We start from the raw sequence: 71678 nt of genomic DNA, 5'->3' as shown, positions 1-71678 counted from the left end.
CCGGAACGCCTGATACCTGAAATTCCCCTCTAATGTATAACCCTCCCTTTTAATTTTTAATTCTTATAGAATTCATAGTTTTCCCCCCGTTGCTTCTTTCATCTTTCGATATCCAATTTCATTTATCAGCAGCCCTACAGTTTGTTTGTAAAGGCAAATATCTCTTTCCATTCATCAGTCAGTGGAATCCATTCCATTGTTTCTTTTATCTCTCAGTGCTAGCCTTATCTACAGGCTGATCCACAGCTCATTTGTAAAGACAAATTCAACATTCCTCTCAATCAAAATCCAATTTTTACTGAGCACTACATGTGCCTATATACCAATTACAGGAAGGCTGTAATATTTTACTGCAATCACATAGACAAACCTTACATAGACAAAATCTCACACAGACAAACTTTACATTTGGACTTAGTAAAATCTTATTTCCCATAACCCAGACTTGATCCAGTCCTCTTGCAGTCAGATCTCTGTTTGCTCTTGCCAGGCATCCTCGTTGTCAGGCTGCATTTGCTGATTAAATCTGCAGTACTATCAGTCTCATTTGCATTACCCATATCCACATCTCCCCCGTTTCTTTTAACTAAAAATACACTCTTAAGCGATTTGTCGATTAAATTCTTAACACACTGTGAAATACAAGGAATAACTACTACAATGCATAATATGATGCCTAATACATACAAACCTATTTTAACTAAATTCCGAACCCAGCCAGTGAGTCCCCAGTGCCCTAAGAGCCAGTTCAGCCAGTCGTACCCATTATCTACCCGAAGTTTATTCACACCTTCTTTCAGGGCTTGAATGCTGGCATAGATGGGCTGGGAGTGGTCAGAAAGGTTAAGGCAACACATCCCATCGAATTCCTCACCCACGGGTCCCTGTGCTAAAAGCAAAAAGTCTATTGCTGCTCTATTTTGCAGAGTAGCATGTCTAACACAGTCAGCCTCAGTTAAAAGTCCTGTTCCTGGGTGTCCTCCTTCCATGGTGGTATTACAGGTGGGTCTTCAGGTGCTGCAGTTAAAGGCAAATCCTCCAGTGCTGCATTCAGGGGTTCTCGAAATGGCTTCACATTATTTGCAGGGATCCACTTGGAACCATTCTCTGTAAGGACACATGAAAAACCTCGACCCCAGGTGATCAAAGGATAAGGCCCCAATATTTTACAGGATTCTGGATCTTTTATTAAAACAGGGGGCCTTTCCTTATATTGCAATTGTGAATTACAATTAAAATGTGAACAGTTGGTGGATTGGGGTACATAAAAGAACAATTCGAAAACTTAAAAACATAAAGAGCTTTCTGCAGTCTCTCGGCAGGGGTGCCATCTCCAGCTCCCACTTTTTGTAGTATAAGAGAGAGCCATGAGCTGATTCAATGCTAGATTGGCCTGTTGGGGAATGAGGGATACCTGTTTTGTGACTAATTCCCCATAGAGCAAAAAAGGCAGCAGCTCGATGGGAAGTATAAGCTGGGCCGTTGTCGGTCTTCACCTCAGAAGGTGCACCAAGAGTTGCAAAAGCAGCAGTAAAGTGTCTGCAGACATCTTTAGCTGTTTCCCCTGAATGGACTGATGCAAAAAGAGCGCCAGAAAAGGCGTCAATAGAGGAATGAATGTATTTTAAACGGCCAAACTCAGCAAAATGGGTAACATCTCTTTGCCAGATTTGAAGGCTTTGAAGCCCTGGGGATTAACACCTCCTGCAATGGAAGGAAAATAACACCTTTGACAGTCAGGACAAACAGTGATAATTACTGAAGCTTGGGCTTTAGTAATGCCAAAGTTCTGAATCAAAGCAGCAGCCTTCTGGAGAAAAAAAGAATGACTCAATTTAGCTTGGTCCATCTTCTGTACAGAATTTAGTACATGCACTGCTAAAAGATCAGCCTGCGTGTTCCATTCAGCCAAAAATCCAGGAAGGTCTGTGTGTGATCAAATATGCATAACAAAATAAGGAGATGTCCTATTTTCTAAGGAAAAACAAGAAGCTGTAACCAATAAAAGAGTTCTGAATATTCAACCTCTTTCAAAACTGATGCTTCAGCTGTCATCACAATTCCTGCAACATGAGCTGAATCTGCTACCAAATTAAAGGGATCAGAAAATTTTTTTAAAACTCTGACAACAGCAGCTAGTTCAACAATTTGGGGAGACCCCTCAACTGTGGACACATCTGATTTCCGAGCACCAGGTGAGGGATCTCTTCCATACCATCACCGATTTATGAGAGCGACCAGAACCATCTGTAAGTACTGTTAAAGCTTTAAGTGGGACTTCACTTCTGTTTGGTTTTTCTATCAATTGGAATAAAGGGGTTAAAAGCTTATATTTTGGTGGGTGTATTGAAATTTGCCCTCTGAATTCAGCAAAGGCCATCTGAATAGCCACAGATTCCTGAAATATCCAATCCAAATAAAAGGTAGTAATAGTCATGTAAATAGTGGAAAAATCCACTCCTGCCAGGGAAGTTAGTCTCTGTCAGGCTTTAACAATCAGCTGTGCCATCATTCCATGCTGGGTACTGATGGCTTTGGTTGCTTGCTGTGGCAAAAAAAAAATCCATTCCATGATAAACAAAGGGTCTGGTTCATCAGAGTCCCATTGAAGTATCAAAGCATGAAGCTGTTTAGCTGTGCCAAAATTATGAAAAGAAGTGCACAGAGTGCACCTTGCCGTTTTGCTAAGCTCTGCCCTGCAGGGCTTGATGAGTTTGTGAATTGAGTCTTCTAGGTGAGAAAAGGTCTGAGTCTCCTTTTAGCAGTTCAAACAAAGGACTCAGCTCTGCATTTGTGTAAGAGCCAGAAATGAGGGATGTGGGGCTCCAGGTGGCTCTTTCAAATGCTGTTTATTGTATCCAGATGAGACAGCAATTGACGGGTCATGGAGCCTTTCCAGGCACAGCTGTAGGTTCGTCTGAAGCATCTCTAGTTCTGGTTACAGTGCATTCTATACGTCTCATTACAGAGCATCTCAATACATGACACCCAATCGATACCTTTACTGTTACCTATAGCCTGTCCTTACTACTAACATAAACATATTCATGTTACTATTGTCCAATCACAAAAGATTACTATGTTACAGTTTAAGCTAGAAGTTCTTTTTCAGTTTTCTTGCAGTGGAAAATTCTGAGATCTTTTCTCTACTTGCAACACTGGCTTTCTTGTTTGTCTGTGAAAATCTTTTTGCTTGGTAAAAACTTTTTTCCAAAATCTTTTGTTTGAGGTGGCTTATCCTTTGCTCTGAATCATAAAAGCCCCTTCCAACTCACTTGCTCTTTGCCTTCTAGTCACCCAGTCAGACTGGCTCAGCAATTCTTCTACATCAAAATTTGCTATGATTTGTATTCCTACTTCAGATTCTACATTCAAAGACCTTTCTGTTACACATACATATCTGTGAGACCTTTGTCAGGAAAATTAATCCACAAACACCAGAGGTTTATGTCCAAACAGGAGACAGAGGAGTCCTTTTTGCTTTATTCGAATAAAGGAAGAGGCCATGGGTCATTCCCCTGGGATCTCTCCAATTTTTGGAGGGCACAGCCTCCTTTTTATCCTATTTTCCCGGCCGCATTTCCATCTCTCTGTCCCCATTGGCTGAGGTACTTGAGAGGCACAGACTTCCCGGAACGCCTGATACCTGAAATTCGCCTCTAATGTATAACCCTCCCTTTTAATTTTTAATTCTTATAGAATTCATAGTTTTTCCCTCGTTCCTTCTTTCATCTTTCGATATCCAATTTCATTTATCAGCAGCCCTGCAGTTTGTTTGTAAAGGCAAATATCTCTTTCCATTAATCAATCAGTGGAATCCATCCCATTGTTTCTTTTATCTCTCAGTGCTAGCCTTATCTACAAGCAGATCCACAGCTCATTTGTAAAGACAAATTCAACATTCCTCTCACTCTAATACGAATTAGTTTCGTTTTTTATTTCTTTGTTTGTTTCTTTCGTTCCGCGGGGCGCGCGGCCGCTCCTCCGTTGGGCTCGCGGAGGAAGAACGGCCGCGCGCTCCGGCGGCTCCGCAGCAGCGGCAGCAGCAGCAGCAGCAGCGCTTCTCTCGATCGGTTTTCCGCTCGAATTCCGACTCGCTCTCCGTCCCCTTCTCCCTTTCACACTCCCTCTACTCCCGTTCCGTTCCGTCCGTGTTCCGCCTCTCCCAGCCCGGCTCATGCCGCGCTGCGCAAGGCGCCCGAGGGCGAGCCGGGCCCCTGCCCGCCTCTGTCCGCACTGGCTGCGGCGCCTTTTGAAGAGCCTCAGCGGGAGCTCCTCACTCTGCTGGTGGTGGTGCTGGAGCATCATCGCCTTTTGGCTCCGCCTGCCGCGGGCCCTGGCCCGGCCCCGGCCCCGAACGAGGCCCCTCCCGCGGTTCCGCCCGGAGCCGCCCCGCAGCCGCCCGGCTCCCGCCCCGTCGCCGGCAGCTTCCCCGGTGCGAGCCCCGCCGCCCGTCAGCTCGGCCGCCGGCCCCGAGCCGCCGGAGCCCGGGTCGGCTCGGCAAGCAGCAGCGCCTGGGGCGAGTGGGTGCCCCGGGCAGAATGCCGAGAGCGCGGTGCCGTCCGCACGGGCGGAGAAGCCTCCCCTGGAGCAGCTCTACCGGGAGGGCCCGCTGCTGGGGAGGGGCGGCTGTGGCAGCGTTTACGCCGGGACCCGGCTCGCCGACGGCGCTCCGGTAAGAGACGGGGCCGGCTCGGAGCGGGGACGGGGGGGATCGGCGGGCGGCGAGCTCAGCCCGCCGCTTGTCTTGGCTTGCAGGTGGCCATCAAGCGAGTGGGCCGGGATCGCATCTGGGAGTGGGCGCGGCTGGTGAGTGAGCGGGGCCAGCGGGAGCAGCCGGCGGGGCGTGCCGGGCGGGGCTGAGGCCAGGCCCGGCAGGGTGGGAGCCGGGACGCTGCGAGGGGAGCGAGCGTGGAGTGAGCGGGGGCCGCGCAGCGTCCCGGGCCGGGCAATGTGAGCTGCGGTGGCGCCGGGCAGGGGGTGCCGAAGGCGCGGCGCAGCATCGGCCCCGCTGATGGCATCGCGGTCCCCCCGCAGCACAAGGGCGCCCTGGTGCCACTGGAGCTGGTGCTGCTGTGGATGGTGTCGTGCCCTGGCTTCCGCGGCGTCGTGCGGCTCCTGGACTGGTTTGAGCTGCCCGACGGCTTCGCGCTGGTCATGGAGCGTCCGGAGCGCTGTCGGGACCTGTGGCACTTGCTGGACGCGGGGGGGTTCCTGCCAGAGCCCGTGGCGCGGGGGCTGTTCCGCCAGGTGCTGCAGGCCGTGCGGCACTGCACCAGCCGCGGCGTCCTGCACCGCGACATCAAGGCCGAGAACATCCTCGTTGACCTGGCCACGGGCGAGGCGAAGCTCATTGACTTTGGCTGCGGAACCTTCCTCCAGGACACGTTCTACACCCACATGGCAGGTGAGCCCAAAGCCAGGGCCCAGGTGTTCAGCGGAGGTTCTCCCCTTTGCTGGCATAGGGGAAGACGGAGGGAGGGAGGGGGAATCCTTCTTCAGCCGGCTGCAGCCAAGTTGTTTTTTAGCAGGGGCAGGGTCTGGCTGTGTTTGAGCTGGCTGGGAGGGAGGGAGCAGCATTGGCCTGATGAGCTGTGCCCGTGTCCCATAGGAACGCCGCAGTACAACCCGCCAGAGTGGATCCTCTTCGGCTGCTACCATGGCCAGCCAGCCACCATCTGGTCCCTGGGCATCCTGCTCTATGACCTGGTCTGCGCGCACCTTCCTTTCAAAACCCCTGAGGACATCATCCGGGGCCAGTTCTTCTTGCCATCCCGGGTGTCTCAAGGTGGGGATATGTTTTCAAGGCAAGGGAGCAAGAATGGGCTTGAGAGATGGCAGCTGGCACATAAGCATCCTGCTCTTGCAGCTAGGGAGGAGGTTGATCTCCTGAGCTTAGCTGGAGGAGGTGGCATGTGTGCTGCTCTGCTCCAAAAGGGAGGATGGATGGGAAGCTTTGGGTGCAGCCCCCAGCACTCCTAGTGTGGGGTGGGCATTGTGGAATCTGGGAGAGCATGGACAGGAGCTGACCAGTGGTTTTTGGTTTCTCTCTGCAGAGTGCCAGCACCTGATCAGGTGGTGTTTATCCATGGACCCTGCAGACAGGCCATGCCTAGAAGAGCTTTTTGAGCATTCCTGGCTGCAGAACCCCCAGGTGGCCCAGGAGACAGCAGAGATCCATCCCTCTGCACAGTAGGATCCAGGAGCCCAGCAAGTTCCAGCTGCTCGTGTCTCATGGCGCTCAAAGCAAACCCCAGAGCGTTTCCCTGTGGCCGTGGCACGGAGCAGAGAGCACGGCCGAGGAGACGCTTCCGTGGGTCCCCGGCGAGTTGTGGAGGGAGCGGCTCAGGGCTCCTCGTCCTATTGGAGAAGTGGTGGCACAGTGCAGTGAAGTTGCCACAGACTGGACAAGGGGAAACATCCCCCTGCAGCTCAATGGCATCGTGATGTCCCCGCAAGTCGAGGCACAGCTGGCGTGTTCTTCTGTAGCACGACGCTGAGCCGGAGAACACCATCCTCGAGCTGGCCGCTGGCGGGGCAAAGCCCACGGGCTTTGGTTGTGGCCCCTTCCTGGAGGACAGGACAGGCTCTGTGCCCCGACGAAATCAAGATGAGTCCCCAGCCGGTGCAGGGGCGGGGGGATGCTCGTGCTCCCAGGCATGCCAGGGCTCGGCCTGGCCACGCGCCGGAGGTTCCCCGCTCGGCGGCAATGGGGAATATTCATCTTTGCGCCGCCCGCCCAGCTACTTTTTGGCGGGACAGGGGACGGATGTTGTGGAAGGGGAGCCGGCTCCTGGCCTCGCCGACAGCTCTGCCAGCCAGCCTGGTGCGGGCTGGGGTGGGGGCAGGCTGCCTGACAAAAGCATCCATCCATGAGGATGGGGGACAGCAGAGGGGAGTGAGTTCCAAAGCCATGGCCCAGCTGGTCTGCTTTTCAGGCCCTTGAGGAAGGAGTGAGCTTACAGGCAGGAAAGGTGGGGTTTTTCCCCACCTGGGGAGAGGTTTAATTCTTGCATGGCGTGGTCAGACCCTCCCCAGTCCCATGAAACATTGATAACCTTTGGTGGTTTTTCTTCTTTCTAGGTCTCATTTTGAATTGACTTTCATGCCATTGCTCTTTGTTTTTTCCAGGAAGATTGCACCTTGTGCCCAGACCGGGTGGGGAAGCGCCGGCACTGGACGCACTCCACGGAGGTGCCGGCGCTACCCGGGGCAGCCACGGTGTGCAGGGACATCCCCTTCAAGAAGGACGAGGACCTTGTGTGGGATCAGCTCCTCTCCTGGCAGCAGCTCTGCAGAGGTGGGTACCCAGCTCCACAGCACAGGTGGCACAGGGGCAGATGGGAGTGGGCACACGAGAATCTCGCTCTTGCAGCTGCTGAGGAGGTTGCTGTGCCGTGCTTCAGCAGAAGAGGTGGAGCGTGGCCTGCCCTGCTGCTCTCCTCTAAAAATGGGAGAATGGGTTGGGAGGTTTGGGCTCTGGGCACAGCCAGCAGCCTGGCCCACACACAGGCCCTGGTGGGACAGGGGGGACAGGAGCCTTCTGTGACTGACCGTGGCTTTCTGGCTTCTCTCCCCAGGCTCCCAGCACCTCATGCCATGGAAACGGCACCGCTGGGCCTGCCCATCTGGGAGGGCTGGAGGGCAGCAGGTGTTCATTTGCTGCCAAAAATAAATCTTTGTCTTGTTATCAGCATCAGAGCATTTCTTTTATCCTTTTCCAAGCTTTTGGCCTCCCTTCTTCCATGGAAATCTTTTTCAGTCCTTCCTCTTTGTGGGGGTTAAGCAACGTGAAAAATTCAACAGCAGCTCCTGTTGCCAACTGCAGCAGCCCCTTCAAGAACCCTGAGCTTCCAGCAAGGTCTGAGTGTGCCTTGCAAAAGGGAGTGGTTTGCAGGGCTGGAGCTGTCACCCCTCAGCAAAAGCTGGGAGGAAATCACAAGTGGCAAAATGCCATTTTGGCTCCAACACTGCCCAAATTCTTCATCCTTCCCCCTTCCATGCAATTGATCAAACTACCCAGGGAAAACAGCTCAATGTCCTCCAAGAGCCCATTTTGACATGGAAGTTGACAAGTTCAATGTTGGTCATATGCCTTTTTCTGGGCACCAGATGTTACCCCTCCATCACCATGCAGGCATCCTGCCTTGCTCCTGCTCCCAGAAACAGCAGCCCCACCCCTCCCTATGGCCTGGTGCCCTGCCCTCTTTGCCAGCCCTCCCCACACCCTCTCACTGTTCCCTGAACTGCCCAGGAAGGAAAAGCCACTTGGCATGGCAGACTGTGTGGCCTGCCTGAGGATCCCAAAGCCACACGAATTTCACAAATAACTCCTGGGATTAGCACATCCAGTTCACATCCTCACTTGAGGATATCCTGCTCTCCCTTCACTCCCCTGTTCCCCACAGACAAGAAGAAGGCTTGTGCTGGAAGAAAACTGTTTATTTTTTTAAATAGAACTTGTTTTTCAAACCCCTGGGTTTTCATTCTTTTTTGGCAAAGATACAGTATTATCTGAACAATCTCTGCATATATATAAAATATATGTGTGTGCATATATTTATAAACTTGAACAATTCTGCAACCTTGTGTCATTCACAGCAGCCCTTCCTGCTTCCTAACAGAGAAGAAAACTCCAACAAAGGGTAAAAATCCTCTCAACCAGAGGAACTGAACCACATCCATCTGTGGCTGCAGAGCATCCCACCAGCTCCACCTGGGAGGCTTGAACTTGAGTGTAAATGCATCTTCTTACAGCATTTCTAGACACTGGCCATTGCTAGACAGGGCTGTGCTGGGACACATGCCACCCTCCCCTGTGCCCATCCCTTGGGGAAGGCACACCAAGCACAAGGAGCAGCCCTTGAACAGGTGGCAAGTGGTCCTCACTGTGCAGGTGGGCTGTGACTTTCTAACTCAAATACCTACGGGCAGAACTGGAGAACAAGGGAAAAAGGCAAGGAGATGCCTTTCTGAGAGAGGTGGCCACAGTAACACAGACCAGCTGCCCAGAGCATGTTCCTGCATATTCAAGAGTCACTGAGCAAGAAACCTCTCAGAGGAAATGTTTTGTTCCATCTGAGAGCTCCTCCCTGCCTTCGAGGAAAAACATGAACACAAACTGGTTGAGACCAAGTAGAGGCAGAGGTCCAAGGTGGCAGGCTGGGTGACAGAACACAGCTATTGTAGCTACCACTGGACATAATTATCATTAAAGTAAGAATCACAATCTGAATCATTATCAATCATAAAATTGTCTTCATCAAGGTCATCATCATAGTCTTCCTGCCACTGTGGATCACACTCCTCATCTTCAGCCTCCTTGCCACCTTCATCTGTGTTGGGGCAGTCACACAGGATGTTAAGGTTTTGCCTGTTGAGAAGGAGAGCACAAGAGCAGAGCCTCTGCTGTGAGCACCAGCCACCACCCAGCCCCACAACACCCCACTGTCATGGTCTCAGCATCTGCATCCAAAGAAACTCAAGAGAGTCCAGGGAGAGCAACTTCCATAACTGAGTCTGCCAGTGTTGGAGCTTTCTGGATCAGAGCTGCATACAAGCAGAGGTTTTGCTGCTTTCCCTACACCACTATGTCACTTCAATTGCTACCTCAAGCCACAAAACAGGATGCAAATAATCCGTGTCTGTCATTCACTCTTTTGTATGTCAGTGAGCACAGGAGAAAACTCTGCTCACCTGCTTTTTGTCTGCACTCACTCACCTTGCCCTGTTACCCCACTAAGAAAACTCACCCTGTACATGCAAGGGCTGAAGCAGGCACATTTGGGAGTTTCAGCTTTCTCTGAATGGAATCTCTTCAAGTCTGGAGCCCAACATGGAAATCCTGTTAGCAGGAAAGAAGAGCCAAAAGAGACAGAGAAACAAGATGTAAATTGGGGTGCAAACCCCTCCCCTGCACACACACTATCCTGACTCTATCCCCCCAGCTGATCAAGTCCTTTAGTTTGCCCACAATCAAATCAGACCAGAGCAAGACAAGCCACGAGCAGCCACGTGGCCTTCACCTGTGTGGAGTGCCAGAGAATTGCCAAGAGAGGCTCCTTGATCTGCTGCACCAACTCCAAACCCACGTGGAAGTGCTCTGCTTTCAGGAGCTGAAGAGAGGTGCCTGAGTCCTGGTACTGCAGCAGGCTTTCCTCTGCAATTCAAGGCCAACAAAGTCCTGCTGCATCTACACTCTTGAGCAGAGACCAAGTCCTTCTTGGCCCTGATTGTGAAGCCAGCCATAGCTGCTTAGATCTCCTGTGCACATGCATCCCTCTTTCAGAACACAACGTGTTGCTCTGGTACTGCATCAATCTCCACTGGCAGCCAAACTGCTCCAATGGACTTCCTCAGAAACGACATCAAGAAGGCAAAAATGGACTGGCAGAAGTGAGGCCAGCTGGCTGTTGGTGTAAATGCTATTGCCCCACGACAGAGCTGCTGCTCTTGGACTACAGCTGGAAATGCTAGTCATGACTTCAAAGAGGCTACAGAGCACAAGGACGTGCAGAGCATTAGTGAGCAGCTCCAGGCTCTCAGTCTGCTGTTCCATAATATCTATTTTAAGCAGTTAAATAGTTATATGTGAAACCAGAAGGTACTAAATTCACCCAACGGCTCCTGAACATAAGCACTGCAGCTTTTGGTACGTGGAACTCATCACCACCTAAGAAAGACAAATTTATTAAGCTAAGTAAAAACCCCATCCAAATTAAATTTCTGCTGTCAATGTCATCTTGCATGCCAAAGGGCCCTTGCAGGTAAGATAACAGAGAACAAGCTGCATGTTTATGTCTTCAAATTTTTCTTCAAATTAATAAAAAAGAAACAGGGAATTGTCACAGTGCAAGCTGGCTTGCACGGGGCAGTTAATTTGGCCACATATGGGAGAAACAGCCTGACCTGATAGACAGGGCTCCAGGGAACAGAGATAGGACAGAACTGGAGACAGACAAGGATTTGATCCAATGAGTCCCAGCTAAGCTGCAGGAGATATTGGTCAGAGAGCTGAGCAGCCTGAACTTTCAAGCAATCACAAGGGCTTGCCCAGGAACATGAAGAAAGATATTTAAGGTGAAGTCAGAACAATAACGAGCTTTTTGTCACATGGATCATAGAGTGCTGTGTCTCTGTCTCAGGCACAGTGCCAGTCAACGTTACACAGCTGCACTACCCTGAGGACTTGAAGGCAATTGAAAGAAGACAAAGAGCTCCTAAGGCTTCCTCTATTTTAATCAGCCTCACAGTGGATTTGGGGCTGAGCCCAGGAGCCTCAGGCTCTGAGAGAAGGTTGAAGAAGCTGCTCAAGGAGGCAGAAGCAAAACTCCAAGTCCCTTGGAGCATCAGTGGCCCCACTGAGGGCAGGGAGTGCCAAAGGCTCTCCAGGGACTGGTGAGAGCAGATCCTTGAGGGCAGGATTGCAGGAGCCCGAGGCTGTGAGCAGGGAACTGCAATGCTGAGCAAGGCCTGGGCTGGCTGGAGGAAGCAGAAAGGCCAAGGCCTGAGCCCAGGCCTGGCCCAGCAGGGCCTGTCCCTCACGGGTGGCTCGGGGCTGTTGCTGGGGCAGTGGGATGGCAGGGGCAGCAAGGACAAATGTCATCAAGCTGTGTGACACTCCAGATGCTCATGGAACCAAGGGCCAGTGTGACACAGCAGGGCCTGATGGAAACAAGAGGCCATGGTGAGCCTGTGGGGCTGGAACACCCCAGAACACTGAAATGCTGGGGGTGACCAAAGGTTCCTTTAGTCAGGTTAGGTGCAGAGGAGAAACCCCAGCCAGATATTCTCAACATGGCCAGATACAAAGAAGATTCTTGATAGGAAGGGACCCACAAGGACCATCCAGTCCAACTCCTAAGTGAACAGCCCACACAGGGATTGGACCCACAACCTCAGTGATACTAGCTCTAACCAATTGAGTTAAGAGGTCAAAATGACACAAAATATTGCTGGCAAAATATAGACAATCAAGGAACATGGACAAAACATTTCATACAACATCCAATTCAACATAAAACTCATATCACAGCATTACCTTCCTCAACTTAGACCATTGAACTAAAAAACCTTTAACCCTGAAGATACTAAGTTAGCCAAAAGTATTTCAGTTAAGTAGGATGACAAGAAGAAGAAATAGAGAGAAACAGAAGATGTATGGAATGATACACACATAGCTACCAAGGGCTCAGCTTACAGCATGGCTCACAGGAGAACCCCAGCAGAAGGCAGGATCCACACCATGGGCTGACCTCGTGCTCCAGCTTTTAACCCCCTGGGCCTTCATGGGCCCCGCCCCTTGGGAGGGACTTCCAGTTGTTTGCTCAATCAGAGTCAGGGCAGGCATCAGCTGCTATTGTGTGATTGATTGACAGCTCAGCCAATCAGAGCTGGGTCAGCATTGCCCCTGCTGTGTGATTGATTGGCAGCTCAGCCAATCACAGCTGGGTTAGCATTGCCCCCTGCTCTGTGATTGGCAGCTGTGCCAGGCCATGGCTGGGGGCGGGGCTCTGTCCCACCACAAACCAAGGCCTGACCCGGCCCTGGCCCCACACAGGCATTCCGAGCATCCCAAGGTGCCTGGGACATCGATCTCATCCAGCCTGCGACCATGGTGACACTGTGGAACCTCATGGAACCATGGGTCAGTTGTGACAATGTGGACACCATGGTGACACTGTGGTGTTTGATGGAACCAATGGGCCATTGTGACACATCAGGGCTGTGTGGATCCATGAAAACATTGTGACATTGTGAGGCCTCATGGAAGCACAGGGCCATTGTGACACTGCAGAAGCAAGGGGAACATTGTGACACTGCAGGGCCTCATGGAACCAAGGGAACATGGGGACACTGTGGGGTCCCATGAAACGAAGGGAACATGGAAGAGTTCTGGCTGGCTGGGCCTCCTGGTGATTTCTGGCATGTCGAGGGCTGCCTCTCACCTGCCCCTGAAGCACTGGGGTTCTGGGCTTTCCTTCCTATGGGAGAGAAGTGTCCTTCTCCTCTAGCTGTCCATGGCCAAAATTGGGATGTCCCCTTCAAATTTCCCAATATAAAAAGATTGTTCCCAGATGAAATCTGCCAAGACTAACAGGACTAACTAACTGATCTGTCTGGCTTGGCCACCCAAGGGCCACATCTCATCTGCTTTTGAAACACTGGGACCATGTGCTTTTCTTTCTTATGGGGAAAAAAACATCCATCTTGACCAGGCGCCCGTGGCCAAAATTGGGAATCTCCCTCCAGAACTCCCAATATCCAAAGATTGCTCCCAGACAAAATCTGCCATGACTGACAAGTCTGGCTGGCCTTGGCTTCCTCAGGGCCAGCTCTCATCTGCCTTTGAAACACTGAGGCTCTGTGCTTTCCTAATTAAAAGAAAATAATAATAATAATTTCCTTCTTCCTGTCCAGATGCCCATGGCCAGTATTGAGATTCCACCTCCAAAGTGTCCTATGTCCATGGATAGCCCCTAGATGAAAGGTGCCAGGAGAGACAGGTCTGGCTTGGCCCATGGGTGGCCACTTCTCATCTTGTTCCAAAACACTTGGACTTCATGCTTTGCTTTTCTATAGGAAAAATACATCCATCTCAGCCAGGTGCCCATGGACAAAATTGGAATTCCACCTCCAAAACTCCGTACCTCCAAGGATTCCTCCCAAGTAAAAGCTGCCAGGACAGACAGGTCTGGCTGCCCTTGGCCTCTTGGGGGCTGCCTCTCACCTGCTTTCCAAACACTGGGCCTCGGTGCTCTCCTTGTAATGGGAAAGAACCATCCTTTTTCTAAAAGTGTCTCTGGTCAAAATTAAGATTCCTCCCCCCAAATTCCATATATCCAAGGATTCCTCCATGACAAAAGCTTCTAGGAAAAACAGGTCTGGCTGGTTTGGCCTCCCAGGAGCCACCTCTCTCCTCTTCTGCCTTTGAAACACTTGGGCTTTGTGCTTTCCTTCCTATGGAAAAGAACCACCCTTATCTACACAGAAATGGCTAAAATTGGTATTCCATCTCCAAAACTCCCTATATCCAAGCGTTGTTTTCAGAGAAAAGGATGGAGAGGTCTGGCTGGCTTGGGCATCTGATGGCTGCCTTTCATCTTCCCCTCAAACACCAGTGTTCTGTGCTTTCTTTCCTATGCAAAAGAACCATCCTTCTCCTCTGAGTGTCCATGTCTGAAACCTGGATTCCGCCTCTAAAATTCTGTATACCCAAGAGTTGCTCCCAGGCAAAACTTGCCAGTACTGTCAAGTCTGTCTGGCCTTGGCCTCTGGGGATCATCTCACATCTGGCCCTGAAACACTGGGGCTCTGTTCTTTCCTTCCTATGGAAAAGAATTGGCCTTCTTGTCCAGGGACCAGGACCAAAATTGGGATTTGGCCTCCCAAATTCCATATATCCAAAGATTGCTCCGAAACAAAAAGTAGCCAGGACATAGAGGTGTGGCTTGCCCTGTCCTCTGGTGATTTGCTTAGACTATGAGCAGAACGTCTTCAATTGCAAACACCTCAGAGAAGACACAAAGATCTCCCGAGGTGGGGTTTGGAGGCTACAAGCACCTGACCACTATATAGGGACAAAGAAGCTCTGTGCTCAGTGGGGTGGAGAGCACAGGAGACGAGAGCCATGACTGTTTATAAAGAGTGGTTTCAGAGACAGTGGATCCTTTTGACATAGTGGAAAACAGGCAGAGAAAGAAAGAATTAATGCCAGCTGGAAAGCCAGGGAGGTCCAGAATGGGAAAAAGGAGAAAGAAATTTCCTTCCTAGGGCAGAGGTGTGGTGCCAGACATCCACCAGAAGGAGTCTGGAGCAGCCCAAGGCTTTGTGTGTGCAGGCAGAGGCAGGCAGGAGGCAGAGCTGTCAGCAAAGGAAGGGGCCAGCGAGGTGGGGCAGCCGGGGGATGACGACAGCCTGCAGGGACAGAGGCGCAGGGCATGGACACCGTAGGACAGCCTGGGCTGCAGAGGCCACAGGGATGGGCAGCAGCTGAAAGGCCCTGACACAGCCAACTCCTGCAGCACTTGGGCCATGCAGGCTGGCCCTGGGCCTGAGGCCAGCAGGGGACAAGTGAGCCTTGCTGTGCTGGGGCCTCATTGCCTCCTTGTCCCTGCTCAGCAGCCTGGCAGGGGCCACCCCATGGTGCTGCCCTTGGCATTGCACATGCCCAGAGCCCAGTGGCCCGGGAAGAGCCCTGAGCAATGAGGGAGGGACAGGATCTGCCTTGCCAGGGGCTGGGGCTCAGCCCTTGGCCCTTGGCATTCCTGAAACACATCCAGGTGTGCTCAGCATCAGAGACACCTTTCCCTTGTTTGTCCTCACCTGTCATCAGTGCCTCCAATGTTCTGCTCTAACTGGAACTTGGGGAGATTTTCTGAGTCCTGTCCCTCTATTAAAACTTCAAGAAACTTTGGAGTTTCAATTTAATTTTAATTTCTTGAGAAGTTTTCCTTCAGCTTCCTCTCAGGGATAGGTGTCCAGGGGCTCAGCACTGTTGGAAATTCCCAGCTCTACAGAGATGGGGCAACTAAGAGGGGTTTTAAAAATATTTTATTCCATTATCAGTCTTATTGAAGGGTGAAACATAAGAGATTTAAAACTCAATTCCATTCCATCTGAAGTCATGGTATTTCCTGGTTACAATATTTTAATAATGTCTTTCAGTCTATTACCTTTTGCCACACAATAGTGGAAATAATTCTAACACAAATCACCTATTATTCTACCCCATTGTCACAATGCATCTTTCACAGTTCTAATTCTCCAAAATATCTGATCTTTTTGCAAGGCCATTGTTTGAAACTTGTTTCTAGTTCAATCTCTCTCTCAGCAATGTCTTCTCTATTCCAGGGCCATTCTGAGTCAGCACACCTTATCTCAGAGTTTGCATCCAGATGTACAAGACTGTGTGAGCTTTCAGTCAGGCTTTGAGAATACTTTACAAATCCATTTCTCACAAATATCAATCACAGAATGCTGCAATCACCTCTGCTCTGAAGACAACAGTAATAACATACACCCTTGAAAATTGGAATGGATATTTCTAAGTAGGTCTTTGTCATATTTCTCCATAACTGGAGTTGAAAAACTTCCAAATGAATGGCACCAGACCAGAAGGAAATCATTGCAGAACTGTTGTTTGCTAGGAAACCTCTGAAGAATTTGGACAGAATCAAACTCCAAAGTTTCTGATGCTGTTCATGGGTCTCACTGAGGGACACAACTGAGAAAGTGTCCCCAGGTTCCAGTGTGAGCAGGAAATTGGAGGCAGAGATGACAGGTGGTGTGGGAAATGCAGGCATGGAGAGCTCTCAGGGCCTTGTGCATACAGGCTCAGAGATTGAGATGGATCCAAGGTTTGACCTAAGACCTTGGAGAAATCTTGGATAATGAGAGCATTATAAGTAAAATAGATATAAAACAAGAATATAAGTTTGTACTTGAAGTAGAAATATGTTTTAAGCAAACAGAAATATGTATTATGTAAGAAAAGTAGTATGATAAGTTATATAGCAAAAATTTTAAAGTTTAGCAGTAGAACCTCTTATATACTTAACTGTAATTTTAAGATGCATCAATGTAGGTTTGTGAAGTGTTTTATGATTGGTTGTAAAAAGGACACATTGCTGCAAAGCCATGAGAAGCAAAGAAATTAATGATTGGTGTAAAAGGGTGCTAGCAAACTTCACAGAAGTATTTGATTGGCTAAAAACCTAACACTGAGCATTGTAACCAAGAATTAGGCAGGTTCTGATATTATGACTTTGGAGATAACACCTTTAATATCTCACTTTCTATGAGACTGACACCATGAGGCCATAAGCCATCTTTTACAGTATCGCTCAGTTGCCCCGTCCTTTGTAATAATAATATCCTGATAGGCATTTTTTGGACATCAAAGCTGCCAATTAAAGTCAATATGGATTTAAGGACATCTGGTCTATCCATTAAAATCAATGGGGATTTTGAGGAAATTTGGGGAAATTTGGGGGAAATGTTGGGCTGAATTCTGGGAATTTCCATTCCACGATCACAGTGCTGATGCTCTGGAAGTCCTGGATGAATTCCTGGAAGCCAGTTCTGAAACCCTGATCCCACACCTGCGGCCTGTGCTGGAGCTGTGCCTCCAGGAAAGCCCAAAAATCTCCATTTTCAGCCCAAAAACTGGGAATAGCACACCTCAAATTTGAATTTTAGCACAAAAGATTTGGTGACATCAGGTCTAGCCATTGAAGTCAAAGGGGATCAAGGCTTATCAGATGTACACCATTGAAGTCATTGGGGGATTTTGGGAGACCAGGTCTATCCATTAATAGGGCTTGATTGGGAAGGGTTACTGGTTAAACTGGGAGCACTGGGAGCACTGGGAGCACTGGGAGCACTGGGAGCACTGGGAGCGGCTAAGAGAAGGCACTGGGGTTACTGGGAGCATTGGGACATAACTGGGACACCTGGAAGTGACAAATAAAAATAAATGGGGATAAACAGGATACCAGAGCTACCCTATTGAAATCAACAGTAATGTAGGGACACCAGGTCTACCCAATCAAAGCAACGATTTTTGGGACAGTAGTTTTAGGGGGCCCCCAGGGGTTTAGGGTGATCCAGGTGTCCAGTGGGGACCCAGGTATATCCAGATGATTTTTGAGGTGATATTTCTGGGGATACCCAGGGGTACTCAGGTGGTTTTGGAGGGGTTCCAGGTGATTTTGGGGGGGGTACCCAGGTGATTTTTGGGGCACCCAGGTGATTTTTGGGGGTACCCAAGTGTCCTCAGGTGATTTTTCTGGATATCCAGGTGATGTTTGGGGCACCCAAGTGTCCCAACTCACCATGATGGGCTGCGAAATGATGTTGGCTACCATTACATCCTCTGAGTTGACATGGATACAGATGACCCTTGGCAGCTGTGGGGCTGTCAGGGGGCACCCCAACATTCAGGGCGCACCCCAAAACTCCAGGTGAGGGCCCCAGGGGTGGGAGGGAGCCCCGAGTTGCCTTGGGAGAGGATGCAGTGCAGGTACACCCAGGCACCTTGGTCTGTGGGGTCAGTGAAGACGGTTCTGCACAAGCTCCAGCTCTGGGGAGAGCAAAGGGGGCACCCAAAATCTCAGGGGGGCAGCGAGGTCACCCAAATTGACGCTTGTAAAGATTTTATAACCTACAACGAAAGTTATAGGTATGTATTTTATTCAGCACTGAGGTGCATGAGGGATAGCTCCTCCAAAAACATGCACACCTTCAGCAACCTGAGCCTCTCTTTTTATTCTCTACAAACTAGGAATACACAATAAACCTAATACATATTCATTTCCTAACCCCATCTGTCCCTGCTTCATATTAAAATTAGCTCCACACCTCTTTGCCACTGCACACTGCTCCATGTTGGTCACTCTATTTGTCATCTGGGGGTCCTTGGGATGAAGTAAACAGTCTTCCTCTCAGTTGAACTTTTCACCTCAGCTTCTCTATGCATGCATCTTTGGTCACTTTCTATCTTAATACCAGATTTTGCTGGCTCAGGAATCTAAGGAATCCCCCTTATCTGGAAGGGGCCTTGCTCTTCCATCCTGTTTGTGAATTCTTACCCCTCTATCTTTTTGCAGCCTTGCTCTGTCCTCCTATTCTTGCAAAGACAGAGAATTTAAAGTACTCACAGAATGATGTCAGCCTTCTTCTAGTTAAAGCATCCTCCTGTATTTTTACCCTTAACTCTAATTTTAATTTGAATTCCCCGTTTCAGTGTCACAATGGCTCCTTGGTTCTACAGGCCCCACAGCTTCATCCTTGACCCTTGGTTCCATAGGGGTCCTGAGTTTCACAAAGGTCCCCCTGATTCCATGAGTCACCAGAGTGTCACAATGGTCTCTTTGGTTCCATGAGGTTCCAGAGTGTCTCCATGGCATCCTTGGATCTGCTGCATTCCTTGTCACAACTGACCCTTGGTTCCATGGTCACCATGGTCGCTGTCAGAGGCTGGATGAGATCAATGTCCCAGACACCTGGGGATGAGCTGTCAATCAGTCACACAGTGGGCTGGTGCTGACCCAGGCTCTGATTGCCCCAGCAATCACAAGTCCCACCTGGGGGAGGCCCACGAAGGCCCAGGGGCTTAAAACACGGAGCAGGCGCTCAGCCCATGGTCCATACCCTGCCTTCTCCTGGGGTCTGTGTCTCACCCACACTGGAACCCCAGGGGTTGGGAGCCATGTGTGTGTCTATCTTCAGAGTTTCTGTCTTTCTGCCTCTCTCTCTTTCCTCTCCTTCTAATGCTCTTTATATAGAACAGTTTTGCGTACCTCAACAATTTAAGTATTTAAAGGTTTCTTGGTTAAATAGGCTAAGTTAATCAAATTCTTCCTATGATAAATATTTTATGTTGACTAAGATGTTGTATTTAATCTTTGTAAAAAGTTCCTTGATTTTCTGTACATTGCCAGTAAAATTTTTGTGTCTTTTTGACTTCTTCAGAATATCTGTCTGGGTTTCTCCTCTGCACCAAGCCCGAGGAAAGAAACCTTTGGTCACCCCCAGCATTTCAGTGTTCTGGGGTGTTCCAGCCCTGCAGGCTCACCATGGCCTCTTGTTTCCATCAGGCCCTGCTGTGTCACACTGGCCCTTGGTTCCATGAGCATCTGGAGTGTCACACAGCTTGATGACATTTGTCCTTGCTGCCCCTGCCATCCCACTGCCCCAGCAACAGCCCCGAGCCCCCCGTGAGGGACAGGCCCTGCTGGGCCAGGCCTGGGCTCAGGCCTTGGCCTTTCTGCTTCCTCCAGCCAGCCCAGGCCTTGCTCAGCATTGCAGTTCCCTGCTCACAGCCTCGGGCTCCTGCAATCCTGCCCTCAAGGATCTGCTCTCACCAGTCCCTGGGGAGCCTTTGGCACTCCCTGCCCTCAGTGGGGCCACTGATGCTCCAAGGGACTTGGAGTTTTGCTTCTGACTCCTTGAGCAGCTTCTTCAACCTTCTCTCAGTGCCTGAGGCTCCTGGACTCAGCCCCAAATCCACCGTGGGGATCATAAAAATAGAGAAAGTCCTCAGGAGCACCTTGTCTTCTTCCAGTTGTCTTCAAGTTATCAGGGGTTGTGCAGCTGCTCGGAGTCAGTTTGGAGTTTTGTTAATGAGGAAGGATTTGATGTGCATCTCATGACTTTTGTGTTTTTAATCACATGAGTATTTTTTTATTTTTCATTTTAGAGGAGAGGTGATAGAACTATTCCCCAGGTGATCTTGATGCTGAATGTTTCCTTAGGAGGTCTGGGCACTCAGAAGTGCGAGCCCCTTAAGGGATGACCCTGTTTGGACAACCTCCTCCTCACCCCCAACATCAACGTGTCTCAAATCACCCACCTCGGACTGACATGCCAAAAAAAAGATTTTTAATTTGCAAAATTAAAATAATATATTTTTCATAATAATACTATTCCATACTTTTATTACCTTAATTTTCTATTTATGTTAAAAAACCCATACATTTTTGGCAACCAAAAATTTTTTGGTCATTGCTTCTAAGTAACACAATTCCCTTCATTAATAGGTGACCACTATTGGCTACGGATTTCTCCAGCTTTATGATTATTAGTCCTATTTTTAGTACCATTGTTATCTTTTTAATCATTTTCTCAGACCGTATGAAAGGGACCCATTTGGGGTTCATGGAGACATTTCTGGGGTATATTTGAGGCCGTTTTGGGTCTGGAGAGGGAATTTAGACAGAACTTGAGAGTCTGGAGTAAACTTGGGGGACCTGAGTGGGCACTAGGAGGGGCACTGGGGGATTGTGATGGACACTTCGGGGCCTGGGGGAGCTCTTGGAGGTCCAGGAGAGCATCTGGGGGTCAGGGAGGGGAATCTGGGGCCATTCGGGGTCCAGGGGGGCACTTGGGGGGCTCTAACGGGGGCTCTCTGGGCCGCAGGGGGTGATGGGAGTTGTAGGCACAGGTATAATACGGTTCAATAGGGCCGTGGAGCATCATGGGAGTTCTGGGCACAGCTACAATGGCTCTCGGCGGGGCGCGGTGCATGATGGGAGATGAAGTCAAGGCTGGAATAGCACTCTATGGGAACTGCGAAGCATCATGGGAGCTGTAGTCCCGGAAGTGGCTCTGACGAAAAAAGAAAACTCCTCTTTGCCAGACCTCCTGAGGAGAGACCCTGGATCAACATAAATCACAGAATGCTGCATCAGCTCTGCTCTAAAGAAAACAGTAATAAAATACACCCTTGAAAATAGGAACGGATATTTCTAAGAAGCTCTTTCAGATATTTCTCCATATCTGGAGTTGAAAACCTTCCTAAAATGAACTGCACCAGAGCAGAGGGAAATCAAGGCACAGCCATGGTTTGTCAGGTCTTGCTTGATCCCAATGAGCCCCGTGGTGCATTTGGTGCTGCCAAGGAGCTCCAAATAATATTTTGGAAATATTGGCTCTCTCTCTGCAGTGCTGCCTTTGCCAGGAGCCCGGCCCAGCTCAGCAGCACAGACACAGCACAAGGACTTTAATGACCCTCTGGGGGTTGGGGCTGAGTCCCTGAACATCAGTTCCTGAGAGGGAGTTGAAGAAACCTCTCAAGAATTCAAAGTCAGACACAAACTCCAAAGTTTTTCTTACTTTTAGTGAGTCCCACTGATAAACATGAAGAAGAAGGTTTCCCAAGGGTTGAATTAGAGCAGAAAATTGATGACAATGATGTCAGGTTGGAAAAAAATAGGGTAAAGGAGGAACAGAAACCTCTCAAGAATTCAGAGTCAGATTCGAAGTCCAAGGTTTCCTGAAGTTCTAATGGGTCCCACTGAGGGACATGACAAAGAAAGTGTCCCCAGGTGCAGGTTTTATTGTTTTTATGTTGCATTTTTAAAGTATCAATTTTTTCACTTTATGATATAATTTTTAAGTGGGCTTATTGTTTTTATATTACCTTTTCTGGTCTGGATTTTTTCTTTTTCTGAATGAAGCAGAGAGATGGGACTTCTGAGTTGCTTTAGAAAGTTTGGTTTAATTTTTTTATTCTCTATCCAGTCAGAAAGGGTAAATTTGTCTTACAGATGTTCACAGCATGGCTTAGAAGTCACAGTACTTACGGTTACAAGGTCTTTCAAGTATTTATTAAGCAATAAAACACTGTCAATAGAGATATTTAAATTTCTAATTCAATACTAAGTTATTTTGTCTTACTGACTCATGCTACAGTGTGAACTTTCTTAGCCAATTATATCCCAACACACAAACTTATATTCCTGCACTCTCAAATTTCTGGTTGCCTTTGTAACTACCTTTATTTTTTTCTATATCTTAAATTCTAAAGCTAAACCTATCCCTACTTAACTATGCATAGTTCTAAGCTTTGCTTTACAGACCCAGTGTTCTGAGAATTCCTTGCATTTTGAATTTCAACACCCAGGTTCCAGTTATAGCAGAACACTGCAGGCACTGATGACAGGTGGGGACAAACAAGGGAAAGGTGTCTGTGATGCTGAGCACACCTGGATGTGTTTCAGGAATGCCAAGGGCCAAGGGCTGAGCCCCAGCCCCTGGCAAGGCAGATCCTGTCCCTCCCTCATTGCTCAGGGCTCTTCCCGGGCCACTGGGCTCTGGCCATGTGCAATGCCAAGGGCAGCACCATGGGGCGGCCCCTGCCAGGCTGCTGAGCAGGGACAAGGAGGCAATGAGGCCCCAGCACAGCAAGGCTCACTTGTCCCCTGCTGGCCTCAGGCCCAGGGCCAGCCTGCATGGCCCAAGTGCTGCAGGAGTTGGCTCTGTCAGGGCCTTTCAGCTGCTGCCCATCCCTGTGGCCTCTGCAGCCCAGGCTGTCCTACGGTGTCCATGCCCTGCACCAAATTATTGTTAAGGAGTCTTATTCTGATATTTTGGAGATTTGGGGACAGCAGGGCCTCACAGTCTGAAAGTGTCAACTGTTACACTATGGAACCTGAAGGTACAAAGGGGACTTTTTGTACTGTGGGAGCTCATGGAACCAAAATCCATTTTGACAGAGTGGGGCCACATGGAACCTATGGTCCCTTGTGACACTGCAGATCCAAGGAGACCATTGTGGCATTGAGAAACCTCCTGGAACCAAATATCCATTGTGACATTGCAGGGCCTCCCACAACCAAGGAGTCCATTGTGACACTGCAGAACCTCACAGAACCAAGGTGACCATGTTATACTACAGAACCTCGTGGAACAAAGGGTCCATAGTAACATTGTGGAAATGTTACTGAGAGTATGAAAGCTCATGGAACCAGAAGTCCATTGTGACTAAGGGGCCATTGGGACACTGTGGATCCAAGAATCCATTTGCCAGTTTGCTCCCCCCCAGTTCACTTTTGTTTATAATTTTCAGAGCCTGAGGCTGAAGGGTGTCATTGATTTTCAGGCGTAGGGGAATTGTTTTGTCTGACCAATATGTGAAGATAGTGAGCTGACATTTTATATGGAGTTTAGAGGTATGCATTATTGCAGTACAGGATTTGAAAACTATAAAGGCTAAAATCTTAAGGCATCACAGGCCTCACTGAACCAAGGGGCCACTGTGACACTTTGCCGAACCATGGAACCAAGGAGTTCATTGTGGCACTGCAAGGTCTCATGGAAGCAAGGAACCATTGTGACACTGTGGGGACTTGTGGGGCCAAGGGGTGATTGTGTTAGTGTGTGGCACCATTGAACCAAGGAATCCATTGTGACACTACAGGGCCCCATGGAACTGAGGATTCATGGAACAGTGCTGGACCCCATGGAACCAAAGGTGCATTGTGACACTGTGGGGCCTCATGGAATCCTGGAGGCCCTGATGACACTTTGAGGCCTCGTTGAACCAAGGGGCTCTGCAGGACCTTGTGGAACCAAGGAGACCTTTCTGCCATTGTGAGTCCCCATGGAACCAAGGGTTCATTGGGATACTGTGGCACCAAGGAGACCCCTGTGACTCTGCAAGGCCTCATGGAAACAAGGGACCATTGTGACATTGTCTAACCCCATTGAAACGAGAGGCCAGCTTGACACAGCCGGTCCTCATGGAACCAAGGATCCAATTTGACTCAACCATGGTGACACTGCAGGACCACATGGATACAAGGGAACAGGTAACAGGCGCTGCCAGGCTGGCATGCTGAGCCCCTCAGCCTTCCCTGCTCCGGGCTGGACAAGCCCAGCTCCCTCAGCCTCTCCTCACAGCCAAAGGGGTCCAGCCCCACCTTGGAGGCCCTTCCCTCACCCTGCTCCAGCTGCCAGACATCTTTCCTGCCCTGGGCAACCCAAACCAGGCCCCAGTGACCTGGATAATCCAAGGCCTTGATGTCCTGGTCACACAGCCCTGGCCCCTTGTCCCCGTGTCAGGCTCTGGGGTTGATTTGTGGAACATCCTTGGGGGAGGCTGTGGCTCCAGGTGGAGCAGGGGGATCCCGGGGGACAGGGGACCCTGCTGGGCATGAACAGCATTGGACTTGTCTGGGGAAACTGTGAGGGGGGGCTGGGGCAGAGTGACCAACGCAGTGACCTCACACAGCCCTGCTGGGATGTCACACAGCCCCTCCTGTGATGTCACAGCCTGCCCTGTGATGTCAGGCCTCTGTCCTGTGATGTCACAGTCAGCTCTGTGATGTCACAGGGACAGCCTGTGATGCTTGATGACCTCACATACCCCACTCTGTTATGTCATAGCCCACTCTGTGACCTCATGTTACCAGATGATAAACTGCCTACCCCAGCTGAGCTAACACAATGTTTGTTCTCCAAAACCACTGGCCTGTGGAACCTGCACAATTCTCATTGTGTGAGAAAGAGAACTGGAAGTTCCCCAGCCTCAGTGTCCTGCCAGCTCAGCCAGGCCAACTGGAACATTGGGGTCCACGACCACCAGAGACAAGCAGAGAGACCCCCAGGACAGAAGAGGCCATGGGTAAAGAGGAGGGGAAATATGTTCATGATTTTGGGGAAATGATTATCATATACTTGTTTAGCCCAGGACAATCAATGAATATGTTTGCAGAGTACAGAATATAAACAGAAATTTCCTGTACTCAGCATGCACGGCTTTGGGAGGAGCTGTCCCCTGTGTATCCAGTCAAATAAAGAATGCTGCTTTTTAATGCTGCGTTGGTGTTAAGGAGTTTTTAATTTGAACGAATTGTTGGTAACACTCTCACTCCCAATGAAAGCTCTGTCTCCTGCTGTTCACAAACAGAGAAGGGTTGGTGGGAGATGTGGTGGTTGGAGGCTGCCTGGGGTACAGTGACCATGAAATAATCCAGTTTTCAATATTCTGTGAAACAAGGAGGGGCATCAGTTAAACTTCTACACTGGAATTATGGAGGGCAGACTTTGGCCTATTCAGGATATAGATTTGGAGGGTACCAAATCACGTACTGATATTTTAAGGGGAACAACCCTTAAGAACAGAGGGGTCCAGGAAGGATGGACACACTTCAGGAAAGTAATTTAGAAGGAGCAGGAGCAGCCTGTTGCAACAACACATCATCAGTAGGGTAAAACTAACCTGTCTCACGAAGGTCTAAATCCAGCTCATGTTCCCTATCAGTGGGTGAACAATCCAAGGCCTGGGGAATTCTGCTTCACAATGATTGGGAGAGCCGACATGGAAGGATGTTTGCCTAGTGAGAAAAGTGCACAATGGGGAGGGGACGGCTGTGGCAGGCCACGTTTCACCGCCCCCAGGGAACCCATCCAGCAAGAGTGGGAGAAGCTGCCACCAACCATGCCAAGGGCCAGCGGCTTTTGCTCACCCCGGAGAGATCGGCTTCCCTCCGGAAAAGCCAGGGGACAGCAAACAGTGACCAAAAAAACACCAAACAAATAAAAAGCACGGGGTGAGTCACACAACCCGTGTTAGCCACGAGGGTCACGGGCCAGGGCTGGGGGCGAGGCCCGCGCCTCTCACTCCCCCCACTCCCTCCACTGACATCTCTCGCTCTCCAGCCTCGCCCACGACATTCCCGGGGGCTCTCTGCCGGGTTCCGGCCACCGCCACCGCCGCCAACCCTGAACAATTCCACCCGCTAAGCGGGTCCCCGGCTTAGGGCCGAGGAAGGGGGACGACTTCAACAACACACGGCGGGGACGCGGTGCCGCCACCCCGGCCCGCAAACTTCATGGGGCAACTCCCGTCACCGAGCCCCTCAGGCAAGCGGGCGAGGCCGAGGCGAGGCCACACGCCCCACTGCACGTCCCCGCGGCCCTTCCGACACGGACACTCCGGCAAACAGGTCGGGAGAGGGAAAGGAGGCGCAGCCACCTCGGCCGAGCGAGCCATGCTCGGGGCTCTCGGGGAAGGGGCCGGGGAAAGCCTCGGCGGGCTCAAGACAACCCCGGCCACAGTCCAGCCCCGGCTGCCGGCCACCGCACCAGACCGAGAGCCGAAAACGCCGCCCCCGGCGAGCGGGCGGGCCCCGGCTTGAGGCCCGGCAGAAAAGGGACGAGGCGCCGCCGCCTCGCCCGCCGCCATCCCCGGGGGAGCGAGCGGGCGCCTGCCCCCCTTCACGAAGCCGGCAGCAGCCGGGCCCGAGCGGGACACGCTCGCGGCTTCTCTCTGTCCCCGCCTCGCCTCGCCTCGCCTCGGCCGGGGAGCGGCTCTGGCATCACCTCTCGGCTCGCCTGTCCCAGGAAGCTGGGTGGGACGGGAACCCGGACAGAGCCACGCCACTCTTCCCCTCGTGGGCTGCACTTTCCTTGCGCCGGTGACCGCCCGCGTGGCACAGCTGGAGGCAGCCACAAACAGCGAGCCCCTGGTGAACATCGGAGCCCGGTGGGGACAACAGGTCTACCCAGCCCTGCCCAAATTTGCCCAAGTCCCGTCGGAGTGGGGTACACCTATCCGCCGCAGGACGCCGCCGGCTCCGGAGCCCGGTAGATGAGGCATCCTCGTAACATCCCTGAGCCGGGGGAACCCTGAGCCCTATAACACCCTGGAGCCGGATGCCTCTAGCAGCCCTGTCCCAGCCGGTGAACCCGATTTCAATATAAAGAAATATTTTCGACTTTTTTTTTTAAATTTCAATTTTATTTTATTTTATTTTATTTTATTTTATTTTATTTTATTTTATTTTATTTTATTTTATTTTATTTTATTTTATTTTATTTTCCTTTCCTTTTCCTTTTCATATTTTTGATTCAATGGCTCTTCTATTTGCTTCGAACAAAAATCTTTTCTGGAAAATAAAATTCTAGCCAAGTCTTATTTGTGTTCCCTTTGTTCCCAGACCACTCCTAGCCGAGCTGACGGGCAGCCTGTGTCCTGTTCTCGCCCTGCTGACACACTGACACACCCAAACAGCGTCCTCCCTACGCCACGCCTCCTCCACCGTCCCCCAGAGACCCTACCTGCAGAGCCCCCCCACAAAACAGAACCTCACGGGCCGCAGCACAGCCAGGGGAAGCACGTACGTGCAGCGAAACTCGCACCAAAGCCGCCGCTCCCTGGCACAACTCGCCCTGCCCCTTCCCGCCCCACAGAGGAGGCTGCAGCGGGGCGACCGGCAGCTCCGCAGAGCTCTTGGGGCCTCGGCGCGGGTTTGGGGGGCCGTGAGGGCTCGCTGTCGAGACGCCTGGGGCCAGCATGAAGCCACCAGCACTCGGTCTGCATTCAGACAGAGAAAGAGACAGACACAGTGACTCACACACCCACTCCACACACTCGCACTCCGACGCCACCCCCTCAGACCGACACACAGATACAGACACACAGATACAGACACACAGATACACAGACACACCGCCACACAGACACACAGACACACACAGACACACACACAGACACCCCCTGCCACACTCTCTCATGCCCTCTCCCTGTCCCCTGTCCCATCTTCTTCTGGCTGCCCATTAACGCTGGGAGCGACCCCGCCCTCCACCATCAGCCTCCCTGGCGCCATCTTCAGACTTTTCCCGCCCCCGCCCAGGGTCCCACCGGGCAGTTCACGGAGCGGCAGCGGCAGCAGCAGGGAGGTGAGGGGGCTGATGCTGAGACCAGCAGGCTGAGAGCCTGGTGCAGAAGCAGGGATGGCGGTGGGCCGCAGGAAGCGGCGGGATGATTGGCTCCGTCTGTCCCTGGTCAAAGAAGCTTTCTGTTCAGCTTTCTCTGAGCCTTTTGGTTTGGTGGTGTTCCTTCCTGCTCAGCCCCGGCGCCGCTCAAGCCTGCGGCAGGGCGGCAGCGCGGCGGGCGGGCGGGCGGCCGAGGGGGGGATGGAGGGAGCGAGCGAGCGCTGCAGAAATGAAGCCCGGAGCAGGGCCGCGGTCCATTCGAGCACGGGGAGGGGGTGCGGTAACGCTGCCGGCTGCTCTCGGGGAGTGCTTGGGGAAGCGGGGTGCCGGCACCATGTCGGCGGAGCGGACAGGGGCGGCGGCTGGGGAAGAGGCCGGCGGAGCTCGCCAGTGGATGCTGGCGCACGGAGCCGGCAGGGACACCTGGGCACGGCTGGGACCGAAAGTCGCCCGCCTTCACGTCCCGCCTTTCGCCGGGGGGAAGAACACGCGTGAGCAGGGCTGCCTGCGGGGCTGCCAGTGCCCGCGGGCCTGCCGGACGTGCAGGCCGACCGCCGAAGGCGTGCTCGCCCCTGCGGAGACGACAAGGAGGCCGCGCGACCGATGGAAGAGACAGAGCGCCATCGCGTGGCGGCCGGGCGGCAAGGCAGGCCGACGGTAAGAGGTCTACCCCGCAGTGGGCGGCCAGAGACTAAGACCGGCAGAGGGCAACAGGTCTACCCGGCAATAGCCTGCAATAGACCAAGGCCGGCCGAGGGCAACCGGTCAACCCACCTCTCGGCCGCCAGGTATGAAGGGAAGCGCAAGGCTGCCGGTCTACCTCGCAACAGGCCGCCAAAGACTGAGACCTGGCGGTGGCAATCGGTCTACCCTCTTTCCCCTCACCAGGTGGCGAAGTCCGGTCCAGGGCACCCGGTCTACCCAGCACCCACCAGGACGGCAAGGCACCGGACTGGGCTCCGCATGCCACCCTCTTGGCCTCCCAAACGCCGACCAACCACGTTTGTGGACGCGGCATGATGGGCGTGGCACGTTGCGCCCTGGTCCCCGGCCTCGGGCCCAGGTCCCTGGGCTCCTGCCCCGGCCGACACCAGGTCTACCTTGCCGCCTGGAGATGGCAGCAAACAGATCCCCCTCGCACCCCACATGCGCACGGTGAAGGGAAACCCGCCAAGCCAAGCCCCCGCACCGCGTATTGGGTCTGGGACCCGCGCGCAGGGAAGTCGAGGCCGCGTGGCCGGCGGGGCCTCTCTCTCTTTCTGGCTGGCGGCGCAGCACGCAGCCCTTGGCTTGCTGCCTGGCCCCCGGACTCCGCGTATCGGGCCTGGGACCCGCGTGGTGGAGGGCGCTAAGGCGGACCTGCGAGAGCGAGGGGCGCCCTGCGCGCGCCCTCGCTACCGGGGCCGCCTGTCGGCCCCGGCCCGCTGAGAGAGCCCTTGGAGGAAGCAAGGAAGGAAGGAAGCGTGCCGCACCCACGCGCCGGAGCGGCGGGCCGGCCGGCCCGTTTCGAGCGACAAAAGCTTGTATCAAGGGCTGATTCTCAATAGATGGCAGCGAGTGAGGTGCTCTGCTACGTACGAAACCCTGACCCAGAATCAGGTCGTCTACGAATGATTTAGCGCCGGGTGCCCCACGATCATGCGGTATTGTGATGGGGGAGAGGCAGCACCGCATCCGTCCGCCCCTCTGGCTCCCAACCACGAGCGGCGCTCCTCACTGGGCCCGCCCGCGGACGGGCGGGCGGACGGCTATCGCGAGCCCACCGAGGCACCGGCAGCGCTGCGGTATCGCTACGTCTAGGCGGGATTCTGACTTAGAGGCGTTCAGTCATAAGCCCGCAGATGGTAGCCTCGCGCCTGTGGCTCCTCAGCCAAGCGCACGCACCAGGGGTCTGAACGTGCGGTTCCTCTCGTACTGAGCAGGATCACTATTGCAACAACACATCATCAGTAGGGTAGAACTAACCTGTCTCACAACAGTCTAAACCCAGCTCACGTTCCCTATTAGTGGGTGAACAATCCAACGCTTGGTGAATTCTGCTTCACAATGATAGGAAGAGCTGACATTGAAGGATCAAAAAGCGATGTCGCTATGAACGCTTGTCCGCCACAAGCCAGTTATCCCTGTGGAAACTTCTCTGACACTTCCTGCTTGAAACCCAAAAAGCCAGAAGGCTCATGAGGCCCCACTTTCACGGTCTGTATTCGTACTGAAAATCAAGATCAAGCGAGCTTTTGCCCTTCTGCTCCACGGAAGGTTTCCGTCCTCCCTGAGCTTGCCTTAGGACACCTGCGTTACGCTTTGACAGGTGTACCGCCCCAGTCAAACTCCCCACCTGCCGCTGTCCCCGGAGCGGGTTGTGGCCGGTGCACGCCGGCTGCTTGGCGCCAGAAGCGAGAGCCCCCCTTGGGGCTCACCCCCCCGCCTCACTGGGTAAGTGAAAAAACGATCAGAGTAGTGGTATTTCACCGATGGCCGGGACGCCGACGGGTGGGTCGCCCCGCGCCGCCGAGCACGCACCCGGCCTTGCACTCATTCTACACCTCTCATGTCTCTTCACAGTGCCAGACTAGAGTCAAGCTCAACAGGGTCTTCTTTCCCTGCTGATTCCGCCAAGCCCATTCCCTTGGCTGTGGTTTCACTGGATAGTAGGTAGGGACAGTGGAAATCTCATTCATCCATTCATGCGCGTCACTAATTAGATGACGAGGCATTTGGCTATATAATAAACATATACAGAATTCTATGTTCCTCTTCCGAGTTAAGTAAAGGTGGCCCGTCCACCTATAGTCAAATCAGAATTTGGGGCCCAAAAGCTGTTATGGGGCCAGACGCAGTTATGAAGGATGAACCCCTCCCACCCAAACCAATTCTCACTGTCCAGCGCAACCAACAGGAGGGGAGGGGTCGACAACTTTATTAGGTAAAACAGAAACAATTGAACGAGCTTTGCTCCCAAAGATGTGAACAATATCAACAGAGGAAGAGAGCGCTCTGAGTGCCAAGGCTTTTGCAGTCTTCCCTAGCCTCGATTTAGAGAGACCGAGAGTCTGTAGCACGTCAGAGTTCTTTGAGTACCACTTTCCCCGCGCCCCAATGGGAAAGCCTATAAATTCGACATCTGCGGCGTTAGTAAGGTCTTGAATTTGCAGCAGAAGGTGTTGATATTTAGTCACCTTCTCCGCAGCTGCTCTCTTTAGAGAGCGCTTGTCATGTTCATAACGTACAGTCACATCCACCACCAATGCCTTGCTGTCCTTAACAAAGATTAAATCAGGTTTAAATAATTCATTGCTATCATCCCGTATGTGCGGTTCCTGGAATACAGTCCACCCTCCTTTTTTAGCTTCGGCACTAAGGGTGTCACAGATGGAGTTGTGCCGCTTGATCCTGGCGTCCTGGGTGATCGGGCAAGCTCCAATGATATGGGCAGCTGACTCGTATTCTGCTTTACAGTGCCTGCAAGATCGTGCATAACTTTCTTTCCTACCCCTGGCCAGGAATTCTCGTGTGGGGTAGACATTCGCCCTTAGTTGCAGACCGGTGATCAGTTTACGATGAGGTATGCCTCTGTAGTTCCTTTGCCAGTTGTTACTGATGGTGTCTTCCTCAAAGATCTCAATTCCATGGCCCTGTGATGCTAGCTTTTTCCATTTCTTAAATTCAGTTTTTCTCCAATTAGATGGTTTTTGGTAATGAATTTTTGGAGCAGGGACCTCCCATTCTGATAAGTCCTCATTTCCCATGACCATGGTCATCATTGTACTACGCTCCCAAATTGACAGCATGGCTTCTTTCGCACCTCCAGCTCTGATCCATAGCTTCTCATATAGCATCTCCAGGTTTTCTCCCTTCAAAAACTTTCTTAGGGCCTTGTCAGATGTTTGGGCCAATCAATGTAGACGTCTCGCTTGTACACTTGGGATCAGTGCCGCCAATTTGATGATGCCTAGTCCACCATCTCTGCAACTTGAATATAGGATGGCATCGTATGTGCACGGTGGGAGATGTAACCAATCCTTGACTGCGTTCTGAATACTCGAGTCAAGAGACTCAGGGGCCCAGCTTTGATCTCGGTGTGGTCGGCCAGATCCATCAGTCTTGGGATGGTATAAGACCGAAGTATATCAATCTTTTGTAGAGGTTTGAGTGGTGCCTCCCCAGTTCGACGGAGCCATCCTTCCATTTTCCTTGACAATCCAGAGTCTGACCTGTACACCAAGATATTTTTCAGAGCTTCCTGGATTGATCATGTTCAGCGGGGAACCTTTGATGAGCCAAGTCGGACAATCATTGATGGTATATGAGTCCTTAGTTGGCCTGATGTAGAATCCATAACATTTCTTCCCCTGAGTTTGGAGTCCCATAGATTGCAGAAGGTCTCCAGGATTTTGATGTTCCCACACATACTGTCCCAGGAATTACTGAGTAGTACTAGGTCATCGTCGAAGGCCATTGCTGTAACTTTTAGTTTGCCTCGCTGGAACCCTTTACCTTCTTTCTCCAACTTGCACAGCAGGGGGTCAAGAGCCAGATTGAACAGCAGGGGCGACATGGGGTCACCTTGCTTTAGACCTGAGAGGATGTTGATACTCGGTCTGTTCGTTCTTCATAGTGATATACATGGTTGTGTTTTTATACGTCTTTAATGAGATGGATAATATGGGGATCGACTCCCCTTTGCTCAAGACCCGTGATGATATGCTGGTGGGAGACAGTATCGAAAGCCTTTGCAATGTCCACAAACACAACTCCGAGATCACAGTGCTCCCCTTTTGCATGCTTAAGCACAAGTTGTAAGAGCTTGAGATTTTCTGAACATCCCAACGCCCTTGTGAACCCCTTTTGTCTGGGGTTAATGGGACACGCTTTGGCCAGTCTTGCTGTTATGATTCTGGAGAACAACCTCAGCACCGTAGATGAAATGGTGATGGGCCTCCAGTTGTTGATGTCACCCAGCTTGGCAACATTGCTGGATTTTGGGATTAGGACTGTCCGGCAGCCCCTCAGCGTATCGGGGATCGTTCCAGATATAAGCCAGAGGTTGAAGATCTCCATCAACATAGAAAACTTTGTGTCTTTTTAAGCAGATGACCCAAAGTAATCTTATCTGGCCCGGGAGCAGATCTCTTACTCATTTCCTTGATGTTTTTCTCAATCTCTTTCCGGGTGATCAGAGCTTGAAAGGCGGTGTTATCAGCTTTCCCATGAGGTGGGAAAGAGTCAAGACTCCTGAACCCTACCGTTGTTTCCCATCTGGATCTGAACGCTGCGTGGACTGTGTTAGATGGTATCTGGCATTGCAAATCTTCCACATCATCCAGGATGATTCTTGCAAGTCTTCCCCTCTGTAAGTGGAACATTTTTTGGAATCTTAGATATTTCCCTCTTTTGATAGCTATCTTGTGCATCCAGTTAGTTGACTTGGATGCTTTCTGTCTTCGGGCTTTCTTCGACTTTGCTTTTTGGGAAGATTTTCCATCATGACAATTACTCTCTGGACCCTCAAGGACCTCCTTATAGCACTTATTCACTGCCTTTTGCGGGTCTTTTCCCTTTAGAACCTTCTTGAAGGCTCTTTGACAGTTGGGTAACTCGTGTACCGCCAATTTCTCTCTGATGGCATCGTGATAATGGAGCTTCAATTCATTTCCCCTCAGCAGTTCCATCTCATGGGGGGCCTTTTTTTGCACTTCCATCCTAGAATTCACCTTATGCATTTCCATCCTAGAATTCACCTCATGCACTTCTGTCCTTTCACCTCTTGTGAGTGCTTGGAAGGGGCCTTTATCAAAAGGCGTTTTTTATCCCTTATTTGTTTAGTTGTTTTTGTTGGCAATCGCTCCACAATTCTTAGGTTTACATTCTTGCACCCGGCATACTCTGTTATCAGCTGTCTTAGTAGCGCTTCCTCACTCTCTGACCACGCCTTGTTGTGGGCCCCTCTCTGTGATGTTTCCTTTGGATGGGAGGCCACAATTCGCTCTTTATTTCTCTCAAAGGGATGCATCAATCTCTTATGTTGTCCCAGGCCAATCTTGGAGTTAAAACTTCTCTGGCATACCTCACACGTCCAGTCACCTGTTGGAACCAAACACACTGTCCCTTTGCATCGTGGGATATGACATTGTATGCTGCGGCAATTGAGATTTTGTTTACCGCACTTCGGACATTGGAAAATGATCTTTTTCTGTCCGTGATTTCTCAGCAGATGTTCGGCTAATCCTGACATCCTGGTGAAATGGATGTCGCAACTAGGACAAGCCAGGTCTTTATCCTTAACGGACAGAACGGGTGTTTTTAGTAATGGCTCGCCCTTATTGGTTTTTTGAAGAGCAATGGGTGTACTAGGCTCTTCACTCGCTCTCACTCTGCACTCAGAGTTAAGTTCCTGAGCCAACCCAATGGGCGAGGTCTCATACGGCTCAGGAAAATCAGCCAATCCCACCTGACCAATATCTAGATGGAGTCTACCTGTGTCAGAATAGGTGGAGTTCATAAACTCCAAACTCACCAGATCGAATCCTTCATCATTGTGTATGGCAGGGGGAACAGATGGAATGTTGGCTTTTTGGACCCACAGATCTGAAGGGTCTGTCTGAGTAGCTGTTGATATGTACTGCAAAGCCAGTAGTTGGACCATTGTCAAGACTGGTAAAAACTAGTAACTGTCAAGATCAAGTGAGGGTGGTCAAAGTCAGCAGGTGGCCCTCTCCCACACTGCCAACTGTGTCCAACTGTAGCTCGTGGACAAGGCTCTGGGCAGCAGCTCTGAAGCTGTGCCAATTAATTTGTGGTTTCAGCAAAGTTGTGAGACTACCGCTGGGTGGCGAATCCAAGCCACAGGTAGAGGCCGATACGACACCCTCGCTCACACTGGGGCAGAAGTCAACTCGGTCACCCTTTATGGGTGTCCAGCGGGACCACGAGGAGGTGTGACTTCCGCAGCCAAGCCCAGTTTGTAACCTGACTCTCTAAAGCTGCCCTCAGAGAGTCATAGTTACTCCCACTGTTTACCCGCGCTTCATTGAATTTCTTCACTTTGACATTCAGAGCACTGGGCAGAAATCACATCGTGTGAACACCCGCCTCGGGCCTTTGCGATGCTTTGTTTTAATTAAACAGTCGGATTCCCCTGGTCTGCATCAGTTCTAAGCCGGCTGCTAGGCACTGGCTGAGGTGGGGTGCCAGCCTGGGAATTCCCCCTAGAGACCCTCCCCGGCAGGAATCGCTTGGCTGACACCAGCCATGGCCGCACGTGCCGGCCGCAAACGGCGTGAACCCTGCCAGCGGGAACTGACAAGGCGGTGGCACACGGCGATGACGGCACACTGAAGGGCAGGACGGGAGGGGCGAGCAGCACTCGCTGAAGCTGGGGCGATCCACAGGAAGGGCCCAGTGCGCATCCGGATTCACCTCCACACACGCACATGCTCCAGTACCTGGGCAGGCCATGCGGAGCACACTTACTTGTGTGCGGAGCCTCGTCCAGCCACAGTGCTCACCCAGCCCCCTTCTCACCACAGCCCGACCAACCCAGCCCTTAGAACTAATCCTAAGCCTGAGGATCTGCCTTGCTGACTTCCCCTACCTGCATTGTTCCAACATGCCAGAGGCTGTTCACCTTGGAGACCTGCTGCAGATATGGGTACGGCCCAGAGCGAGACTTACACCCTCTCCCCCGGATTTTCATGGGGCAGCGAGAGCTCACCGGACGCCGACAGAACCACGACGCTTTCCAAGGTGTGGGCCCCTCTCTCAGGGCGAACCCATTCCAGGGCGCCCATCCCTTCACAAAGAAAAGAGAAGTCTCCCCGGGGCTCCCGCCGGCTTCTCCGGGATCGGTTGTGTCACCGCACTGGGCACCTCACGGCGCCCGTCTCCGCCACTCTGGATTCGGGGATCTGAACCCGAATCCCTTTCAATCGGCTGAGGGCAACGGAGGCCATCGCCCTCCCTTTCGGAACGGCGCTCGCCTATCGCTTAGGACCGACTGACCCATGTTCAACTGCTGTTCACATGGAACCCTGCTCCACTTCGGCCTTCAAAGCTCTCGTTTGAGTATTTGCTCCAATAGTTGTCCAACATCAGCTCCAGCACCCAGTTCCTCCTCCTGGCCTTTGCAGACCCACCAGAGCTGCAGCTCCTGCCCTTGGGGCTCTTCCTGGGCATCGCCCAGGCTGCCCTTCTGGGCAACGGCCTCATCATCCCTGTGAGAGTCTGCAACTACCAAATATACACCCAAGGGACTTCTTCCTGCTCAATCTCTCTCGGCTTCACCAGGGCTCCATGTGCACTGCTGTCCCTAAAGCCATGGCCAATTCCCTCTGGGACACCAGTGTCACCTCCTATGGGAAATGAGCTGCACAGGACTTTTTTCTCTGCATCTTCCTTGGAACAGAATATTCTTTTCTCCCCAACATGTTCTACAACTGCTCTGTGTCCATCTGAAAACCCTTAATGGCCACTCTGGGACTGTCCTGGGCACGAGAGTTTGTGTCCCTGTGGCAGCAGCTGCCTGGGCCAGTTGCTTTCTCTCTGCTCTGCTGCTCACAGCCAAGACATTTTCACTGCCAGGGCAATGCCCTGTGCCAGTTACGTTTGAGGCTTCCCTGGGGTGGTGCCAGCACTTGGATAATGTAACTCACAGAAATTCAAACAATCAAGCCCCTGGCAAACTTCCAGGATGGCCAGGGAAGACTCGTCTACCCAGGCCATGCCAAAATTCAGCTATGTCCTGCCAGAGCTGAGTAGAGCAGTTTGCCCTGTGCCTGGAGCTGTGAGGTTGCCCCACCCTGCCATTCCTGGCCAAGCCTGGTGGTCAAGCCCAACTGTCTTGGTTTGAAAAACCGGTATTTGCTAAGAAAAGGCAAGAGCCCCTTCCCTGAGATGGAGAGTGCAACCCCCTCCCTTCCAATTATTATAGTTTTGAAATCAGGGTCTCTCAGGCAAAAGATATGGGGGTAGGAATAACAGTTCTTTACTAATATATATACCAAGGCAAACAAAAGAAACAACAGCTATAAAAATTGACAGCAAAACAGAACAGTATAGCTCAGTTCCAGTCCTTTTTGGCCACAGGCCCACTGTCCCTGTGCTCAGTTACTGGTGCTGTGGGCAGGGCAGGTCCTGCACAGTTGAAGAGGGCTGGGTGATGGCGGCAGTGGCCCAGGGGGGAGAGGGATGGGGGAGCGACTCCCCCTTCATGGTGTCGGTCGTGGTGCTCAGCAGAGTGTCCAGAGGTAGGAGGGTGAAGTGGGAAGGCAGCAGAGCGATGTCTGACAGCAGGAACGTGGCTCCCGGCATTGGGATTGCGGGAAGGGTGCTCGGTAGCAGCACCAGCCGTCTTCCTCCGACTCCACGAGTGAGCGAGAGAGCCAGGGAGAGCAGGCAGCTGCCCCACCTCTCCTTTTCTGGTGTTCCCCCTCTCCCTAACCCCTTCAAGAGAAACTGTTACTAGCTAGGGAGTAGCCACAAATACTTAGCATAACAATGGGAAAAATTCTACAGGAAGAAAAGGGAAAAATTCAACCCCCAACAACCCCCATGCAGGATGAGCCAGTAGCACACAGAACTAGAGGCAGAAGGGGACATGAGGAAGAAAGTGACAAAAAGGACAAGGGAGCAGGAAGGGAAGATAGATTATACCCTCTTAGAGAGGTTCCAATGGCAAATCTGGCCCCAGGACAGGGACCTATTGGTTACATGAGTGCTCCCCTTAACACTGAGGACATCAGGGAATTTAAAAAAGAGATGGGAAAAATGCTAGAAGATCCTACTGGAGTAGCAGAGAGACTAGATCAGTTTTTAGGGCTGAATATTTACACCTGGGTGGAATTGCAGTCTATTTTAGGAATCTTGTTTACAGTGGAAGAGAGAAATGATTAGACAGCCAGGAATAATGGCCTGGAATAGAGATCATCAGGGCCCAGACCAGGGAGATCAGAAATGGCCTATGGCAGATCCAAATTGGAATAATCAGGAGGTGGAACACAGGCAGAATATGAGGGATTTGGATGATTATCCAAGGAATTCGGGGAGCAGTGCCAAGGGGACAAAACATAGGGAAATCTCTGAGTGAACACCAAGGGAAAGATGAGTCCCCAGCAGAATGGTTAGAGAGACTAAGAAAGGATTTGCAATTATACTCCAGCATGGACCCCGATACACCAGCAGGGCAGGTCCTTTTGAAAACACAATTTGTAGCTATGTCCTGGGGGGACATCAGGAAAAAGCTGAAGAAATTAGAAAATTGGCAGGATAGGGGGCTTCAGGAGTTGTTAAAGGAAGGACACGAAGTGTATGTTATAAGAGATGAGAAAAAAAAAAATAAAAGCCAGGATTCTAATGGCAGCAGTCCAAGAAATACAAGCAGCCACAAACACAAAGAATTTATCAGGAAAGAATAAAAAGAAGAAAGAAAAATCAGGTCCTACTTCTGCGGACACAAGACCTATGTGCTTTTCTTGTCACAAAAAAGGACATTTACAAAATTCTTATCCTGTCTCTAAGAGTACAGGACCCATTTCTTTCTATTGTAATAAAAAAAGGACATATACAAAAAAAAAATCTGCAAAAAAAGGCAGCAAAATAAAAAAAATGCTTCAAGAAGACTAGAAGGGTCAGGGGCTCATTTATTTAATGAGGACCGAAACAAAAGAAGAGCCCTTGATAAAGCTGAAAGTAGATTCTCAAAATGAAGAAATCATATTTTTAGTAGACACAGGGACTTTGTTTTAGTTTAGGGTAAATTTGGGGGGAAACTTTTAAATAAGGTTTTTCTAGTAAACAAATTTAAGCAGTCTTTCTTTTCCAGTTGGTTAGGGGAAAAATATTACCTTGGAGACAAGTGGGGAAAAGAGAAAAAAAAATAAAACTGTTTATTTAACAGGCAAAACACTTTTCGGTATAAAAATGAACAATATTAAACAGCAAAACTTCTTGTTGTTTCAAAGAGATGACAGATTCAAAAGAGTTTTTTATGAGTTGCAGCTTGACTTACTTAGTCTGGTATCAGTTCCTTCGGTGCTGGGAAATGCCATGGCCCAGGCCAGGCTTGGTGGGCTACAGTGTGAGCTTCCAGTGCTTTCTTGGGTTTTTAGTGCAGAGCAGGATTGAATAATTCAAGAAAATAATAAAAAAAAAAGGAACTTTTTTACTTTAATTAGTTAGAAAAAAAAAATTAACCCAAAAGCAAAAGAGAGTTCTCTCCCTCTGTCCACTTCAGACAACTAAGTCTGTGAGTAGGAATGTGGGGGAGTCATTGTAGTTTCTCATAACTAATTCTGCACTTTTTCTCCCCTCTTTCACTCCTGGAATCAGTCTTAAAGCTGCAGAATTCAATATTCAACACCAACAGAACAGACTATTTGGGGATACAAGCATCATAAAATAAAAGGAAACAATTTGGCTGATGATGAAGCAGGGGGGGAGCCCTGGGAGAAAGCAGCAGTGTGAGTGTGGCTTTTGGGGAAGCAGAAGCACAGGGTGGGGCACCATGCTTTTCCTTGGCAGAAGTGAAGGCTGTGAAGAAGCTGGGGGTAACCCTGGAAGAAGGATGGATTCTTCTGCCCAATGGTAAAAGAGCGGTGCCAGGACTTTTGGCCCAGCAGATCCCAGGCAGCTCACATGGGGGGATTCACTGGGGCACCAGAGCACTTTGTGACCATTTTTTAAAGCAATTTTATGGGTGTATAAGAATATTTGAAATTAAGAAACAAATTACTCAAGAAAATTGTAATAAATCCATGGTGAAGCTAAGGAGGGTGCTGGGTGCCAAAAGGCTACAGTCTATGTAAAGTTAGCATAGAACCTCTGTACTTTGGGACCAAGGGGGGATGTGGTTTTTGTATGTGTGATTAAAAAATGTTATTTTATGGCAATGCTGTTTAAAATACCAGTTTAAAGTTGTTTTGAGAGGTGCATTATCTAAGTCTGGACATCCTGAATTGGCTGCCAACTGCAACCTCGTTGTGCCCGAAGGCAGAACAGCTCTGATAGGAAAGAATCAGACACCTCGTTGACCAATGGGAACAGCCCAGCAGGATTTAAAATTTTCTCAGGAGCCTCCAACAGTCAACATTAAATGATTTATTTGAGAAGAACTACAACTCCAGAAAAAGAGACTGGTAACACCTATTATTAAGAGGGCCCAAAAACAATTAGCACACTGGGAATGTACTAACCATGGCTTAAAGTGTTGTCCACAAATTTGTGTTATTTGTACCTGTTGTTTTCATTTGTGGTGAAGAGTAACTAGAGTGAAAGAAAAAGAGAGACAATTGGTTTGTTTAAGTTGTGCATGTAAACAGCTAACTTTGAAAGGATTTTTTAGTGATTTTTTGGAACACCATCGAGACAAGTTGTGTAAAAACAAATCTTGTAGTTGGCATATCTCCGGAGCTTTAGTGGATTAAGAAAAATAGCTGATCAATCTAGGGAGAGAGATAAGGCAGTGCTGCAGAACTACAAATACTTTGCGGCATCTTTGGAACAGAAAAAGTTAAAATGGCTCATAAGAACTTTATGAGGCCAAGGATACCAAAGAGAAAAAAATTCCAGGATAAAAACTTTGCTACCGAGAAGATGGACATCTCGGCCCTTGGCTGCAACCCAAGGGGCCTTGAGACAGGTAGAAAGTTAAAATTCCTGAGAATTATTTTCATTGTGCTTACTATAATACCCCTGGCAACTGGCTAAAACTATAAGACAGCATGGAGCAAAGAACAGGCCATGCAGGAACAAATTACAAGAAGACAAGCAATGCAAGAGCCAGCAGTAAAGAAACAAACTATTCCTGATCCCTGTGGTCAAGGATAAGATGGAATCAGTTTTTGTGGCACAGCCACATGTTAGTGCTGCCTGTTACGATTGTACCAGCTTTTTAGAAAATTGTGTGAAAAGTCAAAAATTCTATTAAGTAAGAAGAAATTTAGGATTCAATGGGTGAACTCTTTATCCTAACAATGATCAGCTTTGTTATAGATATAAAATTTTCTTTTGTTTTGAAAAATATGATAATGGAAGTTGAAAAACAAAAAGAAACAAAAAAAGGATAGGAAAAGATCAGAGGGAAAGAGTTAAGGGAACTGAATGAGGTTTATAAACAATTAAAACACCACTATGGCGACTGGTATTTGCCAACTTCAAATAAAAACCTTTTTGCAAATTTGATGCAAGAAATTGCCCTAGACTATCCATGGGCAGAAGAAGGAAGAGTTTGTGGGAGGTTTAATGAATCTGAGTGCTGTGTGGAAATAGATGATCATGGGGAGGCCATCACAAAGCTTGCTGATAAAATTAAGAGTGGCACATGTACCACTTCAAAAATGGAATTCTGAAAGCTGATTGGTGGGATAAACTTTCTGGAGGCGTGTAATGAAAAAAAAAAATTGGGATTCATGCTATTATGTTCTGTTTTAGAACTATTGTTTCTACCTTGCATGATATCCTGTCTAATCAAACTAATCCACTCAATAATTCAAGGAATGCAACTTACAGCCATGCCCATGGATCTAGAATCAACAGCAAAAGGGAAATTAAATTCCTTGATGGTACTGAAAGCACAATCCACTTGCACTCGAGGGAGAAAGATCAAGAAAATAGTGACTGGCATGAGAAATGTTAACCAAATTTGAGAAGGAGTGTGAAAAGCTGGATGCCACATGAGAAATATTAGAAAAATTGGAGGCTAGTATGAAGAAATATAGACAATACCAAGTAGCAACTTTTTAGAGCACGAATTAATATGATCAAAAAGAGAAATGGGGGAATTGTGATAAATGTGATTCGTGCTAATTAAGTTGTAACTATATTAACAAAATTGTATTTAGATCAATAGAAGACAATTGTTACAGAGTGAGAAGGGGGAGATGGGTGAGACAGGGCAAAGGACATCTTCCAGATGTTGGGAGTCGAAGAAGGAGAAACAAACAAGAATAGTAGAAGGACGTAGGTCTGACAAGCAGCATCTAGAAATAGAAAGTTTTGACCTTGAAATAGGCCAAAATGGGACGATTCCAAGCATGGGACTCAATTAAAGTCTTGTTATGGAAAACATCTGCTCAGTCACACAGGGCGCCTGCGCTACCTGCAGGTCACACCTCAGTCGCTGATGAAGATGACGAGCCTTCATCAGAAATAAGACCCTCAAAAGGATGAGAGACCCCCTAACCCATTAGTAGAGCATGCGCCGTGCAGTATAGTTACGTAGTTTTTAGGAACAGAAACTAGGAGGAGCTTTCTAGAAACTTTTGTAGCCTACAGTATATAAGTGGGATTGTTAGCCTGGATGCTTTGATACGTGAGGAATGGCGAGCCACTCCCCGTATCCCCGGTCGGTTTTGCTTATGCTTTATATGAACCTCAATTATACTAAATTACTTACTGCCAAATTTTGTATATTCTTAAATATATGCACTTTGATTGTTTCATCTCCAATACTTTGATTGTATTCCTTTTGTTACTATTAAAAACTTAGTATTAAATTTAATCTTGTTGCTTGATAAATTGGAAAAAATAGAACATCATTCATAACAAGTACAAACCAGGAAAATAGGTAAAAACCAGTACAAACCAGTGAAAACCCTTGTCTGTGTCAGGAGCCAAGCTGGCTGGGCCCGGTAACAAACCTGCTGCCCAAAGTCAGTAGAAATGTTACGACCCATTTCAAACACCTTAACACCCATCCCTTCACCCACCAAATGATTTGTAAAGACATGAGCACACATCTTTCCTCTCACATTGATGGTTCCTGTGCTGGTGACAGTCTGTTAAACCCAGCCTTCAGCCTGAGCTCTCTGCTGTTGCAGTTCCATGCACAGAGGTTGTTGTCTCTCAGCCCTTCCATGGGCAGGCCGGTGTTCAGCCATCTCCAGGACAGCAGGGCCCCAGCCCACATCACTGTGCCCTGGGAAGACAAAAACCATCACTCCAAATGTCCCCTCCTCCTTCTTCCCAGGCATTTGGCGTGGCAGTGGAGTTTGCTGGAAAAAGGAGACCCCTGTGACACTGTGGGGCACATGGAACCAAACATCCATTGTGACACTACAGAATGTCACAGAACCAAGGAAACCCCTGTGACACTGCGGGGCCCCACAGAATCAAGAGTCCATTGTGACACACGGGGCCACGTGGAGCCAAGGAACCATTGTGACACTGGGGAAACTCATGGGACCAAGGGGCCACAGTGACATTGAGGGGCCTCATGGAACCTGTGAGCCATTGTGACACTGTGGGGCCTCGTGGAATCAAAGATTTCATTTTGAAATTGAGGAACCTCATGGAACCAAGGGTCTGTTGTGACACTTTGGAACTCCAGAGGCCATTGTTGAGTACAGCACCTCATGGAACCAAATGCCCATTGTAACAGATCAAGGCCTCATAGACCCAAAAAGAGCATTGTGACTCCATGGGACCCAATGGACCTCAATCTCCATTGTGACTGTGCAGAACCTGATGGAACCAAGGGGCCTTTGTGACACTGCAAGGCCTCAGGGAACCAAGGAGTCCAAAGGTCTGAAATAATCCTTGTAGGGATCTACCTTGGGGAATGGGAACCTTCTTGGTGGCACTTTGGGCTTGGCACACAACTGAGGAGTGTGTCTTTTTGCAGTGGGGAAACTCAGGATTTTTAGATTGCTTCCAAAAAAAACATGAAAACACCTGTTTGCCAGAGGGCAGCCAGTTCTCCGAGCAAAGCAGGTCCCAGGTGAGTGAGGACAAACAGGATGGTGTTGGAGAATGTGGAGCAAGGTTCTCCACACTGGGTCAGACCTCAAGGCACAGCTTCTGTGAGCAGGCCAGACCTCGTGAGCAGAGACCCTGGATCAATATCAACCATAGAATGCTGCAATCACATAATGCTCTAAAGGGAATGGTAATAAAATACACTCTTGAAAATAGGAATACATAATTCTTAGAAGCTCTTTGAATAACTTCTCCATAAATAGAGTTGAAAACCTTTTTAATGAGCTGCCCCAGACCAGAGGGAAATCAAGTGAGAGCCATGGTTTGTCAGGACTTGCTTGATCCCAATGAGCCCCGTGGTGCATTTGGTGCTGAGCCCTTCAACCCCAGGGCCTGAGAGGAGATTGCACAAACTTTTCCAGGAGTCCAAGTCAGAAGAAAAGCCCAAAGTGTCTCAAAGCATTAATGGTTCCCACTAAAGTCCATCCCCAACACAGGCTCCTCATGGACTCCTTGAAGGAAAGAACTGGAGGCCAGGATTGCCCAAAAACCTCTCAGAGACCCAGAGAGGAAAGGAATAAGAAACCTGCCTTAAAAAACTGAAGTACCTCGAAGCATTAATGAGCCTTACAGACTGTTGTTACTAACAGAGGCTCTCAAGAGATTAATTAAAGCAGACAATTGGAGGCCATGGTTCCACAAAGCTCTCACAGACTCCAAGGCAAAAGCAAAACCCAAAGTCCTCTGAAAAACCTGCAGTCCCTGGGAGCATGAAGGAGCCCCCAGGGCCACTCCTGACCAAGGCTCCCCAGGGACTCGTCCCAGCACATCCCTGAGGCCACTGGGATGTGGGGGGATGCTGAGGGCAGCACAAGGGGTGACAGTGGCCAGCCTTGCTGGGGCTGTGCCAAGAGGCCCCAGTGGCTCAGGACAAGGTGTCTCCTCCCAGCCCTTGGTGGCCAGACCCTGCTGTGCTCCAGGGCACCAAGATTTGGCTTCACTTTGTCCCCACCTGTCATCACTGCCTCCAATTTCCTGCTCTAACTGGAACCTGGGGACACTTTCTCAGTTGTGTCCCTCAGTAGAACCCATTAAAACTTTAGGAAACTTTGGAGCTTGACTGTGACTTGGAGTTCTTGAGAGGTTTCTTCAGATCCCACTCAGGGACTGATGTTCAGGGCCCCAGCACAAACCCCAAGAGGGTCATTAAAGTCCTTGTGCTGTGTCTGTGCTGATGAGCTGAGCTGAGCTGAGCCCCCTGCACTGAATGTGATCCTGGCAACCAAGAAGAGCTTCAAAATCACATTTCTCTTGATGAGCAGTTCCTGTGCACAGCTCAGCAGGGCTGGGGCACTGCCTGCAGCCACCCCGGGCACAGCACAGAGGCACAGAGAGCTTCAATCAGTCAGGGCTGGGAAGATGCTCAGAAGTGACTGGGGCAGAATCACTCCCAGCCCTTGACACAGGAAGCCTCTGGCTGCAGGACAATGCAGCTGCAGCTCCTGCAGTGATCTCCTAAAGCTGGAACATCCCAATGCCTGCAGACTGTGTGAGTACATTCTCTGATGATCTCTTGTGTAGAGCAGCCAGGGGTGCCCAGGGCTGTGGTGCAGAGCAGGGTCCTGCAGCCCAGGGCGCTGTGCTGGGGCAGGGACTCTGCTGCCTGCCAGGGACAGCTCTCAGTCAGCCCTGGGAGCTGCTCCCAGCACTGGGGGACAAGGTCTGGGTGGAAGGAGACAGCTGGTAAGGCTTGGAAGGGTTGTCCTTGTGTGATGAGGATAGTGCAGGGCTGCTCTCAGCATCACATTTAACTGCAGAACATTTCCAAGGAGATTATATGGGGAGCACAGTGAAGCAGGGGCTGCATAAAAGGCAAAGCCCTGCTTTTTTAATCTGCTGCACTGGGTTGCATTGCTGGCAGATTGCATATTGATATTCATCTCTCAGTTCAGGTTGAGAAAAATTTTTAAAAATTCTCTTATATCTCAGTAAACCAGGCAAAGGAATAAATCAGCAGAGGGTCCCATACAGGAAGCATCAGTGTTGCTTTTCCAGCCTCCTCAAGGTTGTTGTGATGTTGCCATCAGAGCCTGCAGAGGCAGAGCTGACCCTGGGCAGTGCCCTGTGCTGGGAGGGGTCTGCAGGGCAGAGCTGAGCCCCCAGGGCTGGGCTGGACTCTGGCAGCACTGGCAGGGCCCAGCCCTGGGCACAGGGAAGCAGCTGCTGGCAGGGACAGCTCCAGGCAGCAGAGCCCTGGGCAGGCAGTGGGGAGAAAGAGCCACCAAGCTGGGCTGGGATATTTAAAATCCTCTCCAAACTGAACTATTCCATCATTACTTTTCTTACAGATCCCCATGCCAAGACACAGCAAATGTCCAACAGCAGCTCCATCAGCCACTTCCTCCTGCTGCCATTGGCAGACACGCGGCAGCTGCAGCTCCTGCACTTCTGCCTCTTCCTGGCCATCTCCCTGGCTGCCTTCCTGGCCAACGGCCTCATCATCAGTGCCGTAGCCTGCGGCCACCACTTGCACACCCCCATGTTCTTCTTCCTGCTCAACCTGGCCCTCACTGACCTGGGCTGCATCTGCACCACTGTCCCCAAAGCCATGCACAATTCCCTCTGGGACACCAGATACATCTCTTATGCTGGATGTGCTGCTCAGCTCTTTTTCTTTTTGTTCTTCATCTCAGCAGAGTATTTCCTCCTGACCATCATGTGCTACGACCGCTACGTGTCCATCTGCAAACCCCTGCACTACGGGACCCTCCTGGGCAGCAGAGCTTGTGCCCACATGGCAGCAGCTGCCTGGGCCAGTGGCTTTCTCTATTCACTGGTGCACACGGCCAATACATTTTCCCTGCCCCTGTGCCATGGAAATGCCCTGGGCCAGTTCTTCTGTGAAATCCCACACATCCTCAAGCTCTCCTGCTCACACTCCAACATCAGGGAAATTAGGCTTCTTGCTCTTAGTGCCTGTTTAGCTTCTGGATGTTTTGTGTTCATTGTTTTCTCCTATGTGCAGATCTTCAGGGCTGTGCTGAGGATCCCCTCTGAGCAGGGACAGCACAAAGCCTTTTCCACCTGCCTCCCTCACCTGGCCGTGGTCTCCCTGTTTGTCAGCACTGCCACATTTGCCTACCTGAAGCCCCCCTCTATCACCTCCCCATCCCTGGATCTGGTAGTGTCAGTTCTGTACTCAGTGGTCCCTCCAGCCCTGAATCCCCTCATCTACAGCCTGAGGAACCAGGAGCTCAAGGATGGCCTGAAGAAAATTATCATGAATGCTTTTCAGAAGTAATAAACTCATTCTCCTGTAGAGCTCTTAAGATGTTACTCATTAATGCCCACACTGTGTCCTGTGTTTTTTGTGCTGGCACAGGTATTATATTTTTGAGAATTTGTTCACAGGAAAAACTTTGTGCCATTTTTAATTCAGTACTTGCATTTTTATTGTGAGCCATAGACTGTATAACCCAGGAGTTGTACTACATACGTTTTTACACAAAATAAAGAACTCTGTATTGCTGTGTTCCCCTGACATTTTTCCTCCTGACTTCTCTGGAGCTGCAGGGTCCGTGCCTCTGGGCAGAACTGGAGAGAAAAATAAACCCCAGTGCTCCTCACTGCCAGGCAGCCCCAGGGCTTCTGCTCCATAACCTCCCCTTCCTTCACTTCCACACTCCCCTTCAGAGCCCCTGGGCTGGTTTAAGGCCTCAATCCCTGTCCTGCTGTGTGACTGTCCAGGGGCTGCAGGCAGGGACAGGCCATGGGCACTGCTGGGACAGAGCTGAGCTCTCCAACAGCATTTCCATCATTGTCCTGGTTTAGGGCAAGTTTGGGGGAAAACCTCCAGAAGGAGCCCCCAGACAGCAAACCCCACGACTCCTCCCCCCCACCACTGGGTTCAGGAAGAATTTCCTCAGAGAAGAGTGGGAAAAAAACCTGTTTATTTAACAAGCAAAACACTCTCCAGCACAGGAAAAAAACAACACCAGCTGACAAAATAACTCTTTCACCATTCTGAAGGGATGACAAACTCAGAGAGTCTCTTCGGCGAGTGGTCGCCCACTTATCAGTCTCTGGCCCTGGGGAATGACTGCTGCAGGTGACAGAATGTAGAGTCCCGGAGTTTCTTGGGGTTTCCCAGGTCCCCGTCCAGAACAGGTTCAGATGGTATCCAGGAGAGGGAGTGGACGGGGTGGAAAAAAAACAGTCCAGGGAAAAAGTTGGACTGCCTAGCTGAACTAACTAATAAGCAAAAGCCAGGCCAAAGTGAAGGAAAGAAAAAGAGGCAGAAGTGAGCAAGCAGGCAAGCAAGCCGAGCTAAAACCTCTCCTAAACATAGACCATGGGGGAGGTGAGCCGGCTGATAACAAGACAAAACAAAGCTTCACTTTCAGAGTCAGTCCTGGAAGCACAGGACATAATACCAAACATAATCAGAACACACGATTGGAGATACAAACACCATAACATCACCCTAGGACAGGGGTGAATCCCATGAACAGCCCCACGTTGCTGTCGAAACACAGGAACTCCTCTCGGTTGTAGTGAATCATGGTTTAAAAAGTTAAGATTTTTGCTAAGGGTAGAAGTAGTTTCCATGACCAAGATGTAAGTTAGGTAGGTAAAGGGTAGGTTAATAATTACTAGAAGCTTAGGCTAGAACTAATTGGTATAATTATCTGCTATTATAAATTTACATACAGAAGAACATAAAATAAGTAAACCGTTAACCATGAAGCACGGGGCCTTGGATCGTGCCAGAGGGTCACTGAGACCTGATGAAGACTCTCCTGACTTCATCCTTCCAGACCACTGACCCATTTCGAGACCACTGACCCAATTCAAGAGAAGAACTGCGCACGTGTGAAGGACTAATGGGCTCATTTTAATATGGGGTGGGGATGGGAGGTGCTGGGGTTATGCAGATGTATTGTATGTAAGATCTTGGGCAATAAATAGATGGCAAAGAACCTTGTTCGGGGCGGTCACGCCTTTCGGAGGTGACTCCTATGCCGCCCACTGGTGAATAAACACACCACTTTGTAACTTTAATTAGTTAGAGGGTCTTTGCCCATGATTATACTGTTTTTTTTAACTATTGACTGCTCTAACTGGAACCTGGGGACGCTTTATCAGTTGTGTCCCTCAGTGGGACCCATGAATGGTATCAGAAACTTTGGAGTTTGATTCTGACTGAATTCTTGAGAAATTTCCTCAGAAACCACGGATGTGCCTTGTAGAGAGCCTGGTGCAGGAATAGCTGGAAGAAAAAGGCCATAGTCAGATCAATTTAGTAAAGCTAGCAAAGTGGGCCTCAGTCTCACGGATACAGTGTCCTTGAGATAAGGAAGACACGCAGAATTGAGAAAAACATGAATGCCGAAGTGCTTAGCTAAGTCGCACATCTAGACCAATGATGAGCTCAGATTTTGCACTATGCATGAGCTAATTAAGCACTGTATTTAATCGCCACTCTGCGTATCAATAAACGAGACTTTGCTGATGACCGAATTGGTGTCCGCGTCTCCCTTCTCCGACATTTGGTGAACCCCGACGTGCCTCCGTCGCTGAAAAGAAAACGGTTTCAGAAAACGGGGGAGAACGCGCCACGGTCGGTGAAGTAGAGTTGGGGCCTGCTGCAACCGGGTCGGTGTCAAACGACGTAGGGAAGACACCCCCAGGAGCCATAAAGGTGGTCCTGGGCCATACGTGCTGCCGAAGCCGGAGAGTTGCAACAGCGCTGACGACGAAAAATGGACAGGCAAGCAGCATATGATTTATTTATAGCACATATAGATAAGTTAGGGTTAAAAGAGATTAATCCCAGGAAGGATATACCGGGGTTGTTAGTCTGGGGTTATGCTAAAGGTTTATTCTCTAATCCTCACACCGTGCATGATTTAAATGAGTGGCGTAAGTTAGGGGATGCACTGTGGGAGGCGGTATTACAGGATGATAAAACAGCAAAAAAGCTGGGAAAGATCTGGCGGGTAGTTCATAATGCGCTGCTAAAGCAGCAAGCAGAGAGAAGGGCGGCTCGGGAGGCAGTAGAGGCATATAAAAGGAATGCTCAGTATGGCGATAATGAGCCCCGAGCACCCAGCACGACCAGAGTAGAAATACCTATCTCTGGGGAGGCGGCAGGAATGACAGACATGGCTAGCTGCGCTTGGCCCTCGGCACCCCCCTTAGAAGAGCTTGAGGAGGATTCCGCCGCGGCGGCGGAGACAATTGCAGAAGGCGGAGTAACCCCGCCTTCCGACAGCGAAGGGCCCCAGACCGGCGGCGAAAAATCCCCTTGCCAGTCTGAGCCTACCGCCCCTAAGCCCACCGTGGAGCCAACTCCGGTCCCTAGGGCGGAAAGCGACCTGTGGGAGGAGATGGCAAGACGGCGGGGGGAGGCGTGGAGTATGCTAGCCAGACACGGCTTGGAGACTGGGGACGAGAGCGCTGTTGACGCAGCGAAAACCTGGGCTTTCCCCGTCACGTATACACAGGGAATAAACCAGCAAGGACAAGCCGTCCAAGTAGGAGCATACTCGCCTCCCGACTGGAAGCTGCTAGCCCAGCTAAGACAGACAGTGAGTCAGTTTGGTTTCCGGAGTGAGCCAGCTAAGCAAATGCTAGATTTCTTGTTCGATACATACCTGCTGTTGCCAAATGATATGAGAAGTATAGTGAAACTGATTTTCACGCAACATCAGCAGTTGCTATTTAACGCCCACTGGCAAGCTCTTGTTCAGAAGTCAATTGCAGTACAGAGGGGCCCGGGAGATCCGTTAGCTGGAATTACCATAGACGAACTGATGGGATTGGGTCAATACCGCAGGACAGAAGCTCAAATGATTTCGGGACCCGACAAGGTTAGGGAAGCCATGCGTCTAGTAAGAAGTGCCATCGGTCGGGTCAAAGATAGCTCAGGCATACCCATGTATATGGGGATAAAACAGGGAAGAAATGAATCCTTTGGGGACTTTGTAGATAAGGCTGCTGCTGCTATTGAAAAGGCAGGAGTCCCAGAGTATATGAGAGGGGCGCTACTAAAGCAATGTGCGCTGCAGAATAGCAATGAGGCAACAAAAAGGGTATTATCAACTTTAGGAGCCAATTGGTCGATAGAAGAGGCATTGGAAAGGATGGCTTTACAGCCGACAGGGGCACAGGTTTTCTTAGTTAATGCACTAAAAGAAATAGGCTTAGGGCTACAGAAACAAGCCGAGTCCACACAGTCACAGGTGCTAGCCGCTCTTGCTCCTCTCCGTGCTTCCACAGCGGCCCCAGCCACGTCGAGTGATCACCGACCTCCCTCAGCGCGCTGCTACAGATGCGGAGCAAGAGGCCACTTCCGACGTGAGTGCCGTGCCCCAGGAGTATGGTGCCAAAACTGCCAGAACAACACGCATAACACATCAGCTTGTCGCCGCAAGTCGGAAAACTCCCAGCGAAGCGCGCCCGGCAGCCGCGCCCGAACACAAGTAGCCGCCGTGACATCAGCGCCATCTCCTGTCTACAACCAGCCACAACAGGGAGCCTGGGACTCGACCTGGCAGCCGCAGTAAAAACATCTTTGATAACAGATCGCCCTGTCAAAGTCCCAACTGGAGTTTATAGCCCGATAAATATCAAAGGACAAGCTTATGGAGGACTAATAGTGGGACGCTCGTCGAGCTCCATTGTAGGACTGTTTGTGCTGCCAGGTGTCATCGATGCAGACTACACGGGAGAAATACAAATAATGGTTTATACTCCTTTTCCTCCTCTGACAATTGAGGCAGGTCAGCGTATTGCTCAATTTATTCCACTTCCACAGTTGAGCCGGGGTGTTCAACCACAAAGACAAACCCCACGTGGAGACCAAGGATTCGGATCATCAGGTATTGCTATGCTCACAATGGATCTCCATACCAGACCCAAAAAGAAGGTGAAACTAACCTATGCAGGAGAGACAATAGAAATGATAGGACTCCTAGACACTGGGGCAGATACCAGCATTGTCTCACCAGAAAAATGGCCCCACAACTGGCCATCAATGCAAACTACGGATACCGTGACAGGCGTCGGAGGATTCACCCTTGCCAGAAAAACTCCTCCAATAAGGGTCACTATAGATGGGCAAGATTTGGTGACTGTGTTGTCCGTAGTTGCTTTACCACCATCGGTACATTGCTTGATTGGAAGGGACATTTTGGCTCAGATGGGGGTCGTTTTATCCAACGAGCACCCTTTGGGGTAATTGCCATTGCTTGGACTTTCCCAATCCCAATCACCTGGACTACCAATGAACCGGTAATGGTTAAGCAATGGCCTCTAAAAAGGGAAAGTCTAATACAAGCACATCAACTCGTAAAAGAACAATTCCAACAAGGACATTTAAAACTCTCAACAAGCCCATGGAACACGCCAATTTTTGTGATCAAAAAGAAGTCAGGAAAATATCGTCTTCTACATGATTTAAGAGCAGTAAATAATCAGATGGAGGCAATGGGGGCATTACAGCCAGGCCTCCCCAACCCAGCAATGCTCCCACAGCATTGGCCTCTTCTAATCATTGATCTAAAGGACTGCTTCTTCACTATTGCCTTACACCCTCAAGATACTAAAAGATTTGCGTTCACCCTACCAGCAATAAACAGAGAAGAACCTGATAAACGGTATGAATGGACTGTTCTTCCACAAGGAATGAAAAACTCGCCTACCCTGTGCCAACTGTATGTGGATGCCGCACTACAACCATTGAGGATACAGTGGCCCAACACAATTATTTATCATTATATGGATGATATCCTCTTTGCTCAAGAATCAGCATTTACAGACACTCAAATGCAGGAAATTCAAAGCACCCTAGCAAAGGCATCCCTCATAATAGCTCAAGAAAAAATACAGCAATCCACACCATGGAAGTACTTGGGGTGGTCTATCACAGGCCAAATCGTACGGCCACAGAAGCTCCAGCTTGCAACAAAGATCACCACTCTAAATGAGGCACAGCGACTGCTAGGAGATCTGCAATGGCTCAAGCCGATTGTTGGGATACCCAACTCCTTGCTAGACTCCCTCAGGCCACTACTTAAAGGAACTGACCCAACCGCACCCGTAACCGTGACCCCACAACAACATGAAGCCCTCAAGGGTATTATACGCTGCATCGATGAGGGGTTTGTCTCTCGCCGAGATATCTCCTCGCCCATCGATCTTACCATCTGGAGTACTGCCAACCACCTACTCGGTGCACTCACACAGCTACAAAAGAAAACGCGGGAGACACGGGTACTAGAATGGATAACCCCACCTTTACAATCAAAAAGGACAATCAGCACAAAAATCGAACAAGTAGCCACCTTGATTCGTAAGGGTCGCGTAAGGATCATGGAAATCACCGGAACGAGCCCAACAACAATTTATTTGCCCATGAAAAAGGAGGACTTAGATTGGTATCTCCTCAATTCAGGAGATCTACAAACGGCCTTGCTGGAAGTCGGAGCAGCCATCCACACCGGACCGCTGATGCCACGTCACCTTCAGTGGCTAGGAAATTGGGACTGGATAGCAAAGCCAATGCGCTCGGAGCAGCCGATAGCGGGCGCCACCACAGCCTTCACGGATGCCGGAAAAAAGACGAGAAGAGCAGCGATCACCTGGAAAGAAGGCCCTCGGTGGAGGAATAAAACCATAGATGCAGCTCCAGAGGACAGCTTACAAACATTGGAATTGCTTGCTGTTGTGTGGGCACTAAGTGAACTGCAGGGGTCTTTAAATGTGGTCACTGACTCGTTTTATGTAGCAGGAGTAGCACAGAGAATTGAGGACGCCTCTGTGAAAGAGGTGCAAAACAAGAGACTCTATGAACTCTTGCTGCAGCTAAAGCGAGCAGTAGGAGCAAGGTTCAAGCCTTATTGTATAATACACATCAGGAGTCATAAGTGGGACGTAGGCTTGGGAGAAGGCAACGCCAGGGCGGATAGACTGGTTATGAATGTAGCTGATGACAGGGGGATTGAAGCAAGGGAGTCACACACACGATTTCACCAAAATGCTAAAGGATTGGTGCGTGAGTTCAAAATAGGCATACAAGAGGCTAAGGCAATAGTGAGAGCCTGCCCCACCTGCAGTCATCACAATAGTGGGGTAGGTCTTGGGTGTGGGGTAAATCCTCGGGGTCTGAAGAGTAATGAAATTTGGCAAATGGACATCACACATGTGGCAGAGTTTGGTAGACTCAAGTATGTGCACGTTACCATAGACACTTATAGTAAGTATATCTGGGCCACAGCACAGACAGGGGAAAAGGCAATCCATGTAATTAGACACCTGACAAGTTGCTTTGCAGTTATGGGAACGCCTAAGGAAGTAAAGACCGACAACGGACCTGCATATGTCAGTGGGAAAGTAAGTCAGTTTATGAGACTCTGGGGAATCAGACATATTACAGGAGTACCACACTCGCCCACAGGACAGGCCATAGTAGAAAGAGCCAATGGGACACTCAAACAGTATTTATTCAAACACAAATCCGTAGATGATCCACAAGAAAGACTAGCCAAGGTTCTTTATGTCATGAATTATTTGTGTGTGTTCGGGGATGAATCTGAGCCGCCTGCAATCAGGCATAGAGGGAAAAGGGAAGGTAACAGAAGAGAACGCATGAGGGCATGGGTAAAGTACCGGGATCCAAAGACAGGAATATGGAATGGACCAGCGGAAGTGGTATATTGGGGGAGAGGCTATGTTTGTGTTTCTACCCCCACAGGAACACTTTGGGTCCCTGCTAGGTGGGTGAAGCCCGTTCTAAATGACCGAACTGGTGGAAAGATTCCTGAGGAGGCGGCTGGCTTCAGCCGACCAGGAGCGGATTCAGCAGAAGTTGACGGTGACCTCACAGCCCTATTTGCGGAGGCTAGCACAGTTTAACAACGCTGCCCGTGAGGCGCTAAGGCAGCCACCACCGAATTGGGCTGATTGGATTGAGAGCCACGTCCACCAAGAAGAACAGCCTCTCAGCAGCCGTCCTTGTTGTGCGTGTGGGGGGTCATGGTGTCAAGCCTGGGTAGCCCTAAAGTGCGGGGGCTGTGGGGACTGCTCGTGGGTGGAACAGAACCAGAACAGCTCCTGTTAGCTTGGGCCCGGTGGGAACTTACCAACTGGATTAAGAGGCAGCACATCTATGCAAATTCACACATTATCGCTGCAAGATGCAGACATAAAGTCCCACACCTGCCTTGGCCTCAGGTAGGACCAATTAAGCCCGGTACAGACCCAGAGGAGGTATTAAATCAAAGTATAGAAGAGGTAAAACAACTGCAAATAACAGGGAGCAATACAGGGCGTAAAGAGAATAGGCCGCCAAAGAAATCAAAATGATGATCATTACACTGCTTATGCTTGCTAACTTTGCTCACACAAAATCTTTTCCAATGCAGCATGCGCCTCGGGAAAACGTATGGGTAACATTCACTAACATAACAAGACAAGAATCAATCTGCTTAAGTCTAGGAGGAGTACAAAATCCTTTTAAAACCTGCCTAGTAAGGTTGCCAGTATGGTTGCAAGAAGTTCAAGGGAATGTGCTGCATGAATTTATCTAACCACTCTGAGTCCATCCACAAAAAGATACAAAACACGCAGCAGAAATTACACAACCTAAAAGAAGAAGATGGTTGGGGCATTGACGAGTGGTTAAAAAGCCTAGGTCTTGGGGGATGAATTCAAACCGTTATTAAGTATGCTATTATGGTGTTAGATATATTCTTGTGCTTAGCTTTATTGCTACCTTGCTTGATAACTTGCTTACAAAATTTTATTCAAAAGACTATTAGCAAAGCTTGGCATGCCACTCTTCTAGCTCAAAAAGAAAACGGGGGAAGTGTAGAGAGCCTGGTGCAGGAATAGCTGGAAGAAAAAGGCCATAGTCAGATCAATTTAGTAAAGCTAGCAAAGTGGGCCTCAGTCTCACGGATACAGTGTCCTTGAGATAAGGAAGACACGCAGAATTGAGAAAAACATGAATGCCGAAGTGCTTAGCTAAGTCGCACATCTAGACCAATGATGAGCTCAGATTTTGCACTATGCATGAGCTAATTAAGCACTGTATTTAATCGCCACTCTGCGTATCAATAAACGAGACTTTGCTGATGACCGAATTGGTGTCCGCGTCTCCCTTCTCCGACAGTGCCTTGATTTCCCTCTAGTCTGGTGCTGTTCATTAGGAAGCTTTCCTATTAAAGTTATCGAGAAATAATCCAAAGAGCGTCTTGGAAATATTTATTATTATTTTAAAGTGTGTGTTTTATTACTGTTCTCTTTAGAGCACAGCTGACTGCAGCATTCTGTGATTGATATTGATGCAGGGTTTCCCCTCAGGAGGTCTGGCCTGCTCACAGAAGCTGTGCCTTGAGGTCTGAGCCAGTGTGGACAACCTTGCTCCACATTCCCCAACCCCATCCTGTCTGTCCTCACTCACCTGCCACCTGCTTTGTTTGGAGAACTGGCTGCAATCAGGGAAAGAGGGTTTTTTGCATTTTTTTAGTTTTGAAGCAATCTAAAGCTCCTATTTTTCCCCATTGAATACAGACACACTCCTTAGGTGTGTGCCAGACAAGGCCCCACCAAGGAGCTTCAGCTCCGGGGATCGGTACTTCGGGGGCGGTGTCTGCAGTCGGCGCCATCTTTCCTTTCTGCCTCTAACTCCCATCATGCCCCACGGCCCCATAGAGCCCCATTGGAGCCAGGACTACAACACCCATCATGCCCTGCACTCCACAGACACCCCCCCCCCCCCCCAATCCGGTCCCCCTATGACCCATGCATGACCCCAGACCCTGGACGATCCCTAAATGCTCCCTCAGGGCCCATTCCAGACCCCCCTCAAAACGTCCCCAGATCCCCTGAATACTCCCAACCCCATTGATTCCCCTTACAGTTATTTCTGGGAATTCATCTCCTGCCATCCCCCGGGAGCTCGCAGCACCTCATAACCCAGTCCCGCGATGAAAACTCCTGCCCTGACCCGCACCCTAAAGAGCCGGGTTAGAGCTCCCCAGGCTCCCCCAACGTTCACCCGACCTGTATTCGTTCCCCCTGAGGACCTGAAGCCGCCACTCAGAGGCAAACATATTCCCCAAGTGCCTTCCCAGACCCCCAAACTCTCCGTAAGAACCACTTCTGGGACTACAGCTCCCATGATGCTCCACTGTCCCGGTAAAACGCCATTCTAACCATGACTTCAACTCCCATCGTGCCCCGCGCCGCCTAGACATACTCTGCAGCTGCGACTTCAACTCCCGTGATGCTCCACGGCTCCTTTAAACCTTATTATACCCGCGCCTACAACTCCCATCACCCCCCGCGCCCCAGAGAGCCCCGTTAGAGCCCCCGAGTGCCCGTCCGGACCCCGAATGGCCCCAGATTCCCCTCCCTGACCGCCAAGGGCCTCCCTGAAACAGCCAGGTAACATCCGAAGCCCAGACTTTCCCTCAGCATCTCTAAGTTCTCTGTTAGGGCCCACTCGACGCTCCCAAGTGCCCTCCCGTCCTCAACTTCCTTCTAAATTATTTCCCCAGACCCAAAATTGCCGCGAATGTACCCCAGAAATGTCTCCCTGGACCCGAAGTGCCCCCCTGGATGCTGTTGGAGAAAAAGATGATAATAAAGGTGACCAAATGACTACAAATATTACAAATTGTCAAATATTACAAATTATCATAAAGAGGGAGAAATAAATAACCAGGAGAGTTTATTTAATTAATGAAGAGAATTGTGTTACTTAGAACCATTGGCCAATAATTATTTTGGTTGCTAATAATGTGTAGAGCTTTATTATAAATATAAAAAAATTGTTATAGAGGATAGTAATGTTATAAATAAGAAAAATATATTTATATTTTAATATTTAAGAATATTTTAAATTTAAATTTATGATTTTTTTTTCGAATTTGGGTTGTCAGTCAAAGGTGAATGATATCATGACACAGTTATGATGGGGGTGAGGAGCAGGTTTCCAAACAGGGCCAGCCAGCAAGGGGCTCATTCTTCTCTGTGCCCAGAGCTCCTGAGGAGACATTCAGCCCCAAGATCACTCTGGAAATGCTTCTCTCTGTCATGAATGTTGTTCTATTTGAACAATTTATCTGACAACAAGGTTAAATTTTGAGGCAATTATTTAAGAGCAACAATTGTATATAAATGAAATAGAATCAAATATATTGGATACGTATATCTGAATATATACAAAATTTGGCAGTTAGTAATTTAGTATAATTGAGGTTCCTATAAATCATAAGCAAAACCAGCCGGGGGTACGGGGAGGGGCTCGCCCTTCCTCACGTACTGAACAATCAAGCCAAAATTCCCACTTATATACTATATGCTAATACATATTCATACAGAAGTTTCTAGAAAACTCCTCCTAGTTTCTATTCCTAAAATCAACATCACTATGTGTATGGGACATGCTCTACTAATGGGTTAGGGGGTCTCTCATCCTTTTGAGGGTCTTATTTCTGATGAAGGCTCATCATCTTCATCAGTGACCGAGGTGTGACCTGCAGGTAGCGCAGGTGCCCTGTGTGACTGAGCAGATGTTTTCCATAATAAGACTCTGATTAAACCCCATGCTTGGAATAATCTCATTTTGGTCCATTCCAAGGTCGAGTCTTTCTATTTCTAGATGCTGCTTATCAGACCTACGTCCTTCTACTATTCCCTTCCAACATCTGGAGATTTGTTGCACTCATTTCCTTTTATTTTTCTTTGTAATAATTATTTTCTATTGATGTGAGTACAATTTTGCTAATATAGTTACAATTTCGTTAGCACGAATCACATTTATCACATACACACATATCTGTGAGACTTTCCTGTCAAAGCATTATCCAACCCAACCCTGGCACATCCCAAGTCTGGCAATTTGCATGCACAGAAAGCCAAAACTCGGCAATTCCCCGGTTCCAGCACCAGCCCTGCTCAGATCTGGTGATTTGTGGGTGCCAGCACTGCAGATCCAGCAGATTGTTGACGCTGGCAGTGCCCAGGTCTGGCGTTTGCCAGCATCGGTGCCGCCCAGAGCCGTCAGTTTCCTGCTGCTGGGGCACTCGGGGGTTGTGGCTGAGCAGGAAAGGTGAGCCTGTGCCGGGAGCTTTTCTTGGCTGGAGCAAAGGCTGGGCACGCAGAGACCTTCCTGGCACTGTGCCCTGGGCCAGCAGGGATTGTGCTGCTGGAGCCCACCCTCAATTTCTTCTGTCAGGCAGCTTTAGGACATGGAGGAGCCAGAGCAGACCCTCAGCTTTCTGGATTCATCCAGAAGAATCCTGTGTGTGAAGCAGCCTGGGAACAGGGTTTCCATGCCAGGGTGGGCAATTCAGAGCCCTTTTCTCCCCCATGGGCTGAGGGTGTGGCACTTGTCATTTGCAAGGGCCCTGCAGGTGCCAATGGGGCCGTTTTCAATCTGCTGAGAACAGTCGGAACTGAGAGTCTGTCCTAAACCTGCTTTTCCTGCAAATGTACTCAAGGAATTCTCTTTTTTTGCAGTCTCAGCCCCTGTGTGTGTGCAGGTGTACTGAGTGAAGGATGGAACGGGTCTACTGGGGGGGAGATGTTCTCCTTCTCTAGTGGTTTTGGGTTTTGTTTTTGTTGTTGTTGTTGGATTTGTTTGTTTTCTTGGATGGGTTTGATTATTGAGGTTTATAATATTAAATGTTGTTTTAATTTTTTAATCAGCTCCTCGTGGCAGCTGTGGGCAGAGCTCTGTAGCTGTGTGTGACACTTGTGTGTGGCACAGTGAAGGTGTCCAGGGGGGCCTTGCCCGAGCTGTGTGCAGAGGAATCCCCATCAGGCCAGGCTGGGGGTGCTCCGTGGCCGGTGCCTTGCGTTGACTGGAAGCTGCCATGGAGCGTCTCCAGGGATGGAAGGTTGGGGCTGCCAGGGCTGTGGTGTCACAGACAGGGGAACGCTGGGGCTGCCACAGCTGCCGTGTCCCAGAGAGGGGAATGTTGGGGTGCCCTGCTCCTGGCCCGGCCCCAACAGCTCTGCCAGCTCCTCTCAAGGACACCAAGGCTGAGGCAAAGGGTGAGAATTGCGGGAGGGGCTGAGCTGGGAGGGACCCGGTGGGATCATGGAGTCCAGGGCCCGGCCCTGCACAGACAGCCCAACAAGGGGAGGCTGTGCATCCCTGGGAGAGGTGTCCAAAGGCTCTTGGAGCTGTGCCAGCCTTGCAGCTGGGAGCATTTTTTGGGGAACCTGGTCAGTGATGGAGGATCATTCGATAGGGGGAAGGAAGGAAGGGAGGAAAGGAGGAAGGGAGGAAGGGAGGAAGGGAGGAAGGGAGGAAGGGAGGTAGGAAGGAAGGAAGGAAGGAAGGAAGGAAGGAAGGAAGGAAGGAAGGAAGGAAGGAAGGAAGGAAGGAAGGAAGGAAGGAAGGAAGGAAGGAAGGAAGGAAGGAAGGAAGGAAGGAAGGAAGGAAGGAAGGAAGGAAGGAAGGAAGGAAGGAAGGAAGGAAGGAAGGAAGGAAGGAAGGATTATGAATATTTTCTACTTTTCCAATTTATCAAACAACAAGATTAAATTTAGTAGCAGATTTTTGATAGTAATTTTTATAAATGTATACAATCAAAGTATTTGAGATGAATACAATCAAAGTATAGAATACATATATTTCAGGATATGTAAAATTTAAGAGTAAGTAATTTAGTATAATTGAGGTTCATATAAAGCATCAGGAAAACCAACCAGGGGTACAGGGAGGGGCTCGCCCTTCCTCTTGTACCAAAGCATCCAGGCTAACAATTCCACTTATATAGTGCAGGCTACAGAAGTTTCTAGAAAACTCCTCCCAGTTTCTATTCCTAAAAATCTAAGTCACTGTGTTGTTTGGTGCGTTCTCTACTAATGGTTAGGGGTCTCATCCTTTTGAGGGTCTTATTTCTGATGAAGGCTCATCATCTTCATCAGTGTCTGCTGTGTAATCTTGCAGGTAGCACAGGCACCCTAAGCTTTGGTTCTATAACTAAACATAAGTTCCCACAATAAAATTAAGTTTCATGCCTGGAATCATCCCAGTTTGACCCACTTTAAGGGCAAAGCTTTTATTTCTAGATGCTGTTTATCAGACCTACGTCCTTCTACTATTCCCTTCCAACATCCTTCTTCGACTCCCAACATCTGGAAGATGTCCTTTGCCCTGTCTCACCCATCTCCCCCCTCACTCTGTAACAATTGTCTTCTATTGATCTAAATACAATTTTGCTGATATAGTTACAATTTAATTAGCACAAATCACATTTATCACAATTCCCCCATTTCTCTTTTTGATCATATTGATTATTGCTCTAAAACATTGTTGCTTGGTATTTCTCATGCTATTTCTCATGCTGCATTCAGCTTTTCCCACTCCTTCTCTAATTTTATTAACATTTCTTGTGCCAGGGTATTCTCTTTGCATTCCATCACCATTTTCTCGATCTCTCTCCCTCGAGTGCGAGTGGATTGTGCTTTTAGTACCATCAAGAAATTCAGTTTCCTTTTTGCTGTTGATTCTGGATGCATGGGCATGGCTGTAAGTTGCATTCAATAAATTCCTGAGTGGATTACTCTAATTAGACAGGGTACCATGCAAGGCAGAAGCAATAGTCCTAAACCAGAACATAATAGCATAAATCCCATTTTTTTCCACCACACACCCCCAAAGAGTTTATCCCACCAATCAGCTTTCAAGATAGAATTCAGTTTTTGAACTGGTACATGTGCCACTCTTTTCATTTCATCAGCAAGTTTTGTGATGGCTTCCCCGTGATCATCTATTTCCACACAGCACTCAGATTCATTAACCCTCCCACAAACTCCTCCTTCTTCTGCCAACAGATAATCCAGGGCAATTCTCTTTTGATGTACAAATGCTCACATTTGTGAATGCTGTTTGGCCAACAACTTTAAAGCATCTGCCCTATGGTTTGAGACGACTTCCACCCCTGCCTGGAGCCTTATCAACCAATTTAACAGGTAAATTGGAGTTCTATATCCCCAAGACCCATCCTGAGCCCAAGCAGCAGGTTCATAATGTGCTATAATTCTTTCTGCAGGCCATTCTTCATCTTTCCATTTTTGGTTTCCTGCTGCCATTGGAAAGTCGAGGTTTGGTTCTCTTTTCTTTCTTTCTTTCTAAGGTTTAATAAAGTGGTGTTCCTAGTATATCGCCCTTAGACCTTGGTATGACAAAGAAGGAGGGTCGTATAATCCCTAAGGTACAAGTTCCTTCCCACTTTTGGGATAGTTCACTGTATGCTCATTGCCCACAAATCCAATATATTCCATCAGGGGCTTTCCATCTGTTTTCTGTGTTTTCTGGTTGTTCCCAATAAGATTTTAAGTCTTTTATGGATTGGTAGGGGTTAGCTCCAGGACTGTTATGCCAGCACAAATCAGTTTGGTTATTCCACTTGCAATTTATTTCTTTTGCTATTCCCCAATATCCAGTAGGACTCTTGGGTTGCCAGGTCTTTGTGTTATTGTCTGAATTTACTACTAAAGTAGATAGGCAAGGAGTATATCCCACCACTTCAGTGTATTTTCTCCCTTCCCGAGTTATACAAACTGTTCCAATTACTTGATGACTCAGAACCCAGCCCTCAGGCTGCTTTAATGTCTTAGAAATTTGAGTATGATTCCATTTTAAAAATTGTTCTGGAGCTAAACCCTCACCTCTCCATGGCCATCTTTCAGCCATTCTAAGTCCTCCACAAAGAAAACATTTAGATAATCCCAATTCTGTGGCAATTTCTTGCATCAGATCTACAAACAGATTTTTATTTGAAGCTGGCAAATCCCAGTTGCCATAGTGCTGTTTTAATTGCTTATGCAGCTCATCAAGCTCCTTTAAGTCTTTCCCTCTGATCGTTTTCTTATCCTTCATTGTTTCTTTTTGTTTTCCAATTAATTTTTTTTTCCTTTGGCTCTTTTCTATTCTTATCTTTTTCAAACACAAAAAATTTTCATATCTAGGACAAAGTTGATCATTGTTAGGATAAGGAGCTCGCCCACTGAATCCCAAATTCCTTCTTACCCAATACAATTTTGTACTTTTCACAAAAATTTCTAAGAAGCTGCTACGATCATAACAGGCAGCAGTAACATGTGGCTGTGCCTCAAAAACTGATTCCATCTTATCCTTGACCCACAGGGATCAGGAATAATTTGTTTCTTTACTGCTGGCTCTTGGGTTGCTTGTCTTGTAATTTGTTCCTGCATGGTCTGTTCTTTTTTGCTCCATGCTGTCTTATGGTTTGAACCAGTTGCCAGGGGTATTATTGTAAGCACCATGAAAAGAATCCTCAGGAATTTTAACTTTCTACCTGTCTCAAGGCCCCTTGGGTTGCAACCAAGGGACGAGATGTCAATCTTCTCGGTAGCAAAGTTCTTATCCTGGGATTTGTTTCTTTTTGTTACCCTTGGCCTCACAAAGTTTCTATGAGCCATTTTAACTTTTTCTGTTCCAAAGATGGCACAAAGTATTTGTAGTTCTACAGCACTGCATTATCTCTCTCCCTAGATTGCTAAAGCTCCAGAGATATGCCAACTATAACAAAATTTATTTTCACACTGGTTCAGTTAAATAGCTCTTCCTACTGGTCTTCTAAACCTTCTCTTCCACCAATAGATATACTCACAATGCCAATTTGCTGGTGAGACATATTTACTACGTAGCACATAGACTTCCTCTCCACAGCAATTGTTGGTTATAATACACTGGTCTATAATATTATGGATTGTTTGTTCTTTAGCCTGTACAAAAGTTAATATGGCGAGGAGTAATTGGTCTTGGTTTTCTGTTAGTTGCATTGCTGCATAAAAGATCCCATTTTCATGTCCCAATGGTTTTCCATAGAAGTCACTCAAAATTTTTCCTGTTGTTATCTGATCATGTATACAGCCTAAAAAACTGAAACAGAGCAATTGTCTCTCTTTTTTTTTTTTGCCCTAGTTACTCTCCACCACGAATTAAAACAATAAGTGCAAACAATACAAATGCAAGGGCGGCATTCTAAGCCATGATTATTACATTCCCAATGTGTTAATTGTTGTTGGGCCTCCTCAATAATAGGTGTTACCAGTCTCTTTTTCTGGAGTTGCAGCTCCTCAAATAAATCAGTTAATGCTGGCAGTCAGAAGCTCCTGAGAAGCTTTTCAATCCATCTGGGCTTTTCCCACTGATCAAGGAGGCGTCTGATTCTTTCCCATGGGCGCTGTTCACCCTCCAAACTCAATGAGGTTGCAGTTGGCAGCCAATGCAGGATGTCTAAATGACAACCATGTACTTCTCAAAACAACTTCAATTGATATTTCAAGCAGTAACACCATACAATAATATCTTTCCCTTTATATATTATATCTCCCCCTTTTGTCCCAAGGTACAATGATTTTATGTCAATTTCTTATAGACTGTAGCTTTTTGGCACCAAGCACTCCTTTCCACCTAATCATGAATTTATTTCAATTTCTCTATGTTTTTGAATCTGGATGGAAATTTAATCAACATTTAAATTCCCATTTTTAATCTGATTTTTAGATCTCCTAGTGCTGAAATAATTTTCCAATCTTTATTTTGTATCTGTTTTTTTACTCGTGAAGCCTGAGTCCAGCATTTTTCTGCCGTTTGGACTGCTGCTTCTGTGGTTAAAAGAACCAGAAATGGTCCCTCCCATCGAGGTTCTAAACTTCCTCCTCTCCAGCATTTTGTCAACACATACTGTCCTGGTCAGATAGAATGTACTGGAAAATCAAGAGGAGTGGTTTGAGCTAAAATGCCTTTCTCTCTTAATTCCCTCAAATTGTTTGTGATGGTTGTAAGATACCCCTGAATGGTTTTGTCCCCAACTAGTGAGGGATCCATTGTCATGCCTTGGGGGTAAGGCAATCCATATAACATCTCATATGGTGAGATCCCAGTTTCAGAGTCGGGCTTAGTTTTTATATTTAACAGGGCTAAGGGAAGGCATCTAGTCCATGGTAATTTAGTTTCTATCATTAATTTAGTTAGTTGTTGTTTAATAGTTTGGTTCATCCTTTCAACTTGTCCCAAGCTTTTGGGATGCCATGGGGTATGATATTCCCAGGTAATTCCTAGTGCTTGGTTTAAATTGTTAATTATTCTCAAGGTAAAATGAGTGCCCAGATCTGAATCAATAACTTGAACTAATCCAAATCTTGGAATAATATTCTCCATCAGAATTTTGGCTACCATTTGAGCTGTGGCCCGAGCCGCAGGAAATGCTTCTACCCACTGAGTCAACTGATCTACTATAACCAGCAGATATTTCCACCTGCCTATTTTAGGTAATTCAGTGAAATCAACTTGGATCTTTTTGAATGGCCGATAGGCTGTCTGAGGGCCTCCAGAGGGAGGACTCCTCAACATCTTTTTGTTCATCTTCTGACATGTGAGACATCCTTGAGTAATTTGTTTCCCAATTTCAAATATTCCTATACACCCATAAAATTTTAAAAAGTAGTCACAAAGTGCCCTTGTGCCCCAGTGAGTTCTTCAATGTAAGTTGTCCAGGATCTGTTGGGCTATGGGTTTTGGGACTACTTTTCTACCATCAGGTAGAATCCATTCTCCTGCATTCAGGGTTGCCCCTCGTTTCTTTATAGCTTCTACCTCTGTTAAAGAAAAGTATGGTGTTTCAGTTTGTATTTCTCTCTCTTTAAAAGTCATAATTACACTGGTGGTTTCCCTTAAGGCAGCCTTTTTTGCTTCATCATCAGCCAAATTGTTTCCTCTTATTTTAATATCTCTCCCCTCTGGTGCCCTTTTGCATGTAGAACTGCTATCTTTTTTGGACCTTTTATGGCTTCAAGTATTTTACTTACTAATCCTTGGTGTATTAATCCTTTTCTTTGGGTGTTTATAAACCCCCTTTCTTTCCAGATCTGTCCAAAGGTATGCACAATCCCATAAGCATACTTCAAATCCGTGTATATGGTTCCCTCTTGATCCTTTAATAACAACAATGCACGGAGTAATGCATAAAGTTCACAGGCTTGTGCTGACCAGGACGAGCTAAGGGGACCAGATTCTTTTACTTCTAATTTTTCTCCACTAATTATGGCATATCCAGATTTTCTTTTCCCGTTTACCACTCGAGATGATCCATCAATAAATAATTTTTCCCCTGTTCCCTTAAATCTGGACGTATTTTTTTTGTAATTCTGTGACCTCTATGCAGTCATGTATTAATTTTTCCCCTGGGTCCCCATACAGAAACTGGGCTGGGCTTTGTACGTTTACCACTCTCAATTCTAACTCTGGAGAGGTTATCAAGATAGCCTCATACTTTAATATTCGACTGTCTGTTAACTATTTTACAGCCTTTTGAGCAAGAATTCCTTTAATGATATGGAGAGTGTATACTTCCAGTGGTGCTCCAAAAGTTATTTTTCAGGCCTTTTCTACTAACAATGTAGTTGCTACCAGAGCTTGTAAACATGTTGGCCAGCCCTTGCTAACTGGATCAAGCAACTTGGAATAATATCCCACTGGCTTTCGGCTTCCTGCCCAATCCTGAGTCACTACTCCATAAGCTTTTTGATCAGTTGTATTAACAAATAATTGAAATGGCCTGTCTAAATCAGGAAGGCTTAAGACAGGAGCTTGCAGCAGGGCCTCTTTAACTTGCTCAAAATTTTCCTGATCCTTTTCAGTCCATTTTAAGTGATTTGTAGTCAATTTTTCATATAGGAATGTTACTCTCCCATTAAATCCCTCTATCCACTGCCTACAATAACCCAGAAGACCCCAAAACTCTCTTAATTCTCTTTTAGACTTCAGGGATCCCATATTCAATATTCCTGAAACCCTTTCAGGGGGTCTAGTTTTTTCCTTCCCTTACTGATCCAGTGACCTAAATAACGTACTTCTGACTCCACAAATTGTAACTTTGACCTGGATATTTTTAACCCATTTTCTCATAAAAAATTTAAAAGCTGTATAGTCCCTTTCCTAGTGTCTTCTTCACTTTCTCCTGCTAATAACAAATCATCTACATACTGTGACAACTTAATCCCTCTAGGTAACTGAAAGGACTTCAAGAGATGTTCTAATGCTCCCCAAAAAGGTTTGGTGACTCAGTGAAACCTTGGGGTATTACCGTCCACCTAAGCTGTTCTCTTCTGCCTGTGTCTGGGTCCTCCCACTCAAAGGCAAAATAGTCCCGGCTACTCTCATCCAGAGGGCAAGTCCAAAAAGCATCTTTTAAATCCACTGCACTATACCAAGTGTAATGAGGGGCCAATTGGCTTAGTAAAGTCCATGGATTGGCCACCACTGGAAAACGAGTAAAGGTGCTTTGATTGACTGCCCTGAGATCCTGAACTGGTCGGTAACTGCCATCAGGCTTCTTTACCGGCACAATGGGGCTGTTATGTGCTGACATGCAAGGAATACAGAGCCCAGCCAGAAATCCCCCCTGAGCCAGCAGCTCTGCAGTGGTGGCCACCAGGCCGGCTTGCCCAGGGAGGCTTCTGGCCATGGCCTGCAGGGAGCTGCTGCTGCCAAGGTGCCTTTGGTGCCTCAGGCTCTGCCTGGCACAGGTCCCACCACGGCTCTCTGCTCTTGTGCCCGAGCCCTTCCCTGTGCTGGGGCTGGCCTGGGGCTTTTCCTGCAGTGGGACCTGGGCTGGCCATGGCACAGGAAAGGCAATTCCTGCTGGAGCAGGAGGCTCTGCCTGGAATGGGCTCAAACAACTCCAGCAAAGCCCTGATTGCAAAGCCCCAGGGGGAAATGAAGAGGGAGAGTCACGCTGGTTTTGGGGTGAATAATGCTGAAACCAGCCTGCCTCCTCCATCCCAAAGTTCAACATCCTGAGAGGGAGCTGGAGCTGTGGCAGAGCTGGTAAAATCCCCAGAGAAAGGAACAACCAAGTGACACCACTGAGAACTTGTGCAGAGCTGCTGAGCTGGCACAGCCTGGGCACATCTGACTGACAGGGCAGCACTTCAGACTAGAAAAGCCCCATCCCAAATTTTAGTGGCAGCATCTCCTGATATTTCCCTTCTTGGGTGGGTGCAGAGATTCCTCCCTGCAGTGGAGACACCCCTCAGGATCACTGCTTGAGGCTGAGCTAAAGGACCCTGAGCCCAGGGTCGTTGGTCTGGGGGAGTGACACCCATCTCTACTTAGTTCTGCTTTGATACAATTGCTACAACTGCTACAATTTCTAGAGCACTACATTAAAATAGATGTTACAGCTCCTGTACTGTGGAGTAAATAAAAATTATTAAGATCTTTATGTCTAATCATGATCATAATCAATCATATTTCTATGTATATAAATACTTCTGGTTTTCCATTCTTAATGTTGAGGGACAAAGTTGTACAAAAGTTCAATTCCACCTGTATAATCCTTTACACATAAATCCTTGACAAAGTCTGGGGCTGGGATTGGATCCAGGCACTCCCAGGCTGCTCTCACAGGAGTTTAGAAAGCCTGGGGGTCCTGGTTTGGGGGAGCTTGGGGGTGTAATTGGGGTGTTGGGGGTCCTTTCTGCACCCAACAGGAGCTTCTCTGATGAACTTTGCCTGAAGCTCCCACTGTGCCCATGACAGGAGCCCCTGTGAGTGTCTGTGACAAATTGGCTCTTTGGCAGCCTGGGCACTCCTGGGGTGTCACCCTGGAACCCCTGTGAGTGTCTGTGCCCTCACTGTTCTTTAGGAGCACAGGGATGTCCCCACTGCACTCCTGCCACTGCCTGTTCATTTATTGCCAGCAAACCAAAAGCAGGCACAGCTCCATAAAAAACAGAATTCCAGCCCAAGGAGTGCTGGGCAATGGAGCCACATCCAGGGGTGTCCCCAGGGCTCAGGACTGGGGCCAGGGCAGTGAAATCTCTTTCTTGCTGATCTGGACGAGGCCATGGAGGGCACCCTGAGTCAGTGTCCAGGTGAGGCCAAGCTGGGTGGGAGTGTGGCTGTGCTGCAGGGCAGGAAGCTCTGCAGAGGGATCTGGACAGGCTGGAGCCATGGGCCCAGGACAATTGGATGATGTTCACCAAGGCCAAGGGCTGGCTCCTGCCCTGGGCTCACAACCACCCCAAATCCCTGGCCATGCCCTTTCCTGGTCCCCACTGCCTCATCAGGTTTCTGTGCTTTGGGGTCAGGAACTGGTAGGACTTGAGAGGCTGGGAAAGGTTTCTCTTCATTGGTGACATAAAAATGTAAACATCATAAAATTTAATAAACATTGAAACTTTTCTCTCAACAATGAGAGACATCCCAGCAGCATCTGAGAGGTCCACCATCCATAGGGGATTTCTCTACAAAGTTGATTTTAGGCACAGATGATGCTGTGATAGATATAAAAACAATCAAGGTGTTATATCAGGATGCTCTGCTTGGAGTGGGGTTAAAAAAGCTTGAAAAAAATCTTCTACATGCAAAAGTTTCAAGGTTGATGGAGCAAGGGAATTCAGGCTGTGTTTTGTGTTGTGGAAATACTGAAACCAGCCTGACTCATTTAAACTCCTGTCCTTGCTGGCATGAGGAGCCCCTCAGCCTTCCCTGCTCCAGGCTGGACAAGCCCAGCTCCCTCAGCCTCTCCTCACAGCCAAAGGGCTCCAGCCCCACCTTGGAGGCCCTTCCCTCACCCTGCTCCAGCTGCCAGACATCTTTCCTGCCCTGGGCAACCCAAACCATGCCCCAGTGACCTGGATAATCCACGGCCTTGATGTCCTGGTCACACAGCCCTGGCCCCTTGTCCCCGTGTCAGGCTCTGGGGTTGATTTGTGGAACATCCTTGGGGGAGGCTGTGGCTCCAGGTGGAGCAGGGGGATCCCGGGGGACAGGGGACCCTGCTGGGCATGAACAGCATTGGACTTGTCTGGGGAAACTGTGAGGGGGGGCTGGGGCAGAGTGACCAACCCAGTGACCTCACACAGCCCTGCTGGGATGTCACACAGCCCCTCCTGTGATGTCACAGCCTGCCCTGTGATGTCAGACCTCTGTCCTGTGATGTCACAGCCTGCTCTGTGATGTCACAGGGACAGCCTGTGATGCTCAATGGCCTCACATAACCCACTGTGTGATGTCACAGCCCACTCTGTGACCTCATGTTACCAGATGATAAACTGCCTACCCCAGGTGAGCTAACACAATTCCTGTTCTCCAAAACCACTGGCCTCTGGAACCTGCACAGTGCCCGTTGGTGAAGAAGGAGAGCTGGAAGTTCCCCAGCCTCAGTGTCCTGCCAGCTCAGCCAGGCTGAACTGGAACATTGGGGTCCACGACCACCAGAGACAACCAGAGAGACCCCCAGGACAGAAGAAGCCATGGGTAAAGGGCAGGGAAAATATGTTAATGATTTGGGGGAAATGATTATCATATACTTGTTTAGTCCAGGACAGTCAATGAATAAGTTTGCAAAGTACAGAATATAAACAGAAACTTTCCTGTACTTGGCTTTGGGAGGAGGTGTCCCCTGTGTATCCAGCCAAATAAAGAATGCTGCTTTTTAATGCTATATTGGTGAATGGGAGTATTTTATTTTACTGAATTTTTGGTAACACTCCCACCGCCCAGGAAAGCTCTGTCTCCAGCTGTTCACAAACAGAGAAGGGTTGGTGGGAGATGTGGTGGTCAGAGGCTGTTTGGGGTACTGTGACCATGAAATGATTGAGTTTTTAAATATTCTGTGAAAGAAGGAAAAGCATCAACAAAATTTCTACACTGGCCTTACAGAGAGCAGAACTCAGCCTATTCAGGATACGGATTTGGAGATAACTGACTTTTTTAAAGGAAACAGTCCGTAAAAACAAAGCATTCCAAGAAGGAGGGAGACACTTCAAGAAAGAAATCATGAATGAGCAGGAGGAGCCTGCCCCAGTGTGCCAGAAGTGAGCTAGTGAGGAAAATGACTGGCCTGGCTGGGTATGGAGCTTTTTCCAGGCACTCAGGGAGAAAAGAGGGTGCATCACCTTTGGACAGAGGTGCAGGCAACTCAGGAAGTGTTTAAGGATGTTGTTATGTCATGCAGAAAGAAAATGAGAGAAGTGAAAGCTCAATAAGGACTTAACCTGGACACTTCTGTGAAAAATAATAGAAAATATTTCTATAAAGAAGTTATTAGCAAACCAGCAGACAAGGAAAATCTCAGCTTTTTATTGGATGCTGTGGGGAATATAGTAACTAAAGATGAGAAAAAGGCTAACCCATTCATGTCCTCAGTTTGGAACAATAAGCCAGGATGTCCTCAGTACCAGTGTTCTCCTGAGCTGATAGATGGGGACAGGGAGCAGAACAGACCCCTGTAATCCAGGAGGAAGCAGCTGGGGACCTGCTGAGCCACTCAGATGCTCACAGGTGTCTCTGGGACCAGATGGGATCCATCCTAGGGGGATGAGGGAGCTGCTGGATGAGCTCCCCAAGGTGCTCTCCATCATTTCTCATCAGTGCTGGCTCAGCAGGGAGGTGCCAGAGGACTGGAGGTGCCAATGTGAGCCCATCCCCAAGAAGGGCTGGAAGGAGGATGTGGGGAACTGCAGGCCTGTCAGCCTGACCTGGGTGCCTGGTGAGGTGATGGAACAGATCACCTTGAGTGCCATCACAGGGCACCTACAGGATGGCTGAGGGATCAGAGCCAGCCAGCGTGGATTTCAATATGTGCATTGATGATCTGGATGAGAGCATTGAGTGCAGCATCAGCAAATGTGCAGATGGCACCAAGCTGGGTGTGAGTGTGGATGTGCTGGAGGGTAGGAGGGCTCTGCAGAGGGACTCAGACACCAATGTGACACTGACACTGCAGGGTGTCATGGTACCAAGAAACTATTGTGACACCTAGGGGCTCCATGGAACCAAAGGGACATTGTGACACTGGGAGGCCTCATGAAATTGTGACACTCTAGGGCTGTATGGAACTGTGCTGACATTAAGGTGGGCGTGAGTGTGGATCTTCTGGAAGGTAGTAGGTCCAGATAGGCTGGATCCAGGGCCCAAATCGAGC

At 49.0% G+C, this 71678-nt stretch overlaps 1 protein-coding gene and 1 pseudogene across 1 annotated transcript; one reads left to right on the top strand and one right to left on the bottom strand.

Moving 5' to 3' along the window:
• Positions 1–29517: 29517 nt before the first annotated feature.
• Positions 29518–35606, bottom strand: LOC148218837 (28S ribosomal RNA; annotated as a pseudogene).
• A 10454-nt stretch (positions 35607–46060) lies between these two features.
• LOC148218836 (olfactory receptor 14I1-like) lies at positions 46061–60665 on the top strand. The gene is made up of 2 exons (XM_088157787.1): positions 46061–46557; positions 60662–60665. The coding sequence occupies exons 1-2, from the start codon at positions 46061–46063 to the stop codon at positions 60663–60665; spliced, it is 501 nt and encodes a 166-aa protein (XP_088013913.1).
• The last annotated feature ends 11013 nt before the right edge of the window (positions 60666–71678 follow it).

Source organism: Sturnus vulgaris, unplaced genomic scaffold, assembly GCF_052056855.1.
Source record: "Sturnus vulgaris isolate bStuVul1 unplaced genomic scaffold, bStuVul1.hap1 Scaffold_157, whole genome shotgun sequence".
Lineage (NCBI taxonomy): Eukaryota > Metazoa > Chordata > Aves > Passeriformes > Sturnidae > Sturnus > Sturnus vulgaris.
The sequence above is the reverse complement of the archived record's forward strand: the minus strand, read 5'-3'. Positions and strand labels throughout refer to the sequence as shown.

Excerpts from the sequence above, each read along its gene's own strand:
- LOC148218836 (XM_088157787.1), top strand. The coding sequence starts at position 46,061 with ATGTCCAACAGCAGCTCCATCAGCCACTTCCTCCTGCTGCCATTGGCA.